The sequence below is a fragment of the Phaethon aethereus genome (assembly GCF_964289735.1).
Source record: "Phaethon aethereus genome assembly, chromosome: 2".
Classification (NCBI taxonomy): domain Eukaryota; kingdom Metazoa; phylum Chordata; class Aves; order Phaethontiformes; family Phaethontidae; genus Phaethon; species Phaethon aethereus.
Genome location: NC_138582.1, coordinates 13,691,416 through 13,763,504, shown reverse-complemented (window position 1 = coordinate 13,763,504; position 72,089 = coordinate 13,691,416). Strand labels below are relative to the sequence as shown.

Here is a 72,089-nt window from a genome sequence, read left to right as displayed (position 1 = left end):
TAGTGCAATCAGATTAAAAATATATAGTTGAGGATGAAATGTTGAGACACACTGTTTTAAAGTCCACATCCACCACCTGTAGCAAAGAAGAAACAGTGAAATTAGTCCAATTTAAAGAGTAACTTCTATTCTGCTACGTATTTTGGCTTAAGGTAATTCAGTCCTTTGGGGCTCAATCTGCCACTGTTCATCCCCTGAAACCAGCAGACCCACTGCAAAAAAGAGATAGTCAAAGCTAAGTTAGGAAAGGCAAAGTCCAGTCCACTTATTACGGGCTGAGATTTGTTTCAGTTCATGTCAATACAGTGAAAGGCATAAAACACAGGATGGTGTAAACCAGTAAGTTTTTGACTCCTTTTTTTCAGAAGACTTTTTCTTGGCACAATGCTGAGGTCAGTTGTCCTACCTGATTTTTGGAGTCTTGCCTTTGGACTACCTTGCCTAAGCTATGACAACTTCTCTCGACTGCCCTGTGAGCTCAAGTCCTTCCCATCACAAACTTGACCCCAGTATGACACCTCCACTACTGACTCTGTCACGTCTTCATGTCAGAGGTTGTGAAGGGTCCCAGAAAAGCCAGGTTTAGAGTGTTTTTCTGTTGCATCATATATGCGAGTATGAGCATGTGCAGGGCCTTTCTCCCAAGTCTGAAAACAGGCAAAACAACGTGTTTTTAAGGCACTTTGACAGTCAAAAGATAACTATCCTTTCTTCCTAGCGCCCCAAATGTCATTCTCCAATGGAAGACCAATCCTAAACCAATAAAAGTTGATTGCTAGCATATGGCAATTAACTAAAATCTGTTTTCATGCCTCTATGCATTAACAGGGACATGATTGATTGTGTGAACTGTACCAGAGAGAAAAAGCATTAAAGACTGATACAACAAGCAGAAGCCAAACAAAATTATGTGTTTTCTGTTTAGAATTCCTTGTCCTTTTCTAAGAAAAACTAAAATATCACCAAATAAATTTGAGGCCTACAGAAATTCAGAGAATAAATATAATTTTAAATAGCATAGACTGGAGTTAATTTTATCCCACAGGGACCGTAACTAGTCTGTTGGAAATGACGCACAAACTTCTGCAGAGGGTTATAAACTCTGTAACAGTCGTCATCTTTGAAATAAAATCGGATACTGATTTCTCATACCAGAAATCCCATAGGTACCTGAATTTTTAGACAGTAGAATATCATCTACTTCCCAAAGTGGGGGCATGCTCAAGTTCAAGGGGAATAATCAGCAGCTGTTTCAGAAGGTTTAGAAAGGGAACAGCATGTAACAGGTTAAAAACAGAAGGCCAGCTTTGCTCATGACAAAGTCTTGAAGGAAAAAGAACAGCACAAAAGCAAGAAAGGCAGTTACAAGAAATGGGAAGGGTAAAAGAAATACTATTTTTCACTGTATGATAAGGTGATTCTTTCCTTTTGATTACAGGAGGGCAGAGGCTGCGGATAGGAAGGAAGATAAATAATTTTTAGCTTCACATTTTTTCTTCAGGCAAAAGACAAAAGCATTCATCCAAAGCTGCCACACAGTGCTGCTCCTTAAGCTCTGTTTTTGAAACTGTGTGCCTCACCTCATGTTTCATAAAAACTCTCCACAAATGTTTTTAACAGTCACCTTCTGCACTACTTTTGTGCTTGTATCCAAAGTGCACTGCCTGACATGATAGGCTTTTTATGCCAAGGATACCGTTACACAGCATTAAGGACACTGACAATGCTCAATAAATCATGGGTAATCATCATTCCGGGGTGACAATTATTTAATAGTACTGAAGTTGAAAGATACCCTTCCTCCACAAGTTAATGTTGGCAGTCTATAAAACCGCACAGAAGTGTAAAAGATATTTATTTTAATGTATATACAAAGTATGTATTGCAGGCCATGTCATTTATCTTTGCAGTGAGAGAACCATGAAGTAAAGCTAAGTGGATCCATTTGTCTCGGCGTCCTGAGGGACAAGAGGTAGAGCATTATTCACCGTACTCCTTCTCTGTGGGGCTAGAGGGCTCTTGACAAAAGAAAGACAACTGCCAAGACTCAATGTTGAGCAATGCTCTTGGGGAAGAGCTGGGTGGTATTACCTAATCTTTCTGTGATCTTGAGTAAAATTTCAAAAATGCCAGAAATGCCCATTTTCAAAAGCTACTTAACAGCTAGTTTTGCTGACTGAAGTAGCCGTTTGAAAAGTGACTGTGGTGCTCTGTAGTGCCTCATCCCTAGTGCAGCACGTAGGATCTATACACAGGGCAGCCTGAGTGAGCGTAAGGGCTTGCTGAGGGTCCTGTTCTGTCCTGGCACAGAACACAAGTGACAGCAACATTTGACCTGACATGCAGTGTTGAAGCATGCTTGAGATAAGGCTGGAGATAATAAGTAAAATGGGAAACCTGTCCAACAAATCATTAAGTGCTCTTCTCCAGTCCTCTCATTTACTCAGTAGCATTCACAGTGCCTGCAAGTCTACAGGTCCATGTGCAATTGCATCACTTGCAGCCTTTCAGCTACATCTCTGTATCACATCTGTTTGCTGTGGTTCAGTTTCACTCACAGTGCACAGGCAGATTATCCTATCCTTCCACATTATCTATCCTTCCACAGAGCAACACATTTCTTTGATGCAAGCAGATCTCAGAAAAAGAAAGCTGCATCTATGCTTTTATGATTACACTACCTTAGACTTTTTTTTTTTTAGAGGATGTTGCAATTTCAAAGCCCTTTTAATTCAGAGCTATGAAGAGCTACAACAGCATTCACTAAAATCTCAACAAAGTCAGATGCTTGCAACCCTTCCCATCTTTCTTTCCTACACAGACTTTACAGAAACCTCCATTCCCTTCTCCTTGGTGCTAATGGGATTATTCCATCTGTAGGACCCTGCTTGACACGTTTTCTCAGTTTACCAGGGGATTATGAAAACTCACACTTGAGTAGTTTACCAAACCAATTATGCATCACTCTGGTACTTCAGTTCCTCTAAAACACCTCTCCTGTACTGCTTACAGGAATGCCATGTGGGACCTTGCCATGTATCTTGACTTCAGTAAGGTTTGCAACATCCCGTTCCAGGGGGCCAATTACTCCAGCAAAAGATGAAATCAGATTGGCTTGACAAATCCACCTTTTTAAGAACCGTGTTACAATTCAATGAAAGAATCTGGAGAAAAATTTTAAATTAGTCACACTCTTCATCTCTCAAGATATTCATCACTGCAACCCTCTTCTGTAACTTTACCTTAGATTTGCATACAATTGACATTCCTAGAAAAGCCAGCCCATGACACAGACATTTTTCCAGGAACATAAAAAAAGTTAAGTGCAGGCATACTTTTTTGAGGGTCTAGGATCTTGTATTTTATCTTTGAGCAGGCAATTGCTCAGGACACTGCTCTTCAGGAACAGACCATATATAGTTAATAATCCCAATTAATTAATAATTATATTAAGACAGATTTATTCCAGAGTGGAATTCAACATTTAAAGTTGTCTCTGTAGCAGATTTAGGTAAAGATTTATATTAAGTATTTTCCAAATGCAGGTAGAAACCTTCTGCCCCTTTGATTATCATTTCAGAAGGAAAAGACAAAGGGTTGACAGCAGACGACACACAAAAAAGAAGCTGTTTCTAGCACAATTTTTTTACCCACCTCTTCCTTCCCTCCCCCAAACAGGTGTAGCTGATGCAGCAAGAAAATAAATGAGATTATAGAAAGTGTTCACTGTGTGTTCAGGTTGTATGCTTTATGAAAAGGTATTTCTCCCTGCTTGCTGTATGACACTTCCATCCAGCATACCGGAAAAGTGTGCCAACAAAAAATCCAAACCCAAATGTGATTTTAAGAATATGCACAAACAGGGTGGCTCAGGAGAAGATGAAGCAATAGAAACTGCTTCTAATTCAAAATCACCTAGATTACAAATTGCCTACCACCTCTCTCAGCACAGAAAATGTTGTTTTGTCTTCTCCTTATAGCGTCTGACTAATCCATAACAATATGCAATTGTCGATCCTTTGTTTAGCCGCCTTCTAACTATTACCATTTATTCAGAGTACGTTTATCCATGTCAAAAACTATTCTGCACAGAGCTCAGTATAGGCTAATCTGCTCTGATCTGTGGTGCCTCTCAGTGAGAAGGGTGAAGGTCTTTGTTTTACAGTGCCAATTTCTTCAGTTGTTCATTACCTGCAAAGTTCAGAGGGCGTTACTGCTTACGACTCCAAAATAAAGCCAAATCTCTATCTAAACCCTGCAATATTCACATTTGATTCCCATTTTAGAATGAGGTCTGGTTCTAATTCAACATGGGAGTGAAACTTGTCAAACTGATTTCAGCAGGACTTCATGCATGCTACAAAGATAAGGGCATGCTTAGGGTCCTTGCTGCATTACAACTGGTAGTGAGGGAGGCACATACCAAAAGCTACTGTACTGCCTACCCACACACAGCTTCAGGGTGTGCCAAAGCCAGACCCGTGCTGGAGCACTGGGAAGCCAACACAAAGCCCAGTGGAGGCTGAAAGGAGCCTGCCCCTGGACATGCAACTAGACTTTCTCAGTTACCTCCTATCCCCACAGGTTTTAATGTGTAACAAGCAGGTTCCATCAAAGTAAACGTCAGAATTGCAGGCCAGAGGTGACCACTAAATGACAGAGATTATCTTTCTCTATTACAAAATATCCCCCAGGTACCTCTACAGTGAGCACAGTAACTTGTGCCAGTGCTTTTGACACACAAAGCTATAACCAGTTTTCATGTCTGATCACATAGAAGCTGCTGATCAAACGTGACAAGTACTTAACAACGACAACTGCACTGACGAAGAAGTACCTTTAACACACATGGTACGTGTCTCTGATCCTCAGTCACGTAAGTATGTATTTTCTACATGATCAGGTCACCTTGGCAGCTAAACCTCACATAGGCAGGTCGTTTTTTAAACTTCTGAAGTGTTCAATTCAAATTGTCAGCACTCAGTACTTTTAACATCAGCCATCTCTGCATGATTGTTCTTGAAAGTGAGTATCAGACATGTAATGCTTATCATATCCAATAAAATGGCAGCAGAGTTAGGGATACTTTTTTTTGCATAGTTACAGCTCTGTTTTGTTTTGCTTGCTGTGCTGTTACATAGAAAAAGGAAAGGAGGAAGAAATAAATTATTGAAGTCAAAAGATTTTTAGATGTGTTTTGGGCTGAATAAACATTTAATTCAACTCCCAAAATGTTTCATATTGACTTTTAAGAAAATAGAAAAAGTAAAAAATTATTAATTGTAAAAATTGTTTATCAAGAAAGTTTCTCCTTAAAGCATCAAAACAAAGATTTTATTCTCCTGGGATTTCCTTCTTTAAAATTAAACAATCTGGCACAGACATGATTTCACAAAATGTTCCTTTCGACTTGAATCTGTGAGGTTTTTTTCCCAGAATAAAAAAGTCTAGAGACCTTCATTTTCCCAGGCCCTAGTCTAGTGCTGGAAGTACAAGACCTTCCTTTCACTTCCCAGAGTTTACGTCCCTAGACACCTTTCAGCTTCTTCAGAGACTAAAGCAGCAGTCCTACAGATGGTCTCCTTTGCTAGATAGCCCAACTCATTCTCTAATCATCCCTTGCGCAATACAGGAACCCCCGCGCTTTTAAAGGTGACACAGCTCAGCACAGATTGTCTCCCTCTCCTCTCACCCTCCTCCACTGATTGCAGCTAACCATACGCGCCCTCATCACATAACCAGATTTCAAATCGGCTGTTATCTGCTTTCATTAATATTTGTCTGTCACTGCAGCAAAATGGTATCTTCTCAACAGCAATTAACAGTCTTGGGAGTTCTCTACCCTCAAATAAGTGGGACTAGGTCTCAGGGCTTACCAGCTCCCAAAGCTTTTATACCTCCTGCCAGGTCTAGGGTGTTTGCAGGAGCATAAGAAACAGCAGCAGCTTAGAGACTAGGTTGATGCATGCCAGTACAGCAACCTAGACAGATGGAGGAGGAGAATTCATTTAATACAGGTGGTTTAAAGCAGCCTGCAAGTGTGCATGACGGGCATAAAAGCATGATCAAGAGCAGGTAACAAAACATCCTGCAAATTCTACCTTGGATACAAAAAGGTGGTGATACATTATGACTCATAGTTCTGCCTTTTTTTTTTTTTTTTTTTTTTAAAAATAGTGGAACACATTTCTCAGACCTCAGGGCTAGATCCTTGCCAAATTTCAAGTTCCTATGTCAAACCCCTGAGGCACAGAGCTGTTCAGAAAAAGGTAATACGGCTCTTATACTGAGATTGCCTCTCTTCCCCTCCTTGCTTCCCTCCTCACTCTTAATTTTGCTCTTGAACCAGCTCAATGTTCCCCCAAAACTCAAGGAACAGAGGACAAAAGCAGCCTCCAAATAGAAACAATGTGCGAGAAATTCTCATTTCAATGATCCTAAGAAACTGAAAGCAAGGACTCACAATGGATTCACCAGGTGACACTAATACGCACTGCTACATGTTCCACATGTACACACACACTTGCATGCAGACCTAGAATTTAAGTAACTTGTGAAGGATCCCAAAATACTTGAAATATATGTATAAACCCAGTGTTTGTATGAGCCAGTGTTTTTTGAATGAGGAAAAAGCAAGGACTTTGAAAGTCACTGGAAAAGCAAAAAAAATTACAGTTCTATTGCTCGGACCTAGGTTAGCACATGTCAAGGTGAAGACTTTGAGGCACATTATCAAGGCTGCTACTCTTTAGAGCCTCCTCTACCACTTAGGCCACCTTGGCATTTTGCTCACATGTGTTTCTTGCGTGCCCCAGACCCACCTGCTTCCCACCCCATGCCCTCCTTAAAGCCTCCCCCACCCTCTTAGGTCAGCTACCACTTTGTGAGAAGGTCAAGGAGTGCAGAGTGCATAAAAAGTCCTTTATTTTCTTTGCCACATGATTTGCTTCTCCACTTAGGAAGTAAAAAATGTGTCTTTGGATCTGATATTTTAAAAGATTTTTATAATACGGCTCCAGAATGCTTCTATTTTCATATAGCAGCTTTACAATTCTAAGTTGAATCACAGAAATTAACAAAACCAAGAATTCACCTAGACCCTACTGTCAAGATTCCTCCATACTGAAGAGATGCGTAAAAATTTTATGTTCATGCTTGCAAGCACAGCTGATCTTACAGGAGTTCTTCAGGATGTTATCCTCTGACCTGATCCAGCCAATACCGGTCATGCAGCAGCAGTTTCATAACACAAATACAACACTTAAGTTTCCCTCTCCATATTCAGGGTACTTGGTCACTGCCATTAAGTGCCAGTATTCCCTGTGCAGCACTAAATTACTGCCAGGACCAGGATGAAACTGTCAAGCTAACTGAGGTTTGCCTGCCTCTCACTATACCACCATAATAATCTTGTGTCTGCTACAGATGAACATCACTTTTGGGGCATGGTGATGGTAGAGTACCAGCATCTCAGTGGTGTCGAGGGACTGCAACCAGTTCTGGAGAGGTTGTGGAGATCTGCTGGGAACTTTCAAGGAAAAGTTTTCAGAACTTGCTGAGACGCTGAACAACCCTATCTATCTTCACAGTTAACTCTGCTTTGAGCAGGAAGCTGGAGTAGATGATCTCCGGAAGTCCTTCTACTCTAATTTTTCTCCCCAGGATTTTGGGATGTTTCAGCTTATAACTACAAGGAAGAAGGTTAGCCCAAGCTGCCTGCATAAACACCCTATGCAGGTCTCAACTACCTAGTAAAATACCAGTGTACCAAGTTAACCTTTGCAAAAAGCAAAGCATTTTTATTTGCAGCAGTGACCTGACTCCACCCCCCTGCCGAGTACTGTACTGTGCTCCTTAGATGCTCCTGCTGATTTCTGTGGGACATAATGTCTTCTGTGTGCGACAAAGACTGATCCTTCCTCTCCCCCTGCCACCATAGAGTGGATAAACATTGTGGATAAACATTGTTTTCTGCCAATCAGTCCAGTGACAAAAAAGGTAAAAGATAGGGGACTACAGAGACTTCCAAGTACAGCATGCGGAATAAAAAGCTGAATCTCGAAGTACAGTCACACACAGAAGTCGGAGAGATGACTGTGTGCTCAGGAGTAATGAAGGGCCTTAGAGTCAGCAGACCAGAACAAGTACCTCAGCTCATGCCACAGGGAGCAGGAAGCTTGCAGTTACCGTGTTTAACATGTTCTACTTCACACACCCTGCTGGACTAGGAGTCCAGCAGCAGCCCGATGCTGTCCCACGCTGCTCCCGGCTCACCTGAACAAAGGCCTTCGATGCAGCGGCAAAGAAACCCAACAAAATTCATCAAGTCTTTCAGCAGACTGGTTCCCTGCTCCACTGTTATCCAGGCTGATGCCCCGAACTTTGACTGTGAACCTCACCTCTGTGACTTCCTTTCCACCAGACACACGACCTCCCTCCTAACTGCTCCGAGCCCTGCTCGAGCGGCCACCCCCCAGTTGGGAGCCACTGGCCGAGGCAAGCCTGACACTGCACCTTCTGCCCTGTTCTGCTGGAGCTGCCATGGTGTGAGCAACCCTGGCAGGAGAAACGCAAACCTCCGATGTTCAGTCCTGGCAGTGAAATACGAGAGAGGATTACCGAAAACAGACTACCCAGTTTCACTTTTTGTCTCTCACGTACTAGTATAATGGTGGAAAATCAGCACAACAAGATTTCAGTGGAAAGTATGTAGTTAACTAAAATGCTGTGCTTAAAATGAGTAGCTGTGGGGCTGCTTTCTTCTTTTTTGCATTAGATTTAAACACGATCAAAAAATCGGATTAGTTCTGTTTTAAAACAGTTTAAAGCTGCATAAATATCCTAGGGTCAAAATCATAGTCTTACTGATTTAAATGAGAATGGGCAGTAGAATTTTATTAAAAAATACTGTATGTGTTGATAAAAACACAATTTAAGAAGCAACAGAAAAGCCTAAAACAATTTACGCAGCACAAAACAGGATAACATCAGAGTTGGGAGGGAAGGAAGAGAAACCTCCTATTATTTAGAGTAGGAAAATCGAAATCAGTTTAGTCAGAGACACTTTGTTAATTTACATTAATGTTTCAAGAACACACTGAACACATTCCCTCGTATGAGTAACACCTATCTGGTTTACCGACATTAAACCAGTCATCCTCATTAAGAGCACTGATGACTGCCTGAAGTACTGTTCTAACCGTAAACAGGTAAGTTTTTATTAACGGAATAAAAGCACTGAGGAAAAAAAAACATCAGTATTAAAAAAAAGACAGTTTTAGGGTTTTTTTTAAAGCAAGTTGTCTTAGTTAACTAAGTTGGAAATTCTTAGTGAAAACACTGAATTAGTGGCAGTCAATGACTAACGTTATAGGCAGACATTCACTTTGTAGACAACTGCACCGAGTGAAGAAACAAATTATTTTCTGAATGGCAGAAATGTCCTGCCTCAAAATAGAAAAAAACAGGACAGGTTGTTTTCTATGTAAGATCTCCAATTCAGGTTTGAGCATGAGCTCTGCCAGGGCTAAAATCTTAACAGACACAGATACGTCACCACAGGACCAATAAATTTAATCTAGTAAGTATAAAAAAATTATCATATTTTGTCTCATAAATCTTTAGGTTTGAAAAAATACAGTCATGCTTGAAGAAATGTATTCTTAGATATTCTACATATTTACAGTAGTTTAATTAATAATACAGACATGTTATGCTGGTTAGGGGAATTTTTAATTAAATATTATTTTCCAAACAAATGCAGTTTGACATAAATTGGGAATAACAGGCACTAATCATTATGTAAAAAACAAGATATGCATAATTCATTATTTTCTAAGAAAATGACAAAAAGTAAAAAATAATACTCCCGAGTGAGTGTATGTTGAGATAAAGGACTGATAAAATAAACACACACTGATATAATTTATCCCTTTACAAAACAAAACTCTGCAAACTACCACGATATCAATGAGAATCACCATTTACGAAAGTTATCAAAAGCACCAATGCAAATCCAGATTAGAAGAAATCCTTTAAATCAAGGTTCCCTATATGCAGACTTAAACTGTGATTAAATCACCTATTTTAAACTATTTTGTTTTCTATCAATTATTCCAGTTCCTGTATATTAGGATTGTTTTTGAATTAATGCCTTAGTTAAATGGTATCTGGGGGGAGATAGGGGAATACAAAGATTGGTAAGGAGAGGCAAGACAAACATGTCTAGTGTTGCTATTAAATCAACCAAATTAGAAGAGGCCGGGATACGACTGGGGTGTGGTACTCAAAGAGAATGTTTATGAGAGTGTCCAAGTTTAGCATAAGAGAATAGGCAGGCCTGGAAAACCCATGGGAATAAGATGCATCTGTTGTTGCAAGCAGCCCCAGCAAAATGTTACTGGTTCACTAGCCTGGGGCAAGCTTTTTATTTTCCTCCCCTCTTTCCCTTTTTTGACAGCCAAGTACAATATTAGCTTGCCTTTTTTTTTTTTTTTTTTTTTTTTTTTGTCATCGTCAAGCTGAGGCCGGGTGAGAATATTTTGTGTCTAGACTAATAAATGTTTGTAAGGATTTTGCAAGACTGGTTTATGGGAACAGAACCCACTTTTTGTTTTTCTGCTGGAAAAAGCAGCATTAAAAGCAAATGAGCACCATCATGCATTTGTTTTAAATTGCATATTACAGCACTGCTATTTTGTGTGCAATCAATACATAATTTGGAAGAAAAATGCTTTTAAAATTCAAAGCTATCCCTGAGCAGCTAAGGTTCTCTTGGAAACTGAAGGAGGAGTCTGAAATTATTGTTCTTTTGTTTGCATCCCCCAGTGGGAAAGGCAGCACACAACTAGAAACCACTGTGCTTTGAGGCAGCATGAATCATTAAGAATAAAGATCACCCCCCCCCCTTCATTTAAGCATGAGATATTAAAACTGAATCTAGGATAAAGGTAAACTAAACAGACTCTTTCCTTCCCAAGCAGTTATTGGGTTAAATACAATATCAAAGGGACTACATAAATCTTGTAACTCCCTCTACTGAAATTAAAAAAAGACACTTATATTTTGCAAAACATGGCCTGTCTAGACCCCAATTACAAGTATCAGTTTAATCAGTGGAAATTACTGGGATATGCATGGGCCAAAACCTACATTTTCTTTTTAATATTTGTTTTGGAGGGCAGGGTATCTCAAGATGAAATGGCTGACTGAGCTTTTTATTTTATTGCTTTGGGTGGAAATGACTGAATCTTTCCACACAAAGTAGCGCAGAGAAGGTGCTCTGGTGCGAAGCAATTTTCAGTCCCAACCCTCCAGCAAGCTCTCACCCTCAGTCTGTCTCTCGAGTCAGCTCTCGGCAGCATCCAGACTTAAAACGTTGTCTGGTAAGGAAGAGGGCTCCTGTTCAGTAATTCACAGAGAGTAACTTCATGAGGGTTACATCCAGAAATAGGATATTCACTCATATAAAGGAGCATATATCCGCAAATTCTGCCCTTAGAACTAGCTTGTGCCCATACGCATCTGGCCCAAACTGCAGTAAAGCATTGCTTGCTCTTCATCACTAAGCATGTGTGACCACAGCGTACGGTGTTCACACTGTCATCATCCACGCAAATATTAATATACTGGAAAGCTTTCAAAGGAAAGGATTCTGAAGTAAAATTTCAGTGTATTCAGTAATGTAAAATGTCTCCCTCTCTGAACATTATATACAATGATTAATATATTGTATTTCTAAGGATGTGCACAGGTGACTATTTCTTTACTATGCCTGGAAAGAGCAAACTTACTTTACTTCAATATTACTCTTTTTTCTCTCCTGTCCTTTCCCAAAAAGAAACAAACAGCTGATACTAACAAGGCCTTATTTTTCTACTGGAAGAACCCAAGAACTACAGAATACAACAACAACAACAACAAAAACAAAAGGCTACTTGTCAAGAATCATATTTAAAATGAATGTTTGTGGACTATAAGATAAAACACCCGAAGCTGTAATCACCTCACTAAAAAAAAGTCTCCTTCTATCTTCAATTATTTCTTATAATGAAATAAAAAAAATCTCTACTCACCCACAAATTCCTCCAATAAATTTAAAGTAAGACATATTAAGAAGTCAAATTTGAAAAACACTTGTAAGATACAAAGAGTAAAGTTGTGGGGGTTTGCATCGTATTTAAACAGATACCTACAATACCAGCAGGGATCATGGGCACCAACTCCTCAAACCAATCCATGCACAAAAAACTTGAACTCACATGACACTCCAGGTATGAACCTTTTGTCAGTCCAGATCCCCACTGAGAAATTTGGAGGACAGAGAGCCTAAGTATTCAGCACTGCAAACAAGGCTGGACATTGTACACCATGGAATGCTCCAAAAATTCCACTGAAGCTACAAATGTGTTTCACCTTGCTGAGAATGCCACTGAGAAACAGAAACCCTGAGTCTTCTCGCTTTCTCTATCCAGCTCATTTGGCAACTGCTGCTCAGTGCCTAACTGCTCCCAATACAGCTCTGATTTGAAGAGTGCCCTCAGCTCCAACTGATGTTGCTGAAGGCAGCTGACCTATGTATAAAAAGGCAGTATTTTTCTACTTTGAAAGTATTCTAAAGATTAACTAGGAATCTGGACTTTTTGAAGAAGCACACAGCTCTAACTAAGGTTTAACTACCAGTCTTCTATAGCCCAGGTAGTAATAACTGTTCTTTCCTGACTCATTCTCCATTGTCCCCCCTTTATTCTTTTTAGAACATACAACATTCCTAGGTATCATTTTGACCTAATTACCAAAACGGAGCCTTACACCCATGCACAAAGCCTGTAGGAGAGTTTTAAAATCCACAGCATTATGACATACGAAGCACGTCTTTCCATTACAACACAGGGAGGAAGGCAGTCACATTAGTACCGTGGTTTTTTTAAGGCTAATATACCTCAATTTTTAGGAAAGCCAAGCTTAGGGACCTCTACCAAGACTGCCTCAGACTATAAACATGCATTTCCATCTATGATGTTCTTAGCACCTTCGTAAGGTAGAGACGTTAATCACACTCCTAACCCATAAGCAAGGATTCAAGCCTTAAAACCTATACAAAATACCTGCCTAATTCACAGTATTCATGCTAAGCGAAGAGATATTTCCCATCCAATACATGTAGTTCATAAGATGCTTTGAGGATTCAGAGTGCTGAACGCGTGTAACTACCATAACCATTAGAAAGTTCAAAAGCTCATTTCTGTCCTTCTGTCTGGTGGGGCGAATCTGGCGCTTGCAGAACGATGCTGGCTTTGCCAAACAGCGAGGGCTGGCGTTACGCATGCCTCATTACACAGTTCTGTCTGCTCACTGTTCAAACAAAATTGCCAGCCTTCAAGGCTTGCTTGAGCAACGACTTCAACTTGTGGGTCCCCTGGCAGCATGTTAAATTCCTTCAACTCTAGTGAGACCAATGGATAAGGAAGGTGAGCAGCAGACTGCAAAATGCCACCGGCAAAAGCCAAGTTGCAAGGAGTGAACCTAAAATACCAAACTCACTTTCTTAAATGGCTCCAAACACAATTTGAAGCCTGTTCTTTGGAAGTAGAATATACTGAGCTCCTTTAGACGCGTTAGGCACAAGCAGAGGTCACGCTGCTAAAGGATATTTGCAATATTAAGTACCTTGCTATCTCTGACATCATTTAAGGAGTGCAAAAAGTAGCACAAAGTTCTTCATTTTTTCTAAAGGTTCTCCCATCTAGCCACATCCATTCCTGTTAGTCGCCAGCAGTCTTCCTAGTTTCTGTGCTTTAGCATGATATTACCCCTTTTCTATTTTTAATGATACAATAAATGTACTCTACATTCCAGTTCTTGCCCCTTTAGATCATACTCTTTTTTGATGAATTCTATTGAACTTTAACATTTACTATGATCTCAAAGCTCTTAAGGATAAAAGAGTGGTACACATCTTCCCACAAGCAACAAGAGCAGACTTTTGCTCAATTTGGGCTGATTTCTGAAGCTGATTAGAAAGGATCCAGTGGTAGTAGAGACACTATTTTATGAAATATGTTACAGTTCACTGAACTCTGAAGGACATGAAAAAGACTTCAGTGGACTTTCTGAAGTTCCTTCCAGTTCCTTGACATAAAAAGAACAGAACTGCAAATGAACCATCAGTTAAAGTGATGCAAGGCACTGAATTATGAAATGCCATCTGGCTGGTACAGGACAAGGAAATACATCATTTTTGGTGGCTTCCACCTCCACAGAAAAAAACCCAACTGTTTATGTAGCAAAGTGGTTTGAATATTTTGGAACGTCCTGAACTAGTCACAAAAAAATAAAAAAAGAGAGAGAGAAAAAAAGAGAGAGGACGAATTGGAATAAAGACAATAAACTGGAATTAATAATAATAATTATGATGATGCTGAAAATGTAAGTAATCACATACCTTTAACAGCTTGAAGAAAGAAGGTGCTTTAATGCCTAATTTGACACTATTAGAAATTTAAATAAAAGAAAACCATATACTACGGGTATATGTTCAACAAAGGTAATGCTGCTGACACATAATGGGGAGATACATGACTAGAACACTAAGATCAGTATCACCGCCTATTTAGGAAATACCAAGTAAGCAAAAGAAAAAGGGGAAATGATATTATATTGAAAATTGCATCACTTGTTTACAAGTCACTGACAACTCGGAGGCAAACCGTCTTGGACACCTATGGATCAATGACCCTGCATCTAAAGCGCGAGGAGAGGGAATAGTGACCATTACTACACAAAGAGAACAGCACATCCATGCACTCAGTTAAAAATGGTCAGAACCTTCCCCCACCCCAAGACCCCAAAACTATTATCACACAGGACTTTAATTTAATAAACAAACACTGAAAAGATCACTCTGTTGACTTTGCAACAGGCTCAGCATTTCTAAGAATTAGAAAACATTAAAAAACTGAATCTGACACCATGGAATTCTTGACTAGACCTCAGCTTGACAGATGAAGAGAAACTTATCACCAAAATAAAGATTAGCCATAGCTTAGCTACAAGTGATTGTGCCTTGGTTGTATTTATTATGGGCAAACATCATAAACCCCAGTTTGCATGTACTTGGTGTTTTAAAAGTTCCAGTTTTATAAAGCTGGGAAAAATCCTGAATTCAAACTTGAAGAAAGAATCTGACCTCAAAGATACATGATTATTTTTTAAATAAGACTCTTCTAAAGTCACATCCAAACAAAAGGGTCACCAATGTTTATCATAACTAGATGAAAAAATTAACCAAAATTTAATCTTTTCCCTCAGACTACATATAAATAAATATGAGAAAAAAACAGGGGGAAAGCTCAGGAGTAGCAATAAGCTTAAGTGAAATGCTATAGACCGCTCAGTGAACCAAAAGACACAAGAAACATTCTTTTCGGTACATTTGGAACAAAAGGAATCCTAACAACAATACAAAGTCCATTATTTGAAAGAAATTCTTCAATACTGAGAAATCTACAAAAGGCAAAACTGCTCAATACACAGCTGTAACAGTCTCCAATGATATACTGGTACGCAGTGATAAATATTGTCTATTCCCATAATAACCAACAGTGATAAATGACAGCAATTAAGGCTAGACACCAGGACACTGGCTCCAGCTAGAGCACACACCGGTCATCAAGGGTGTTGCAAGAGAGGAAATAATGCAGAAGAGAGTCACAAGAAACATTAAAGAGTAGAAAAGCATGCCTCACGAAGAAAAGCTCTACCTCAAACTGCTATGTTTTACAAAGACAAGTTTGCGGACAATCATAGTATACACACACATTACCCAAATGTGATCGCCGAAGGCTTTTCAGCCTAGCAAAGATGCAAGAACCACTACCCTAAAGCTAAAAGCAAATCACTTCAGTGATAAAAAATGGCATCTACTTCTAATCAGCTTAGGGGAATTATTTAACACCACAAGTGAAATGGACTGCCTTGCTGGTAATGTTTAAAGACAGTAACAAAAGGGTTTTCTAAATGCTGCATGCTCACTGAGAGAGGTCCATTCAGAGCAGTCCTATAGTTAGCATCACACAGGTTGTTTTAAACGGGGTTTCTGTAAACACTCGCAAGCTTTTTTTTTTTTTTTTTCCCGTGAAATCCTTGTAAGCAAAAACAAACAAAAACCAGACTGCTGGTCAAAACCAACAGCACAGCTTTTAAAATTCCTCTCTCGTTCCTCGGTTTAATGGAATATTTGTTTTCATGTAACAAGTTTCATAGCAAAATCCACTTTTTATTTATAGAATGTTTATATGCACTGTGACATGCCTAATATACTTTCCGTACATCTGCATTTTAAAAATAAGTGGCACCTATTCCCGTTTGCAGACCCAGAGATGTCTCAGCCGTCACTGTTTCACATGACACAGTGCAAAGCAAACTTCTCCATCCTTCCGTGAACCATTTAGCCCTGCCAGAAAGTCCAAGCAGCTCAGAAATAAAGCGCAAGTACCTACCAGGTAGTGTTTGCTATCGCAGATACTCTGAGCCCTTTCAGAGATCCAGAACTGCCTCCATTACGTGGTTCACTGAAGTCGATGTTGACCTCCGGTGCTGCACATCCTGATCTAGGGGAGAGCGGAGCGTCAGAACGCACCCCAAAACCCCGACACCCCCAGAGGAGTAAGCCAGACATCTTCCCCAACTTTGCCTGCACATACACCGCACGGTTCCTCCACGCTCGCCCCCGCTCTGTAACGCCACGGGATGCGAGACGACTCTGGAACCAGAACTTCATGGCTCGTTGGCTGCCGTCAGTCGGTCTGTCAGCCTGTCAGTCGGTCCGCCAGCCCGACCGCCGCCGCGGGAGCGCGCAGCCCGCTAACACCGGGCAGGGGCTCGCCCGCCCCTCCGGGCGCACCGGGATCCAACTTCTTGACTCTGCTTTCGACTGACGAGTCGGACGGATCTTCCCCCGCCCTGCGGCGAGCCAAGCCGCGCACAGGCTGCCGGCGCCACCGCTGGCACAGGGCGCAGGAGGGAAGCGCGCGGGGAGGGGATCGACCCCCCACTCGAGGGGTTTAACCCCGCTGCGGGCCGGGCCGGGGGGGCACGCAGCGCTCCGCCTCGAAGTTACGCCCCGGTTCTGCCCCCGCCCTGGCTCCCTCAGGCAGCATGGAGCCCGCCGCCGCCCGCAGGCGATGTCCCCCCGGCCGCGGGGACGACGCCGGCCGCTCGCCAGACGCCGCCAGACAATAGGGAGGCGGGCGGGGCGCGGCCGGCCCACCGCGCCCACCCCGCGGGCCGGCAGCGGGGCGGCCATCCCAGCCGGGCCCGGCTGGGGCCGCCCGCCCCCGCCGGCCAGGAGCCGCCCTGGCCCTGGGGAGGCGCGGGGCGGCGGGCGCTGCCCCGTCGCCGGTGGGAGAGCCGCTGGCCCGCTCCTGGGGGGAAGCGGGGGCGTGCGGGGGCACGCCTCCCCAGAGGGGGGGGTCGCCCTCCCGCCCCCGGGCGCCGAGAGTCCCTTCTCCGCCCGCGCCAGTGGGAGACGCGAGCCCCTACCTGCCGGCGCCGCTCCGCCTCGCCCCCTCCGCCCGCGCCGCCCGCCTGCCTGCCCGCCTGCCGCCTTCGCTCACGGCCGCGCCGCCATCTTGCGTTTCACAAACTACTGCACTTCTTTTGGGGCGGGGGGGCGGCGGGTGAGCCGGGAACTCCCAACGCCGCCGGCCGCCCGGGCCCTCGCCTCGCCGCCGCCCGCTGCGCCCACTCGCATCCTCCCGGCGCCTCGCTGCCCCAGGGCGGGTGCGCGGGGAGGCCGGGCGGCGGCGGCCGGTGCCTCAGCCTCCCTGGCAGGGAGCGGGGGCGGAGCCGCTCCGCCGCCGCCCCGCCCGTCAGACGGCGGACACCAGCCGGAGGATGGCCCGGCCCCACCGAGGCAGCGGCCGGCCACGGGGGTCTGCCCTGGCGTTGCAGTGCCGCGGCCCGGGGACCGCCGCCGTCTCCTCGGCCTTCGGGCAGGCGAGGTGCCGGCGCGCAGCGGCCGCGGCGGGAGGAAGGGAGGCGGCAGGCCGGGAGTTCGCGGGGGCGACGGCGCCCTCACTGCCCGCTCCTCCGCCGACAAACTTGGGCTCCGCGCTACACCCTCCCGCCAGCACCCGGACGGGGTTTAAGCACAGCGCCGGCGCCAGCCCCGCCAAGGCTTCTCCAGCGCCAGCCCCGAGTTTCCCTCGGGCGCCCCGAGCTGTCGCCGCGGGAGGTCATTGCGCAAGATCCAGAGCCCCAAACCAGGGGCGAGCGCGCACAGAAATAACGGCTTGGAGGGGGGAAGACACCGCCCCTTTTTTTTTTTTTTTTGTTACCAAAACTTGGAGAAAGGGGACCTCTTCCTTTAATGTATACCTGGATAGTTTAGTCAATATTTAGTTTTAACTCTGGCTGCATACTTCTCAAAAATGTTGCATTTCTACATACTATTTCTTTAATCACTTTTTGCCATTTTGGTCCAGACACTGAAATAGAATTGTTTCCCTGAGAAAGAAAAATAAAAGTTGTGGCTTCGGGGAAGTGTTAACAGTTAACCATTGGTCATGGAAGACTAAGACTTAGACAATTATAAATGATTAAAAAAAAAAAAGTATAGGTACAGTATCGTGTCAAGACTAGTGATAGGAAGGAGTTTGATCAAAGCCTTGTAAGAATGAAAGTTTTAATCCCAGGAACGTTTCTGGTTCCTTCTTTCCCCACAGTCACTCTGGTTCAAATAGTCATCTCGGGGAACGTGGTCAGCAAATAGCCCCCGCAGCCCTACTGAAACGTGGTAACAGAAGCCAAGGTGGAGACTAAGTTAAGGAAAAATGACCTTAATTCCTTTATTACATTTGCAATGTAATACATTAAAATGGAAATGTTCAATTCCCTTTTTCTTCCCGCTCTGCTTGCTTTTGCCATATAACCAATACAGCAAGGGTGGGATAAGCTACTCGCATACAGTTCTAATTTTAAAGGCTTAAGACTCGCGCTGTTTTAAGTGCAAGGATGTTAAAGATCAAAATTATTCTGAATTAAAACAGACCAGAGAAACTCCCCAAAAAGGTGATTAATCTTTTATTAATACCCATCCAAACAATACCAATAGAAGAAGAAATTCTGCATAGTACACAAGTGTTTGGACAAACACACTAGAAAAAAACAAGAAAAGAAAACTAAAACACACATAAGAAACCAAACACACACAGCAGGATTGCACAGTTAGGCATTCAGGATCACCGGATGCTGTGTATGTGAGGTGACATAACACAACAGCAATGTATCGTGCCACGTATTTTATCACAACTGATACAAAATTTTATTCTCATAAAATTAAACTTTGCCTATCTTAGTCTCAATTTATTTTAAAAAAATAACTCTGTCAAATTAACTGTGAGAAATTTGCTGGTTTGAAGAGGCATACGTCTTCAAAATGGGGTATTGCTTTGCCTTTACTTAAATATATTTATCACCAACAATATATTCACTTTTATGTAATAAACAGATACAATTCTCTCCAGGTAACTAAAAAACTTATTTACAATTTAATTCAACTACAAGCCACCTGACCTGCAACTAACAATTTGTACTAAAATGCAATTATCCAGTATCAGGAAGATTGTCATTATACAAGCAAGACTAAACTTTACCTTACAAAGTTACAGTAGTAAATCTTGCTTTGTTTCAAGTTAGGTTTTTTTTGACAGGCAAAAAATATGCCATAGCAAAAGTTTTTATATTTGTGGAAAGAACATTTCTCCTACATAGAATTAACTACCTAAAGAAACTATGAAAGCCACCTGAGGTGCTAACAAGTAATTAAAAAAAATTACCTCTGAACTACATTAAGAGGATTTACTTTTCATATACCAAAATAAATTTGGTTTAAAACCTTTACGTAATATGCAATGGAGTATATGGCACCACAGGCTCTTTCAGAAAAATGTATTCCCACAAGCTGGAAAGCGATAATAAAAGTTTATCAAGTTTTGAATCGCTTTCTTTTAAAGAGAGGTACTGACATTATCTGGGAGATGTTCAGATCTGCAGCACTCCAAAAGCAATCACAGCAGTATGTCACATAAAAATATATCTATATATAGAGAGAGAACAAAAATATCAAATAAAATCAATTAAGGGATGTTATTTGAACTTCCTTAATATACTTAAAGATATACTTAATATATGTATAAATATATATGTAGAAGTGAACTTTACTGAATTATGCACAGATAACAGCATGCAATGAAAAGAAAACATTACAGAGTAGAAGTCAAGTATGCTGAAATCAAGTATCACTGAGCACAACTGAAGGCTGCAATTTCTTTCTTCATTTCCTAATAAGAAAAAAAGACAAACTAGCAGTGAGCATGAATAAAAGCTTAAGAACCCTGTTTATTTCCTCATAGAAAGTGTAACAAATCTGTACATACATATGATTGTTAGTAATATTTAGCAAATACATGTGCTACTACCATCACAATGTCTTTCTATACCCATTAGCTTATGCATCCTTATGCATAAGGATGCATATAAGCTTTGGATGCATCCAAAATAGAGAGTAGGCTAGGGAGACTTTACAGATCTGATCAAGAGACCTGTATCAACAGTGGTTTCAACAATTAGGAAGAGGAGACAGTTCCTGAAAAGCCACAATAAAAGCTGGAAATGTTATTTTCTGCACTCAGACTTTTAACAAGTAATTATTCAATCTCTCCATACAGTAGAGCTTGCTCCTGACCAACTTGCACAGTCACTCTGAATAGGACATACTTTTTTGGTTAAAGGTAAAGGTAGAAGTAGAAAACAAAGAAATCAAGTCCCTTTTAATTTAAGCATTAAAAGTTAAGTCACAAAAGCTTACAAGCCCTGAGAGAACGTAAATCCTTTCTTCTCATGCTAAAACACGTCATTATAGTAGATGACAGACGGGCACATTTTTCAGGAATGGCTTCCCTGAATCCAAATAATCCTCACTGTTGCACAATCAGAACAGAGTGTCCGTTCTAAGTCTTTATCAGATGTGGGAAGAAGAGATTGAGATGACCAGGGCCAAAGACAAGAGGCTTCCTCTTTTTTAAGGCAGGCTGAGAGGCATAAAGAATTTTACCTACTCTCAGGCACAAGCATCTCAGACACATGGATTCAAGGATCTTGAATCTAAAGACTCAATATCTAACCTATCTAAATCCACTCAATACTGGGAGTGCCTGACTGGGACCATGGGTGCCTCTGGCGATTTCTGCTGAGTTCCACCAACTCAGAAATCCTCTCTTACAGGAAGAGATAAGAGAATTTGACTCATTAGCATTAAACTGGCACAGGCAGAAATCTCCCCATATGTCAAATTAAAGATGCTTGAGCCATGCTAGTTAAAAAGAGACTAGAGAAAAGTCTCAATCTCTTGCTATGTTTCATACCTAATTTCTTTTCAAGAATGGAATGACTACAATATGAAGCATTACCATGTCTGACTGCCTGTAAGGGAAGAAAGAGGAAGCGATAGACTGAGAAGAGCACCCTCCTCCCATAGCCCCCCACCCCTAAAAAGGTTCTGGAGAAGGACTATTGACACAGGCTGAGGATAACTGCTTTGAGAGGGCTGTGTGGGTGGACCCATTGTCTTCAAGTTCAAGCCTTTTCCTGCTGAAACTGCCAACAATTATGCCAAATACAACAATGGTTTTGCAATATGGATAAATGTCTTCCAGACTGAAATGAAGTGTCTTATAACACAGGCAACTAAGCAGTAAAGAGTAATACTAAATAAGCATGATGTCCAGAGTGCAGACATACATATGCATAACACACACATGCGTAACAGCGATAGAAAGTGCTATAAGACAAAAAAAATACTTACCTTCACTAATTCGGTTTTGTCATAATCTTCCCGATGTTGGTAAATGCACTGACTAAGAACACCATATAGTTTTTCCAGGTGAAATACATTGAAGTTCTTAGTTATCACAGTGACAAAATGCAACAGTTCCTGAAGAAAAAAAAAGGAAACTACAAGTTTAGAATAGCGCAAGATCCTTTGAATAGGCTCTTTATGTCTTCAGAAGCTAAACAATAATAATACAACACAAGTGACATTCTACTTGCTTATTTTGTTAAAATATGAGTGACACTTCAGAGAACAGATTAAATACCTCACAAGATTTCACTGGAGAAAATGAGTTAATTTTTCATACTTCAGAGAAAAAGAAGGCTTAAATTTCAGACAATATTTTATTACTAATCAATCTATCACATCAACTATCATAATTGCAAATCAACTGCTTCCAGAACTGCAGGGAATGACACAATCCACTTTGCCATCGAGTAGCTACCACAGCAAAGCCACTGTTGCATTTCATTAGAGAAACTGTTGCTGCAATGCAGGGCACCGTAAAATGGATCTTTGGAAGCGAGGCTACAGACCTTATCGGCACAGCAGTGCCAGCTGGAAACAGAAGCATCCTTAGGTGCTCACCTTTACCCACTAGCTGAACATGTACCGTGCCCGCAACTCTGCTGGCAGAACACACTGCTCAAGTGTCTGAAGCAGATCGGGAAGCAGAGTTTGGTCAGTTAGCTCCTGCCTTTACACTGAAGAGTGGATATAGCAAAGAGACTCTGCTTGTAGCAGATTACCAGTCTCTCACACAGTTGCTTCTAGTACCAAAGATGTGAATGTGATAATCTCTGGGAAAGCAACGCAGCACCTTCTTCCACTGCTGCAGCTGTTCAGTATTTGTGTGTTGTGTGAGGCTGTGAAGATGTAGCTTAAGACAGCAGCCATACCAAATGGAAATATTACCACCTCAGGTAACAACAGGTAAAAACTGCCCGTCGTCAAACCCTGCCTCCCTCAGATCAGCTAGCACAAAATTTGAGTATTCCCCTCAACTTCACTCTACACAACATGCAGACAAGACACATAAAACACACGCAGCGTGCTTTCAGCTGCTGCAAACAGAAAAGGTAGGATGTGACAAAGGTGTATGGTCAACATCCCGTCTGGAACTATTTCTGATTGCTGCCACATAGATGACTGCATGCTGTTCTATATGTTCATAAAGTTATAGGCCCCTTACTAAGCAAATAAATGAACGAAACAAACCACCAACCCCAAAATGAAGCAGCTACATTTTGGAGGTTCACCTAGCTTATTCACTGCAGCAGTTCCAAAGAGGCTCCCTGGTACAAGCAGCTAGTTCCAATGGCAGCCATGTTAACAAAGTAAGTTTTCTAAAAGACGTGTTTCATGACTGTAGCTGTCCTTATAGATGAGACATATATAAGGGCTCTACTGTACCATTTCTCCAGTGGGCAGTAATTTCGGAGCACGTGCTATTAGCACCCTGACTCTAAGAAAAACCTATGTGGCTTCTCTACATACACAGGCAGACATGAACAACAAAATCCCCTGAAATCTGCTTCCTTAGGAAGCCAGATTTCAAGTTAGTTTCACTTCTACAAATTAGGTCACAGCTTAAAATGCGACAGAAACGGTGTTGACAAGCCCCTTCACCAAAGGTGTTTCTTATCTGGTCACATTCTCCCCACACAGGGAAACACCCATGTAATACTCCCTTTCTCATCATGGCAGGTAAGCAGCAGCCCTCTTCTGCATTGGCCAACCTCCAAGACTCCAGCCTAGCAATCTTCCCAGTCTTCCTCACTGCAGTATCCCCTAGAGATCAGGTCCAATTCATGCAAGGATCATTTTTTACCCCCTGCAGCTAGGCCCATTTTTAACCCTTTCCCCAGCCATAGCCTAGGATAGCAGCTTCTCTTCTACAAGGGACTGGAAAACCCTTGTAACTGTAACTATATGAATGCAAAATTCAAAATCCAGTGTTAGAAAGAATTTCAGAAAAGTAGGTATTAGTATTTTATCCATGATGAGCTTTATGTCAACTTGCTAACTTCAGGTTTAAAGTCATCACTGCTAGAAATAAAGGTTCTTTCCAGGTTCCTAAAAAATGAAAACATGCAAAAAACAACACCCCCCATATCCATCATAAAAACTGTCAAGACATTAATAAGCAACAGTACTAGCAGGTTGTCAGTGGGCTATTTTAAAATTCAGCAAGCCCTTTGTTGTGGTTTAACCTTAGGTTAACAGGTTAACACCCTTTTAAATTAAAAATTGGGAAGAGAACCCTGTCTCTTAAAGTTTAGTTCACCAAAAGCAAGAACAGCAGTCTACATCAGATGTGGAAACACAAGAGTCATAGTCCATTACAGGTTGCATTATTTCACAAGCTATATATCCTTCCCATAAATTGTTTTAATTGGCAACTTAAATCAGTTAACAACTGACTTAATTTACAACTGTACATGTAGCAAGAAAATGTCCTACTTTAGTATTAACAACATTGAAAATCTGACTTACATTGAGTTCATAGCAATCCACAATAACTGGCTGTGTGAGGATTTCCATTGCTTTCTCGACACATATCACCTGTTGCTCTTCTACCCGAGAACGTCTTGCACGAGTCGTACGGTGTACCCATGAATCTGGAATGACACAAATTTCTGAAGTCAGGATTTCTGTTTATCTAGAACACAGTATCAGTGAAGTATCCTGTACCTGGAATAGAGAGTCTCTCTCTGCAGTGACAGAGACAGACCTGTTACCATTTTCTCACCGAGAAATGCTTGACTTCTACTTTCTTTCTGGCAAAAGTCATTGCTCTCTAAAAATCAGAAACTCAGCCATAAAAAAAAACACTAGAGAAAAAGGCAAGGTAAAAACAGGGAAAAAAAAAGTCACGTTGCCATTACGGCACTGCACGGTAAAACTGCAAAGCAACTAAGTTAGGAAACACATCTTACACTGCAAACATTAGAACGTAAGTCTTGTATTCCGCATGTGATTGGGTCCACACTGCTCATAGTACAGCTTTTTAACTTACGTGGCTCATTACTGGGAAGATACTTACACAATAAAAGAAAGTCAACAGTTGTTTCTCAATTAGGTGCCATTTGAAAAACAAACTTTGTAAGCAAAAAAATAGCAGCTGCAGAAAACCATGAGTTTGGCTAGCACAACTAGAGGGGCAGCATCATTATGCAAGAAACACTGTGCTAATTTTAGAGATACAACAGTAGTAACAGAATGGAATTAAAGGCGGCTAAAACCTAATAAATAGTGTAATCGTCCTCAGGAAGAAAAAAAGGAGCTAAATGACCCGTTTGACTTCTCACTTACCATTTGAATCTCCATCTTCAGAACTTCCTGCTATTTGGCAATCTGGCATTTCACTCTCCTTTCTTTGGTCTGAATGTTCAGGAAGGATGACACACCTGCTTTCAGAAGCAGATAAAGCCAGAAGGAAAATACTCTCTCCCTCATTTTCTGTCCCAGATTTATTTTCATTCCCATTTTTCCGTCGTTCTTGAAGTATGTTTTCGTTTTCTTCCATAGAAGAATCCTGTGAGGATTCGACTTCAGCGCGATCTGTGTTAGAAACATGTTTGTCTGGAGACTCTTCATCACTCCCTACTTCATTTTGGTCTTCTGGAACTTTATTCTCTTTATTGAACTGAAAATTCCTCCTCTTTGTGGCAATACTTGAAGACCCCTTGTTCTTTCTGCGTTTTCTTTTTGACATATCTGCAAAGAGATGTCAGAAAAAGTAATCCAAAACATTACCAAAACAGTTCTTCCTTCAAAATCCAGCATCCTTATCATACTTGACTTACAAGGGAAGTGATGAAAGGAGCTCAAGTACTGTTGTGTGTTTCCCTACTTCTCTAGACATGTCTAGAGAAAGAGTTGCAAGTTAAGTGATGTCAGTTTGCTATTAGATTTCAAAAAGCTATAGAAATTTATTCACAAAAGCATCTGCTTCAAGGTTTTATGAGCAGAAAATTCTTACTTTAGATAGGAAGTATTACTGCAAAGCAGGGTTATTAAGTGAAGTTGCTTACTGTCTTATTACGTGAACTAATATAGGTAAACAACAAAAAAGCATTTGGAGAGGAGCTCTTCTTCAAATGTTTTATAAAGCTGTAAGCTTCAAAAGCTAAACACATGTTGGGCAGACTTAAAGAGACAATTTTACGAGAGTATTTACTGGAGAAAAAAATTGTCTGTAGAAGACTTACACCTCATATGCTTTCTGATTCAGTTAATCTTGTTTCAAACAAACCTCGCATTTTTGCCTTCCAGAAAAGCTCACCATTCTTTGTGTTATTTATGGAGTATGGCACAAACCATATGGGTGAAGTTAATGGTAAAATTCCCAGTCATGCCAGTGAGACCAGGAAGCTCACGCCATGTCATGCATTTTAACTGAAAGAGACGCAAGTCCCTTTGTTCTTTCATGTTCCTCTCACAGGAAAAGTGAAGAAATAGTGATCTTTCCTTTATATACCTATTATTAGTGCTCCCCTATTTTTTCCATCTTTCTCCCTTCAGTTGGAAATCACAGTAAGAGGTAACATAGATTTCAGCATTTGAGGGCAGGAAAGGGAAAAATACTGTTTCATATAACTAAAAAGTTAGTTGAGTATTCACAAACTGCCACATACAACATTTTTGACTTCCAAGAGGTAGCAATTTAGGAGCCGTTAAATGTCAGTTGGGTCATCAAGGCCAGTGCCTTATAGCGTAAACCAACCACTGTACTTGAACTTCATAACCATATTGAATGACTGACTTCTGGATTCATCTCACATTTGGAAGCAAATTAAAAAATGCGATGCCTCTGGCATGAAGAGCTGTTATGTCACAAGACATATGTTATGACCTGTTATGTCACAAGAACAGAGGGTATCAGTGACTTTAGCACCTTCTCCAAGAAAGTCTGAATAAAATGCAACTTGCCGTTAGAGCGGGGTGTACTGGAATCTACAGGCGCTGGTGGCATCTTCAGTTTTTCATTACACTTTGGATCGGCTTTCTTAGACCCAGGAACACAGTTCTGCTTTGGCATTACATGGTAGTAAGATGGAGCATACTTTGAAGAGCTACAGCCTTGCAATAAAGAACAAATAGCAAAGAATTGTGTCTTGCATTGTTGGTTACAAATACTGAGACAAAATCCTTAGCGTCAAAAAACATACCTCTTTTCTTACGAGATTCTTGGATTTCTTCACAGCGTTGTTCAAAGTCTTCATCCATTTCTTCCCTCACTATGGCATATGCAGTATCTCTCAAAGTACAAGCTCTGTGCCTAATGAGGCGATCTGAAATTTTACAGTCAGAACTGAGTATTTTCTACCAGCCAATGAAATGCTTTTTTTTTGATTACTTCAAAAGACTTTGCTGTCTTCATTGGTAGGTTCTGAAAGGTTATCTCAGCATATTTTCAGCATAACAACATAAAAGTTAATTATTAAAGCAAAAGCACTAGTTACTGCTGATCAACACTTCTATCACAATTTCATGCCCCAGTAGCTTAATGCTACATTTACAACCTGGCAAATGCTCTCTGTGGATGTTTAAAATGATCTAGTCTCAAGTCTACTGTCCACAGACAACATTTATCAATTTATACATTTGAAATTTTTCCAAATTAGGGATAAAAACACATCCTCACCTCCAGGATCTTTATCTGGGTTGTACTCTAAAGCATTGCTACAAATTAGATCGATGTCTTTTAGAAAATCTCCTGCAGTTAGGTACTGGTGCAAGTCAATCTTAGAAAGAACCGCCGAAAGGTCCATGGGCTGTTTAATCACTGCATCATAATCGGGTACCTACAAATGAAATATACGTGCACAGAGATTTAACACAGTATCTACCAAAATTAATTATTTTAATAAAGGACTTCTTAAAAACCCCAAATATTTACGACACATCCAGAGGTGCGGAAAATAACCATTTATTTTCTTGAAAATAGAAAGGCTATTTCAACTGGCTTTGAAGAGACAGACCAGAAGAGGGGAAAAAAAAAAGAAGCAGGGAGGTCAGAAGCATGTGTGGGGCAGAGAAGGGAACAGACACACAGAGTGGGATGCATTTCACTTCACTCCAGAAAATCACAGCAAAGAAACCTTCCTTGGTAAACTCACCCAAGATTCTCTTTGTTGTTAGTGGCAAGAAAAAGGCTACAGAATTTCACCTTTGAAGTATCTGTCCTAGGCATCTGCTTTAGAATGAGATAACTGGACCCAGAGGTGCCAATCTCTTTACTTGGACCACAAAAGGAGCCTAATAACTAGTTCAGATAAGGACATCTATGTATGTTTAGATTATTCACATCTCATAAACTAGAAGTAAAGGGAAAGACAAGTTGGTGGATGCTTAGGGGAACACAACTCTGCTGAAATGCAGAGCTATATTAAAACTACAGCTGACTTTGAAGTATATGCCCCTAGCTTAGACTTATTCAATAAATTAAGTGGAAAAAAAGAGACATAAGTGTATGGGAGGAGGAAGAAACCACACAGCCCTTATGATTAATCTTATACTCAGGAGCCCCAGATGAAACAGAGAATAGAATCTTAACATTTATTTTAAAAACTGCTGCTTCTACTCCTCACAGAAACTACTGACAGTCAATTAAAGAGCTTTAGGCTTTATTAAAACAGTCCTACAGATACTGTTTATAATTATAAAGAAATAGATCTCTGTGCTTTTCAGTTTTGTAACATGCCTACACGTCAAAGCCTTTTCATGAGCAAACTGTGTTGGCATTTGGTCTAACTGGCAGTTGGACTAGATGATCGCTGTAGGTCCCTTCCAACTGAAATACTCTGAAGTTCTAAAGATGTTCCAGAAGGAACCTGAGGCTTTCAGTGAATACTCAAATAACAGACATCTGAGAGCCCGAAGGAGTCAGCAAAAGTAAAAGCAAAATTCAATTCCTGCTTCTTGAAAAACCAGAGTAGTACAAAGGTAAACAAAGATAAACCTTCCTATAAAGAGCACACAAACACTGAGAAATACACAGAGAAATTATGAATGCACAGAGATAAAATGGTATTACAGATCAACAATAATTTACCTCCTCTGGGTCAACAGGCTTTGTAAATGCTCTGAAACGTCTGTCAACAGCAAGTCTATGAGTTACGTCCCTTAAGAAAATCCTAAGTTCGCGCAACGTATCCTCCTCCTGCTCCTCCAGCTGTCTTATTTCTTCCTCTGTCAGCTGTCGAGGCTTAGGCGGTGGTGCTACAGGCAGTACTTCCAATGTCTGCCAAGCTTAAATTAATCAGAAACTTTTAGTCAATCTATGGTACTCAAATACAAGCATATGAAAAATTATTGATAGAAAATTACCATCAAAGCAAATACTGTATAGCTATTAACTTACAGTTAGCAAAGTTTTATATAGATTATATGTAGACTATCCTCACCAGCATTGTTTTTTGATGCAGGAGGTTTAGCAGCTTGATTTACAATTAAGTCTTCAAAAAACATTCTTCTTTCTTCCTTCGTAGGCAACCGGATTTTGAAAACTTCTTCATAATCATTAATAAACAATTCTTTTATCTAAAGCACAAGGAAAAAAGATGTTTCAGATATAAGGCCACACAAATTCATATTTTATTCTAAAAAGATGAGTACCTTTCTAAATTAAACTGAGTAAGCATCTGGATAAGACAAACTGTGAAAAGTTATCTTCTTGGCCTTGAAAGGCTGGATTGTCATAGATTAGCATGGCAAATTAAAGTGTCGTCTTTAAGGAATACCTCTAGCGTTAAAGCTCAGTGAAGGGACCGCATGATAAACTGATAAAGTGGTGATATTCACCACCTCAAAGACTGCTTATTTTGTATTTACCTGCCTTGCTGTCCTTTAGTTTGAATCTTTATGGAAGCTACAGAGGACACAGGAAAGGTTCAGCAGACAAGTGTGGGCTTTTTGGCAAGGTGGGTTTTTTGTTGTTGGTGTTTTGTTTTTTTTTTTTTTTAATTAATTTAAAGGAGGTGTCTGAAGTTGCATACTTCCAAGTTTTACTCCATTTTTCAATCTCTACTACCACAAGTATGGAAGGAATATCAATACTTATTTTAGAATGAATTTATTACCAGTGTAAAAGCTTCTCTAGAAAGTCAAGCCCTTTCAAAGCATTTGATGATAAACACATCTGGGTAAGTCCCGCTCTCTCCCCCAGCAACTGAGACAAAATAATCAGAGCAGCATATTCACATTTTGATCACCTTCCTTATGCACACCCTCAGATGTCTAGAAAGCTAAGCATGTACTCTTACTGAATTTTGTTACAGAATACAACTAAAGATTGATTTCCAAGTTACTTAAACAGGAGTTGGAACTTAGCTTTCTAATTTGTAAAGCCTTCACATAGATGAAGAAAGAAACTGAAATTTTTATGAAAGAATTTAAATTTGAAATGAAATCCATCGTTAACAGTGTGACCACCATACTTTTTCAGTAAAAGTATCTTTCACTTTGCAGTAAAAATATCTTTTTCCCATTTACATTTCAAGCACTGTAATATTCATCACTAAGTACACACCTAACCATATTGAAGTCACTGGAATTACTGTCTGAAGTAAATTCATACATCTGCCGAATAAGCATGAGTGTGTGAAATGGGGGAAAACGTTGGGTCAATCACTTTACTCAGAAAACACTTTAGACAAATGCTTTCAGAATTGTTTTGTCTAAGAAAATGTTGAAAGACCTGGTTAGGGTGCCTGAGTAGTAACAGTATGAATTTGCTTAAGAGTGCACTCACAATACTTAAAGGATTTATAAATTAACAAGAAATTGAATAAAAGAGTAAGAAAAGTATCGACAGAAATACCTCTTGTGGGAGATCTGCATGACACACATCAGATGTTGCAAGCAGCAAAACTGGAGCAAATGTTGGAATGTTCTGCAGTAGTGTTGTAAAAGTAGCTTTCAATGTAGCTCCAACAGCCTCCCACCACAAATGGATATGTGGGATATAAATTATACTTGGTGCTGTTCTTTGAGCTTCTCGCATCAACTGGTAAAATGAAAGCTTGGATAAGAAAACTAAACCATGTAGAACAGGCTAATAAATAACTACTTATCAGTCAAACTATGTTACAAAATAGGAGTATATGAAGCCAAAACATCAAAACAAACCAACAAAGGAACAACTCCTTAACAATAAGGTAAAAATTTCACTTTGACTCAAATGTAGACATTGCTAAGCAGACAGAAACAGACCTGAATCTCTGCCTGATTTAAAAACTACTTAGGTGGAAGATAACTGCTAAAGAGCCTCTCAATTCAGCTGGTGTAGTGGTGTGCCTGAAAAAAGAATTCAGCAATATGTGTTAGTCTGGATAAATCGCTACATGACTGCGACTACGCCTTTTTCAATCCACAGCAGGCACATAGCCAAGTCGGTCTGGAGCACAGTCTGAACAAAGACCTATGTGAGAAGAAAGCCTGGTGACAATTCATGATTTCAAATACATTTTAAAAGAGGTGACCAGTCTTCAGTCTGCCTGAACAGCTGATTCACTCACAGCCTCTCCTTACCAAAGGATCCATCAGACCAGATTATGTGCTTTGGAAGACCTCAAGCCATTGCCTACAAATGGTACCTCAGTCACAGAAGAGGACATGCATCTACTGCATGAGGAAAGTGGCAACAGTCCTTTCACATGACAAATTTCTCCGTGCACCCTTTCAGATTATCAATATTCAGGGAGTTCCCGTCACAAGATGGGAAGCGCACGTGGTATATCCGGGCACGGACTAGACATGGTAATTATATGACCACAGACGCAATCATCACATAACAAATAAGGAATTGTTCATCTTATGTGACAAATGAGTATCCAGGTCAGGTAATGTGTCTGTCCTTACTTGTACAGCTCTCAAATGCTGCTGCTAAAGGTCAAAATATTTTAATAGAGTGATGCAAAACTATGAAATGGATTTCCTGCCTAAAAATAAAACAGAAAACAGCACTAAATCTGCTTATATTTCATTTTCCTGGTAAAGAAAACCACATCAGTGTAAAAACGTAAGTGTTCCACAAATTTTAATGCTTTTACTGCATATACTGCAGCAGCGGAAGCTGCATACGTATATATAAAAACCCAAACACTTCTTTTCCCCAAAACCTTGATTGCCTTCCAAATACAATAAAAAAGGCGGCTACAAAAAGTGCATGACACGCAGTCAGGCTGATGCAGAGCCATCTACTGGGAGCACAGAGTCTTAAACAGCAATGACAACAACCTTCCAGATCCCACCGAGACTGGCAGGATTTCTTGCCATAAAGAGGGGTTTATTAGTAGCACCTCCCAGCTTCCCAAGCTGCTAGCAACATCCTCATTCTTTAATTTGGAATGGAAAATATGGCCATGTACAACATCCTTATTTGGTATCATTCGATCTAGAAGAACAGTGGATTTTCAGACAGAAGTAAACATAACAGCACATTCAAACCAGACCAACTCCATTAGCAATGAATTTTGCTTACTTTACTAGTTCATATACAGTTCATGAATCCTGTGAGATTAAAGAGGAAAAAGATACCTGTGCACATGTTTCTTCTGGTGATGTGACGCTAACAAACAAAACTGATACATCTAGTGTATAAACTGGAAACTTTTCCAAGGCATGTATTACTGCAGGTGCCAAATGAGAAGCTTGCCCATATCCTGGCTCTCCAACTAGTAAGAACCGTGGTCTGCAAGATGTTGGCTGGTAATAATCATTTCTAGAACAGTAAGAAGAAAACAAGTTTAAAAATGAAGTGATGAATAGGCACACAGATGTTCAAGTTTTTTTCCTATACACTTTTTTTTAAAATACTCTCCATATTCCAGCAAATAATAAGCTGGTCTGTGATCACGAAGACTATCAAAGCCCATTTTCTTACAGACTTGTACCATACCTCCCCTAAGAAATCCTGCCAATCCCCAGCATGTCTGCTATTCCTTTGGCTGCGTTAAGTAAGAGCTTTTAGTCCCACGGGGGACTGTCCAGCCTAATACACATGACAACTGGTCAGTAACCTGTCATGGGGGAGAACAACAAATCTCTCTCAGCACACACCAATCTGGATCTCTTTACCACCCGTACACACCGATATTCAGTAAGTCTTGAGTTTAAAGTAACCGTGAGATCTCTACGTCTGTCAAGTTTAGCTGAAATTTGGCCATAGTTACTGGAGATGGTGGGAAGGAAGGAACAGAACAACACTTCTAGAAAAAAATTAATGTGGGCACTGAAATACATTAGCTCTATCTGAAGTAGTACATAATTGGGTTGTTAAGCTACAGCTGTACACTAAATACATGCAAGATCTATATTTATTTTATTCAGTCATTCTAATTGTTTCATCTTTGAATTGCTTGTTAATTTCCTAGTAATCTTGCTTTACTAGCACAAAACACATTTGTGAAGACCATTTATTTTTTCCACCACAATACTGTTGTACCTTTACCAGCTGAAGTCAAAGATCTTAGAGACCTAAGCAAGCTCAGCAGGTCAGAAGATTTTCTGGACAGCACAGCAATAGAAATTGAGAAAAATAACTGACCCAACAGTGACAACAATAATCTATTTTTTTTGACTTTATATATCAGCTTATATGACTTCCTCATTAAAATGTCAAAAGATAATCATAAACTTAGTAGGTTACAGGAACAAAATGCAGACATTGTTTAAGTTTTTCTTACAGTGTTTTAATGAACCATTTCTCAGTTTTGTTTCTGCTACATAATTTGCTACTGGCTTAATGGAAGGTAAAAGGGCAAAAGATGGCTACACAAATCCATACAGGTATTTTTATTAAAGGGACAGACAGCACATTTCTTTGGTCTTGAGTCTTTCAAGGAATACCATGGATTAAATCAACACATTCTAATAGTCTGTGGACCACTTTGACTTGGGAAAGAGGCCTGGGCCATTCTGTTTGATAGGTTACGGATATATATTCCATTAGAACATTAGTACCTAGCTGGATCTTCACACTTACTCCTTGCAAATATTGATCATCACACACACACTTTACTCCTCCATCCACCATCCCTTACGCCAAAACTGTTTACAGCCCCAGCCATCTTAAAAATGTAAACATAGAGGGGACAAACATTTACCTGCTAAAATTGAGAAATTTCTCCCTTTGTTTACACGGCATTTTATGTGTTGGCTTATCTTCAAAGATTGATGGTGACTCCTCATCACTGTCAACTGCATCATTTCTTATAATATGATTTAAACTATCTGAAAGATAAGAGAAGTTTGTTAACTTTCCCGCATAGTCCTTCTCTCACTCTCGCATTAATACAGCTTCGAAATCAACCACTTATCTTGTATTACTTCATTTGAGGGCACGCACTGAATGCTATTTTCTGAAGAGTTCATTCTACCACAGACCTAAGAAGATTGCACAAGTCTCTACAAAGCTGTCCTACATCCCAGGATTTGCATAAGGTATTTTCTCTCTGTTGGTGAAAACCTGGAAGTTTTTTCCTTAGAATAAAGATGATTAGGAACAACTTCCATAGTTCCTAGACACCTGAAAAACCCAACAAGGCCACTTCTTTATGGAGCAGGTTCCCCCACTGAATGTGGGGAAATTAAGTGAATGTGATGGCCACAGACTTCCATTTGTCTAGGACTAGTGAGTGAGAATATACAGACCAACACATCTTCTATTACCAATCTCCTGGCCTCTCTGCTTTTATTTTATTGGTGGGTTTCTGCCTCTGTTGTACCAATACAAATGATCTACCAGCTCTAATGGGAGTAATACTGGTAGGATATTCTCCAAGGATTAGCATAATAACTAACTATCCACAGATCTCCATTAATCAGGAGTGGAGTGAGTTTATCAATTTATTTGCTCTCACCAACTGACAGACTAAACCTGATCAGGGCTGATGCAGTCAGGGGAGTAAGCTCACACATGCTATGCAAGCCAAGCCCCAAAGTACACACTACTAAAACATTCTGATCTTACACAGTGTGATCCAAAAACAATTAAATTAAGAGGCTATGGTTAAAAATCATGATAGCTCAAACAGTATTTAGCTTAAACCCCTTATATGTGTACTGTGGTCCTGACATTCTTCAGACAGGAGTTAGAAGCATTCATGTAAAAATGCCCTACTCCCCCCATTTAAACATTTCTTTTGAAAGAGGTGGTGCCTCATACGTTAAATTTTAGATCCATCTCTACAAATGACAAATATGATGTTAGCTACTGAAAACAGAAACAGGGTGCCCTAGTAGAGGACACATAGTTCTCTACTGCGTATTGAAAGTCATTCACAGCTCCCATCCAGCACTGTGCACGTGCATATTATAAAATTCTACTTCATTCCGACTGAGAAGTTTGTGTATGTTGACTGCACAAATCAAGTTTTTCCTTTGGCAGAATTTTAAAGAAGTGGATGTTACCGTTATACCTTGCTGTTGGTCGTTATTTAGTGCAAGCTCTGTGTGGGGAAATACTCTCTGTAAGGCTCGTAAAATTCTTGCTAGTGTGTTTTCAAGCAGTGGTTTTGAAATAGATGATAGCGCTCGCCCAGGTGAAGCCACAGTCCTTTGTGAAGATGGAACAGTCTTCTGCATAGCCATGACAAAATCCTTTGCTGTTATTTTAATAGAAGCAATGTCTAACTGCAGTTTCTCGCTGCTTTTGTATATCTGAGGATAGCGGCGGCGCAAAGCACAAAGGGCAGCTTCAGCACATAAGGATTTAATATCAGCACCACAGTATCCTAATGAACAAAACAAGAATCAAATGTTACATCAGCCTCAGGCAACACAGAAGTCAAGGCCAAGGTTTCCAAAGTGCAACACTGAAAGACTTTGTATGCAGACAAAAATTAACAGGTTAAGAGAGAATTCAAAGACTTACTGCACTGTGGAGAAGTTGGCAGCCTGATATCCTGCACTTATGAAGCAGCCTCCTAATCAAAACTTTGCCCCTGAGGAAGATGCCCAAAACCCATTCAGTGTTCCGAGAAAGAGAAAGAAAATTAAAAGAAAAGAAGCATCTAACTTTCTTTGCTTCTAAGGCATGCCAGCTGCCTCACTGCCTCACTCTGCAGCAAGGCACAAGAGCTTGGGTACTGCCTGGTACAAGCTCAGATTCCTTAGGACTCAGTCACATGCAGAAACTCACTGTTTTCAAACTTACCAATGCATTTTTCAGCTAGCTCTTCAAGAAACGTGTCTAATGGCTTAGGGGTCCAGTCTTGTGTGTGAATCTTGAAAATCTCTTTTCTAGCCTGGAAACAAAATGGTTGTATTTTAGTTTGTCCTAAGTTTTCTCGCCAACCCCCCCCCCCAACCCCTCACATTAATACAAATACATTTCTTATCTGCTAAACTTTTAGATATTTTCAAATTCAGTTAATATGCTTTGTGCTTTTTCAAGCAGGAAATTTAATAATGCTCAATTTGTTACATTAAATGATTTCTGGGGGCCTGCAGTGAAATAAATGGCATTTATAGCTTCCATAAAAACTGAGTTTTCACAAGTATGAGACTAAATGATCCTGAGGAAAAAAAAACCCACAACTTATCTGCAAAAATTTTTTTTCATCAAAGAAAATCCTCACAAATTTACCAAAATTTCATGGTGACAGTCTCATTAGTTCATCAAATTTGTTTTTCTGCCAGTTCCTTCAAGGAAAACAGTCCTAGCACTATGTTTCAAATTGCTATTATTACTACAAAAACCAACAATAATAATGACTCAAACTACTGTCACTGATCCAGAAAACGTCAAACACTGCCTATCTTCATCTCTGATCTTAGCAAGACTTTCAATTAAGTATTTCCTGGTACACATATTAAATTATGGCAGATTTCTAGAATTCTTCCACAGTAGGGAATCATGTATTACAGGTGTTTCATGGCACTTCATCTCCTGTTCCTGAAAGCAGATAAAAACTGGAAAAAATGTTTGTGTTAAATACACTGTTCAGTGCACTTTTACTAGTCTTCAATCCAGTAAGCACTTTATCCTTTTTCCACAAAGTGCTAATAAAAAAAAAAGTTGTCAGTGAGCCAGAGAAAAAACACAAAACCAGGCTTCCAGTTTTGCACACTATCTTCTCTCCCCTCATATTTTTTGGTTGCTACACACCTATTTTTTCTTTGCTTAGTTATCACCATTGAACTAGAAGCTTCCCAAGCCCTGCACCTGCACAGTGTACTTCACACCTTTTTCCAACTTCTTCTTAATAAGCACCAGTAAGAATATCAGATCCCAAAATACTTATAGGTATCTCCCAGGATACCCAGCCTGGGAACAATCCAGCACAGGTACATCTGCTATCCATTTATAAACCAAGAACTGAGAGCAAGAGCACTTCAGGGTGAAAGTGCCTAAGTGCATTAAGTAAGTAGGCAAACATGAACCTCTTTGGGAATGAAAAATTTTAATTTGCTCCAGCACCAGCCTCGAGTTTTTGTTAGCAAAAAGGAATTCTTGTGTGCACACCATTTCTTTCATTTTCAAGATAAGATAGTAATTTATAGCTAATTCAGACATTCATTCTTACTTAAACATTTCAGTAACTAGCAGCATCCCATTTTTTTGGCTGGTGACAGTGAAACCAAAACTAATTACAGAACTACCTACTTGTTGAAATCATCTTAATCTTATCTATTCAGTACCAGATCTGCCCTCCACAGTACAACGCAGTCTCTCCAGATATCCCTCTTTTGTCCAGGTTGTACAATACTGATTTTGCCTTCAACTGCTCCGTAATACTGCATTGTTACATGGTTTTGTTATAAAGAGGGACTTTCCACATTAGCATTAAGACTGAGTTTTAAGTTCTGACCTCTTTATTTGGCAAGCTGAAGCGGAACTCTCGATCAAAGCGTCCGGGCCTTCGTAAAGCAGGATCTATAGAATCCAGTCTGTTGGTGGCTCCGATTACTACAATCTCTCCTCTGCTGTCTAAGCCATCCATAAGTGCCAGAAGTGTTGATACAATAGAGCTAACAGAAAAATATAATTTTCATTCACTGGTTTAGTAAATTTTGCTACATTCTACATGACCTTCTCCAATGATCACTCAAAAAGGACAAGCTTTTATTGATGAGATGGTGATTAGTAAAAGACTCATTTTAAGATATAAAAAAAATAGATAAGGTAACACAGGCCTTGTGCCGATATCAAGCTTAGTGAATTGTTTTCAATTATTTTTAAAAAGTCATCTGAAATTCAGCAGCACTGAATTACTAGTTTTCAGGATAACTTAATGTGTCACAAAGTTAAATAGGTGGTGGTCATCTCACAAAGATCAAGCAGCTGCTATATAGATACAAAAATGTACTACCTATGAATTTGGTCTTGTTTACTGGACCGCACAGGAGCAAGACCATCTATCTCATCAAAGAAAATAATTGAAGGTCGCATCTGGTAGGCCTAGAATGAAAGCACAGGAATATTGACGTAAGTAAAGCAGCACTATTTTAAAGAGAAAATGCATGAAAAAAGTTATGGTTGGAAAGTCACTGGGAACTAGATTTTTCAGACTACCATCAGGGATCTCTACTAATTGAGCTAATGGAGTAAATGGCATGAGTAACAGCAGCCTATGTCAATGCACTGAGACTGGGTGACAGGAAACAAATCATACCAGTAGTTTTTACAGCTATTTGGCAACCACCAAGAACAGAGCCGGGGCTTAATTCAATTACAGGTTCTGGAAGCAAGCTTCTGTTATGAATTTAAATGACCATCCTTTCAGCCTGCATCTGTTTCTCTCTGATCTAAAGCCACCATCTCTTGCCTCTTGAAACCTTTTTTGTGGGTTTTTTGTTGTTGTTTTTGGTGTGGGGTTTTTGGGGGGTTTTTTTGAGGTAGGTGGCAGGGGTTTGGTTTGCGAGGTTTTCATGTTTGTTTTATTGATCTTTCCCAATAGACCTCAAGATTCCAATCCCCTGAAAAAAACCCACTGAAAAAGGAAACACTGACAATCCTATTTCAGTGGAAGGAACTGACAAAACACAAAAAAAAGAGTGAGGAGTTCTTAAAAATATTCACTACAGAAAATTACAGTTACAACTTGGACAGAACACATGGCACATTTCAAACGTACCTGATCAAATAATAAACGAAGTTGTCGTTCAGATTCCCCTACCCATTTACTCAGGCAGTCAGCACCTTTTCTCATAAAAAAGGCTATTCTCCTGTCACCTTGGCTACATTCATTAGCAAGTGCACGAGCAACCAATGTCTTTCCAGTCCCTGGTGGACCATAGAATAGACAGCCTCTGCAATTAAAAAAAAAAAAAAAAGCAAAAAGATTCACATAAGACAAAAAACATGATGGAAAAGTACCTATTTCAACCCCCATTCCTAAAACAACTCTCCTCTCCCAGCCAAAACACTTCATCTGTAAGACAGCAGTAACAGCTGAAGTGTAAGAAAAGTCAAAACAGATGGAAGTTTTGTGTTCCTACACAATTCAACAAGGCAGTCAATGAAATAAATAAAGAAGATAATGCAGATATACAAAACCTTGAGAAAAGATCGTAGTGTCCCAGAAGGACATTTCCAAAACTACTGACAAACTAACAGGGGTGGTTACAGCACAGTGGAGCCAAACAAGACCAAACTTCGTGCAGAATCTGAGCCTGTGATAACTTAAAAATGAACTGGAGATTCGTCAATGATACACTGCATATTCATTCTTGTTTTCACAAAAGGCAAGATTTGTTACTAAAGCATTTCATTCTCCCTTAAAAAGCTTTAAGTTACTTGATTCGGTCCCCCAGACTATCCGTTGCTGATGATAAATGATGAAGTCTAAAGCTGGGAGAGTATTCTGCATTTCCAGATAAATACAGCCTTCAACTAGAAAATCCAATACATTCCTGATTCAAAAAGAATTTCAATGAATAAAGAAGCAAAACACTGAAAGATTTCTTTTAATTCTTTGCAATAGTTTTATTAAAGTTACTGAAAGCAAAGAATTTAAAGTCATATTTCAATATACCATAATTGAGTTTTGCTGAGCAAGAATATATAAAGCTAACAATTAAATCTCTAATAATTTAATTTCATAACACAGAACTAATTTAGCTGTGTAAGAAGCAGACAGATTCTTAGTTTAGCCCAAGTACAACAAACTGCAAGGTTCTTGTTGCAAGTCCCATCAATGGTAAAACTGATACCCGAGCACTTGGGGAAAAAAAAAACAAAACAGAAAACCAGACACTGGGTGGGAGAGACAAGTGGACTTTCAAGCAACAAGTTACAGCGGACTACTACAGTCTACTACCAATAGATAATTCCTTTCTGCTTATAAACTAATCAAGTTGACCTGTACATAGAACTCAAAATAAAAACACCCCACCCCCACTTTTAACGGGAAGACAGTTTTAAAGTATATTCTCACCACACAGTAAATCTTTGAACCTACATATATTCTGGATTCTATTAATTTTTAAGAAACTACTTTTTACTACTGCTAAAACCCCCCATATCAACATTGATGAAAATTTTGAAGTATGCAAACTTATCAATATGTCAGTTGAATATTCTCCTGAAAATAGAGGAATTAGAATGTATAGTTTTAAACATGTTGTTACCTTGGAGGTTGAATTTTGAATCTCTCAAAGACTTCTGGGTAAAGCAACGGAAAAACAACCATCTCTTTTAAAGCTGAAATGTGGTCAGAAAGACCACCCACACCATCAAATCGTACCTAGAGATAAATTCAACAGAACACATTTTATATGTTCAAGAAAGCTGCAACCTCAATAAGGTTCCATCCGAACTTTTATGTCAGCACAAAATAAATATTCTGGGCAATTTTCAAATTGCTTGAGAAAACTATAAACCAAGGTAGTTGCAGACAGCACATTACTGAAAGCTTTCATAAACACTGTAAACATCTCACTGACACAATGAACTAAAAATACTTACCGAACAATCTATTTGCATTGGATCAACATCAGCCAGACTTGCTCCAATTTTCATTCGATCCTTGTGAATTCCCTTTAAGTCATCTTTCCGAAAGTTTAGTGGAAGACACCTGATTTGAATTAAGGACAAAGAGAAAGGCACTTTCTAACTTAAGGTGCAGCTAGAAGATTTTTGCTTTTATAATGATGGCAAGTGAATCCAGAAGACTTTATAAATGAGCATAAACTTCCTGAGTAGTTAATATTCATTAAAATTATTTTATAGTTAATGTCCATGGGTAAAGAAAGGAAAATGGTCACTTCAGGCATTAAACCGAGTTAATTATTTTAACAACTCTCAGCACTTAAGAATATTCATGCCAGTCAACACAGCACGTATATGAATGCAAGCTTAGAACAAGTTACTCCATACGTGGTGACCACGAACTGACCTTGATTTGTGTCATGGGAAGAACCCCCAAAACACACTGACATCTTTCAAAGATTTTTTTGCTTCTACATTCAAAAAGTTATAGCCCAAGGGGATATTTATTTCAGTGTTGATTAACATTGTAAAGGCTGCCCACCACTGCTGGTCCTTCCCTTCGGGACATGTGTGCCAAAAGGCACACACCTGAAAGACATCAGGCTGAAAACTTATTTGTTAGATTGTTATTAAAACAATTTTTCTAGAGTACCTGTGAAGTAGAAGAACCCTCCATAGTTTTCTCTATTTATAACATTTTCTGTTATGGTGGTTTTCTTTCTAAATAAACTACTGTAAAGCACAGGAACAGTAGAATTTTACATTAAAAAAATTATATAAAAGTGTTCCTCTCCCCACTCCCTCCTAGAAATAAAATTGCTTACTATTATTATTAAAAATCAATTCTAAAAATCCAATTTTAGGGAGTCCAGTTAAGAGCTGTCAGTGCCAACAGATGTGATTAAACATTGCCACAACTGAGAAAGTGTGCAAGATGAAGAGGATAACACTTCACGGTTAGGCAGATGCAAACTCCTCCCAAGTAGATTCCTCCCTCCCCTATTCTCCAATTTCATTAACCTTCTTAAATCTCTGTTACGGCTGCGCTTCCTACGCCTCTCAAAACGCTCTTCATCATCAGATGAGGAAGAGGATGTGGAATCACTGTTGTGGGCTGCGTGTCTCCGTCTGCAAACATTTAAACAAACAAGTAAAAAAAACCCCTGAAGTACACGCTAAGTAATATCAAAATTTTAAGTGAATTCTATCTCAGAATTTACTTTGAGGTCTATTTAAGTTTCCAGATCACTGCACTCCTTATGAATCTGATTTCAAAGTGCATGACATGGTCTTCCTTATGACAGCAAAATTAAGTTCTTAGGAAGGTAACATGCTTAACTATTTTGCAAAGAAATTTAATTAAAAAATTACTCATTTTGTCCAATCTCTCACACAAATCAAGTTTCACTTAGCATTATGTATCCACTCTGTGAAACATAAACCTTTTTAACTTATTTAAAAATTTGACTTCAAAAAACCTGTCTGCTTTCGAGGATGCTAAACATAGTGCTCATGCCTAGCATGAGATGGCATTCTCCATGCTCTAACTGCTGACAGGATTCAAAACCCCTTTGTCATTACTATTGCAATTTATAATTTCATTTAGCATTTTTCTTGTTTAGGGATAGTTTCATACTGAAACATTAACAGATTCCAAAGAGAAACCAGAATCAGTATTTGAATGATTAAAAAAAAAAATTCCATTAAAACTTCCATACAGGCTCTCCCTCTAATCAAATTATCTTTAGTTTTAAGAAAATAATTTGTATCCTTTAAGATAAAATAGTCTAAAATTTTCAGAAGGAGATTCTGGCTTCAATTCCAGAACAAAAGAATTTCAGTTACACAATCTCAGCCACAACCTCCATAATCACCTTGTCCGTGACCACAAATACTGCACTTTAAAAAAATATAATGGCTAATAAAAAGTATAGCCCCCCCCATATTTGTTTCCTTTATAACCATCAGACTACCACAGCAATAACAATACTATTAACCTGTAATTACCACCAAGCCAAAAACCGTTGAAAGCATTATTCAGTAATGTGACTGACAGCACTATTGATAAATAAGAACTATCACTAACCATACACCAACCTGTTAGTTCTTTTGCAGCAAGAACCTTGTGACTGAGCATTTCTAAATGAGTATCTCTGTCTGACAGGTGAAGACCGGCCCGAAAAAAATATCTTACGTTGTCTTGGTTCTGTTGAAAGCAATGCATTTAGAATAATGTTACGAACAAGTTTAAGAGAAAGAAGAATAATGAAAGAGGCAGAAAATGTGATGTGTTTCACACATCTCTAATTCCAGGGGAAGTTTCAAGTGATGGGGGGGCGGAGGGAATTTTTTTTTTTTTTAAAATCAGTGCACAGAAGAAGTGAAAACACACGCCTGCTTTTTAAGGAGAACTGAAAACCACAAGAGTAAGATTATCAAGTATGTTTAATTACTATTCTTTCAAGGATACATAGGTCTTTTTTTTACTGAAAAATCACAATAACGATGCCAAATAGCAAGAAAATTAGCGTGCACAGGACAGATATTTTTCGTAAAATTTACTTGCAGAATGAAGGTAAGAAATTTAAATAGAAGTTGAGTGTGTGTATATATTTTCATAAAAAAAAAATCTCACTTGTATTCAAGAAATTAGCTCTTAAAAGAAACTGTGCATATAACATACTTTCCAATGGAGCTTGATAGCGCTCAACAGTTTTCCTCTGTCGAAAGTAGTAACGTTTTCGAGTGCCTTCAACATCATCATCTTCTTTCTCTTCACTTTCTTCTGATGAAACTACTGTACATCGACATAATATTAATATGTTTAAGTACTGCTGCAAATTATATTAAATTCAAAATGCACTACACAGATATCTATAGGTTTTACTATTACCTTCATGTTATTGACACCATAGATCTGAAAACCTGCAAAACCTTAAGTCCATGCAAGACACATTCCAGAAACTATAAAACACAGAAGAGCAAACATATGATACTGTTCTGTCCTCACTGAAATTGCTGGGTGACTTCTGATCAGTCTTAGTAACAACAATTCTGTCCTTCTGCTTAGTTAACTAGATCTCCAAATGAGGAGTCAGCTGTCCTTCTCTTTTACCAGTTAAATGCCCTTGGCACACTTCATCATGTTTCTTTTTGTTAATGCCTTGCCCTGCCTTGGTTTTTTTAGGTCAGCCTCTCGCTGGACTCCTCCTGTGGCTCCAAGTGTTCTCTCCCTGCCCTCCGAGGAGGTCTGATCACCGAGGTGTGCACCCGGGAGCCACAGGCTAGGTCTGAACTAATAACAGGCCTAACAACAGGCTACAGACTGTTCTCTGGCCTGTTCATGATTAGGAAGAAGATCACCCCAGTGCTCATTAACACCTGGGCATCTAGCTTGAACATTTTTTGTGAACTCCATTGCCAGTGGTCAAGTCTTGGCACAGCCTGGGTAACAAGATACTGCCCTCACTGGGTATTGCATAAACAATCTCTTATTCAAGTTCTGATGGGCAGACAGGTGATCAGGTAGAGGGCACAGTCAGTCAAGTGTACTAACCAGAAAACTATTTACGTACGACCAGCCCTTTTTATCCCCTTACCCCTCTATTTTTCCACTCTCGTTCCTCCCAGAATCACCTAAACCCCTCCCTTGTGCTGCCTTTGGTTCCTGCCCTGAAGATCCCACAGTAAGTCCTGTGCGAACTGCTTTTCCCCTGCATCCCACAATATGTCCCACCCCGAGGCAGTAACCCCTTAGCCCAAAAGGTGATCTGGAGAGCTGCCTCCGATACGCATCCAGATGGGTCTCAGGCCTGGACACTGGGGCTGATGGCTCTGGCTGGACAGCCCTGGGGGGGGGCCCAGACAAGGTGGCTGTTCCTCCTTGATTTGAGTCCTTGACTTGAGTTCCTGCCTGCTGTTGTGCACCCCTGTGCTCCTCTGGGCTTGTGCAGATAGGACTTGGATGGGCTGATGGCCCTGGGGTGGGCCTGGGAGTAGCATGGCAGGGTATTATTTGGGTTCCCCATCCTGCCACTGTCTCTCTGAGCTCCGTTGTGGGTGTGCAGAGGAGGTCTATCACAAAACCCAACACTGATCGGCTCAACTACTGCCACATCCTTTCTGTTCATAAGTACAGTCTCGCTGCATTCTGCTCCATCCAGAGAGCTCCTACAAGGATCATTGGACTGACTGCCTTAATCACAACTATCATTCTCCTTAAAACCTTAAAATTTTCCCCCCTCACTTCAAACATATATGGCCTTTTATGATTTAACCTTATTCCTCATGTTCTTTCCCACCGAGTACTGGGATGACAGTTCTTAATTACAGGCCCAGACAGCAGGTTCCACTGACTACCTGCTAAACACAAAAATCAACAATGTTATCTTCTCCCCTGCTGATCTCTACACTCAGGAGGAGCTTTCCATACACATCTGGCAGCTTGCCTTACTTCCTGAAAATGCTTGCTGTGCTGCTCAAAACCATGAAAACTGTCATGCTCCTGCTGTAGCGAGATCACTCTTCTCATTCTGACTAATACCATCCATTTCTCTGTATTCCCACCAGTCTGCAGCCATCTGTTGCCTTTCATCTTGTAAGCATTTTGGAAAAACACTGATTTTTTTTTTTTTTATTATTTTTTCCTCTGAATACCTGTTCTGAGCTCACTGCAGTACAGCCCTAGAGTCCATGACTATGGCTTGTAATGTCAACAGCAGTACAGATTCTTTAATAGATGAAAAATTACCAGTAGTTCAGCTCATCTCAATTATTTAAGACAAGGCTTTTGGCTAGAGCATCGTAAAGAACGTTTAAAGCAGAACTAACCTACAATGGCACCTTGATTATCAGCTATTTTTTCATCAGCCCTTTGGATTTCTTTCTTTCCTCGGGAGTACATATCAAGATTTTCCTAATTAAAAGAAACAAGAAAGATCAGGCACAAATATGCAGAAAACCTGACATGGGCATACGTGGTGCCTATATAGTAACATTATCAAGGTACTCCACATATATAGAAGATTAAATTAAGGTATAGGAAACAATAGGAACATCATTCTGACACGCAGGATTAGTAACAAGAATTTTTGCTCTAAAATAAGGTTTAGCACATGTGATAGTTAAATACTTATGCAGATACAAAACCAAGTGTATCAATTAATCACAGGTTAAAAAACAAAGAGTGTGGTAGAACCCAGGAAAAAGCAATGCCTAGCAGTTAACAAAAAAATTCATATGGGCATTTGAGAAATGATATACAAAGTACTATGGGCAATTCCAGTTTCATTAAAAAAAAAAAGGAATTCAGATCTAAACAAAAAACTATGAAAGCAGGCTATGAAGATGTAAAAAATAAAGTGTCTGTCATTCAAAAGGACAGTAGAAGAACTTAGTTTAATAGAACAAAACTAAGACAGAGGAAATATGATTGCTGTATATAATTTTAACATAAGTTCCTCTAGGGATAGAAGAATACTTAAGCTCACAGGCAAGGCTGGCACAAGAGCAAACACAGATAAAGCAGACATCAATTAATTCTTTTTTTAGTAAGATTTGAAGTGAAAACCCAAGCCCTGAAACAGCTGTTTGTAAACAGTGTTCATTCAAAAATCGTAAAGCCATTCAGAAATTGTAGTGTAGGCCATGTATTTCAGCATATCACGGCTATTTCATGTCTTCTGAAGAAGATATTTCGTCCACCCTTAGAGCGTATCTGTAGCATGCCCATAAAAGTATGATGTTAAATTATAATTAGAAAGGGGGGAAAAAAAAAAGTTATTTTAGACTATGCTATTCTTTGGAAGAAGTAATTTCAACTAAATTAAAATTACAGCTAATTCCCCTATGTGAAATACACTACTTATAAAAAAATAGTAAAAGAAATTAGTATCTACTTCTTCTGCATCGTGGAACACCCCAAGGTCTTCCATCATTCGCCGTCTACGCATCTTCTCCATGTCGTCCATTTTTTGCAAGACTGCTTCTGCAGTACTAAGATAAAAAGTTGACATGTAAGAGCAAAGATAGGCAAGTACAAAAAACCCCCATTTAAAACAGTACACATAACCAGTATGACATTTTAATACAGTATGCACAAAGAAAGAGTCATTGACACAGTCAAGTTTTTAAACACTACTTCAAAATTAGGTCGTTTACTTTTTTTATATAGAGAGATTTAAAAACAAACATTTTGAGGATTTGCAAACACATGCTGTTTGCAGGTTTATCTTCCCCTCTCGCTGAACACAGGAAAAAAATCTCTTTTAGTAGGAAAAAAATAATTCTGAAGAGCATAGTAGGATAACAGAAAGAAATTATGGCAGTTTTTAATAGCGCTTAAGTTGCTCTGCATGATAGCATTAAATCATCTTTAGTTCACAGACTTCCTCAGACAACACGCTGCTTATTCTTCTCTTAACTGTAATTTAAGTTTCCTGTTGGTTTTCCATGACTATATATGTGGAAAAAACATCCCACTGCTGTTACACATCACGAAGCTTTCAAAACACAGTGTCAATTTGGGCTTCACAAAGAGAATTAAGGCATGGACAGACAGGCAGAAACACTAGGACTACTTTGGCTGTATCCAACTTTCCTCAGTATCTTACCTCAATCGAGCATTATAAAAACATTTGTAAGCACGGAAAAAAGTTAATTAAAAATGAAGGCACTTCTGCTGCTAAGAAAATTGATTCAGGGAGCAAGTTAAATCTAATGAAAGTCACAACGTAAAGTGATCGTTTTGGTTCACAATACAACACATAAACCCACGGAGCCCATAGATAAAAGATGCTCTACTATGAAGATCTCTCTGTAACTGGCAATCCCAAAACGAAGACACCAGTGGCCAATTTAAACATTGGCTGTGCCCAAATTCTTTACACATGAAGCACCTTCCAAATACATCCTCCCGCAAACACTCACAAACCTGCAAGTCTTAAACAGCCCAAGCACCCATTTCCAAAAAACTCAGGTTAAACAGCTTGGCTGCTAAGTACAAAGGCCCACACCTTACAAAAATCAATACAGTAACAATAATTGCAGGACATACCAGTGCAGGCAGAGGAGGAGGAGGAGACCCTACCTGATCAACGGAAAAGGAATGTTAGCAGCAGTTGCTAAGGACACTCTGGGAGTTCCAAGCCATATGACCCTGGTGGGACTCTACTATGGAGGGCACCTGCAGCCCAGCAGTTATCACAAGGATGTCTTGTATACGTAGGTGCAAGTAGGGAAGTCTTAGCCTAACCACTGAAGACATTTAGCTCTTGCTGCCAGGAATAACAATACCTTTTTCTGTTGTCAAAAGAAGAAGAAAGTCTCTAGCCAATATTATGCCATAGCACAAAGACTTGCTAATAAGGCTCATTTTAGTAGCTTTGCAAGGTGATGAAAAAACCCACTTACTTTGTTATAAGTTTGTCAAACAAAACAGATTGATTTGTAGTAGTGTAACAACTTTGTTGAAGTCTGCAGCTTCGGCGGACCTCCAAATCCCCATTTTCTTCACGGACTTGTTCTGCAGCTTTTGCATCAGCTCTGGTCTTCAGTGTTCTGGTGACTAAAATGCATTAAGACATAAAATATTTTGAGACAGAAAATATGTTATTCCCTTTATTTCACTCTAGTAAAATGTAAAAAAATCTGCAGTGGATTGTTTTTTTTCTTTAAATACTGAACTAGGAGTTATTGTCATGACCACAGCATTCAACTTCTATTACTTATGTTTAAACTGCCTGCTTAAAAGCATGACTTGTATAGCAACTTTTTAATAGACTGGAAAGCTAATCTGATGAAAACAAACAGAACAAAAGTTTATTCCAGTTACTTCTTTCTGGAAAAGTGAAGACAACAAATACCTCTCTCTGAGGTGTTTTTACTCCATTCATGTAAAATGGTATCTAACAGTTTTTTAAAAAAATTATGTGGGAAGTCTCTTCTTAAGACGCATGTTTTTAGTCTGCTGTTTAAACGTTTATTTTATAAATGAAAGTTTAAACTTTCATTTTCTGCATCATGACACAAAAGCTCTGGAAGATAAGAAATGCCTCAAGATTAACTCCCAAATACCAAAGAACTCAAAACGCTTGCTTTAAAAAAAAGATCTGCCCAGTATTTACCACACAGCATCCTTTGCCACAGGTTTGCTACTTGCACCGTCATTAAAACAGCTACGGGAGGTCAGTGAGAAAGTAGCACACAATTAGAACTTGGGTTACTACACACAAAGAGCATTTCAGGCCCCTTCCCATGTTTAGCCCATGGCTGGCAGGACACTGCCTGGAACTAATGGACTTTCCCAGCTGCCAGCAAGCAGCCTCACGGCACCAAGCCCACCTGTGTACTCAGCACAGCAATTCGGTCCCAAGGCAAACCACTGAACTTCAGTGACACCTTCCCCACATCAGTGGGTTTGTGTGACCAAATTCACGACCAAATTACTTTTTAACTCATGTATAATAATGCAATGTTCCCTCCTACTTGCAAAAACAATTTTCAATTAATTTGTGTCCTGCAGACTCCATAAAATCTATGCCACGAAGAAACCAGAGCTGAGGAACGGATTCTCTAGTGCCTAAGAGCAGACAGGAACGCACGCTGAGTTCTCCACAAGCCTGAAAAGAATTAATAACATATTCTCCTATTTCCACCTACCTCTTTTCATAAAATTCATAGCAAATTCACTGTCTTTGAGATATCTATTCTTACAACTTCAGCTGATTTTGGCTAATGAGTTCAGAAGTTTTGGGGGCCAAGTTAGAATGACCAAATGCAGTCCTTCTCAGAAACCAGGCTAAAAAGGAATCCTGAGTAATTACCACTACTTACCTTCTTTATATTCTTCTTTCTTTTGGTCTGCTTTTGGCTTTGCCAACTGCCTACATTACGAGAGAAGAGAGAGGAAAGGTGAAAAGAATTATTGTATTAGAATTATTTTATAGAAGTATTATATCATACTGTATTGCACTGTATAGTTCCTCCTCAAGACTGGGGAACTTCACCGAGATTATAATCCGGTGCTCCACGTCATGCAAAGAAAAGCCGGTGGACCACAAGGAGGATTCAGATCCCAAGTCTGCTGCATACCATATGCACACACTTTTATAAGGACATTTCCTAACCTGCTAATCTTGAAGTCTCAATAGGGTAAAAAATATCTCAGTAACCGAAGTGGAGGAGAGATCTCAAAGGACTTGGGGAAAAAATGCACTTTTTTTTTATACAAGCAGAAGACTCTTACAAAGAAGAGTGACTCTAGTTCTAAAATACTAGCACTGACATTAACATAATCATATTTCCCCACAGATTTTTGGCTGTAGACTTATCACAATGTGACTCATTGTGCATGCTTTCACTTTTTTTTTCCATTCAATAAATTGAACTGAGATTGGACATCTAGAAATACAATACCTTGTACAGTGTCTTCGATTGACATTTTCACTTAATATTTCCATGCTTTTGTCAAAGCTGGAGTCTGAACAGGGCGGCATGTTTTTTCTCATTGATCTTAAACAGTGTCCATTGAAACATTCAATTTTGCCAGAGGAAAATTCCTAGGAAAAGAAGGAAATAAGAACATATTTATCTGAGCCATGTATGTTGAGCTAAAAAGAAAATTCTGCCTCATTTAGGCAAGTTTATTCTGTAACTCTTCTGAACCAACAGTGATGCAATTAGCAGCAAGTTAGCCTTGAAACCACTTCTGCAGCAAGAAGTAGCTCTCAAACAAAAAACAACACCTTTCAAAGCTAAAGCTCCCCTCTGCCATGCTTTTCTTGTGGACAACTCAGCTTAATATTCTTTGAAAAAGTTATTGCAGCAAAGACTTTCATATAAACTTAGCGTTTCATAAAAAAAATCAAAACCTTTTATTTCAGAATTGCTTCGGAGTAGCAGTGAAGCTTGACCTCGCATATCCAGGGATGAAAATCTAGTTGGGAGAGTTTTTCTCCTATCTCTGTTCCATTTGTAACTGTATGCAGAGGCACATAAAAAGACTCCCTTCAGGAGGATGGCATTTATCCACAGGAAATCAAAAGGAACTCAAGATACACTTTTTTAAGGCTATTGATCTTGTTCACATTGGCATTTCTGCAAGGAGGATGAGTACTATCGATTTCCAACACACCTGAGGGACAGGATGCCATCCAGAGGGACCTGGACAAGCTCAAGGAATGGGCCCATGTGAACCTCATGAGATTCAACAAGGCCAAGTGCAGGGTTTTGCACCTGGGTCAGGGCAACCCCCAGTATCAGCACAGGCTGGGGGATGAAGGGATTGAGAGCAGCCCTGCAGAGAAGGACTTGGGGGTACTGGGGGATGAAAAGCTGGACATGAGCCAGCAATGGGTGCTCACAGTCCAGAAGACCAGCCATATCCTGGGCTGCATCCAAAGCAGCATGGCCAGCAGGGCGAGGGAGGGGATCCTGCCCCTCGACTCCACTCTGGTGAGACCCCACCTGGAGTCCTGCATCCAGCTCTGGAGCCCTCAGCACAGGAAAGACATGGACCTGTTGGAGTGGGTGCAGAGGAGGCCACAAAAATAATCAGAGGGATGGAACACCTCTCCTATGAGGACAGGCTGGGAGAGTTGGGGTTGTTCAGCCTGGAGAAGGCTCCGGGGAGACGTTATTGCAGCCTTCCAGTACTTAGAGGGGGTCTAAGAAAAATGGGGACAGACTTTTTAGCAGGGCCTGTAGCAACAGGACAAGGGGTAGTGGTTTTAAACTAAGAGGGCAGAGTTAGACTAGATATAAGGAGAAATTTTTCACTTTGAGGGTGGTGAAACAGTGGCAGACATTACCCAGAGAGGTGGTAGATGTCCCATCCCTGGAAACATTCCAGGTCAGGTTGGACTGGGCTCTGGGCAACCTGATTGAGTTGGAGATGTCCCTGCTCATTGCAGGGGGGTTGGACTAGATGATCTTTAAAGATCTTGTCCAACCCAAACTATTGTATGATTCTACAATACTATGTGAGGAAAGCTGGGATGACCACGAGAGGGGGCTTCTTCAGTTTACAACCCAAAGTTTCATTAAGAGTACGCCAAACTAAATCTCACACTTGAAAAGGGCAGAAAACAGACCAGATTCTTCTACTTCTTGACGTTAACTTTACCAATAGGTACTTCCATTAGTAGCTTATGGAGGCGATGACAGAAGCATGAAGCAGGTTGCTGTAAGAGGGCAACAATGGGTGCGCAAGGCCCTTGCGGGGCCATGCAGTGAGAGCTGTGGCCATCCAATACTGAAGGGTCATCCCTGAGCCACGGAGCTGGGCAATCCTGTAATTGTCTCGTCGGTCTTCTCTTCAGTCAACCTCAAACAAGTCATCCACACTGCTCACTTGACAACTGCTCATGATAAGACAGATCTTTTGCACGGGGAGGATTTCAGTCACCTTTCCTTCGTCAGTCGTTTTAATGAGTGCCTCCCTTCCTGCAGCCTTCTGGGCTGGTGGAGCCAGGCCTCATGAGATGACTCCCATAGCTGGCTTTTGAATTTGGGCATCTGAGATGAAACCCTTAAAGACATTTTCTGCTTCTTGCATCCAGCACAAATGGATGTAACAAGACCTAAAGCTTAATGAGAGGCAGTCTGATCTGTCAGAGTCACCTTTAACATTTTCCCTCTCAAAGGTTTGAGAAAGAAATCGTAACAGAAAGCCTTTCAACTCATTTTTAATTTCACAGAAAGGTTTATTTGAAGAAGGCAGGTTTTTGTGCATGCTCACACATAGGAGTATATAAAGACTTCAACTAATGCTTTCAGCATTCATCGCTGAGACAACTAGGAAAAAAAAAAACCCAGACCAAGAAATAATGATGTTCTCTCACCTGCAAGTGTACTCAATACCATTCCTATAGCTGGTATGACTACGGCTTATGTATCATCCTATAAAATCTATAGGCATGCCTGGGAACTACCTATAACGTTAGGTTACATGGTTAAAGGCTAATCTGCATAAACAAAAAGCAGCAGAGAGGCACTGGCGGGCAGAGGCAGCCCAGCACCGCTCCTCGCAAGGCCATGGGTCAGCCCGAGGCCCGGCTCCAGGCTGAGGGACCCCCTGGGGCTGTGGGCAGAAGAGGCCTCAGGGGTCACCTCACAGACCCAGTAAGGGTCCCTGCCTAGAAAACAACCCATTGCGGGACGCCAACTACCACAGTCTGTCCTGGCTTCCGATTTATTTAACAGCACAGAGGTCCGAGTACCAGCGATGGGAGAAGGGGCCACACCTCACAGCCTGTGCCATCACCAGCAGACACCAAGCCAGCGTAGCTAGGGTTCGAGTTTTGGGAACCAGGTGCTGGAAAGGCCACGAGTCTGTGCCAAATACTGGAGAGACTGGGGGGAAGCTACTGGAGAGGCCATAGGTCTGGGTTGGGGACCTGTCTGTATCTGCACATGAGGTGACTGGGAGACCAGGCTGCCCAGGCCCAGTTACTGGTTTGACTGAGTGTCTAAGGACAGTTACATATATACGCACACATATATATACATAGTACAGGCATGCGTGTGTGTGTGAGCACACACATGGGATCTAAATACCAGGAACTGGAGCAGGGCTGTGGACCTCTGGGGCTTAGACACCTGGCTGCCTGCCCCTGGGGGCACCTGTGGGGAGCTACAGACAGACTGGGTGCCCAAGTCCAAATAATACAGGGATCCAAATTACATATCTGCATCTCAGCGTGTATTTTCCCACTAATGGGTTTTCATACTGATCAGCCAGAGAGGGAAGAAGGATCAGGCTATTTGTACTGTTCATAGGGCTACCAGATTCAGCTACTCAGAACATAACAGCACTTTCAAATAAGGACAACTTTTTAAGCAAGAGACTTTATTTCTAAATACATAATCACTTGTGAATTAGACTCCAAGGTTGGGAGCAACTCCGCAAGACTTAACTTGCTCCAAGATACACAAGTTATAATTGCTGCTTTGGGTATTTCTACTTCATTGATCTAGAAGTAAATATTCCTTGGGAGAAATCTTAAAGATTTGCCATACCAGTTAAAAGATGACCACAATAATACACTTCACAAACCTCTGGGCCAAATCCCAGACTAAAAGAAGAAAAAACACTTAGAGAATGTCAGCACAGATGGTAGAAAAAAACCCCCCACAACAGTATAGTGACCTGGGAAATCTTTCTATGTATATTTATGCACTTGTTTGCTTTTTTCCAATGTATTTTTAATGCGATGTTTTCAATACAATACTTGTGATATTCGTTATCCTCCATACTGTCTTTTTAATCTTGGCTTTTAGTCTTAATCTTGGCTCAAATTAGGACACTGGCAAAGCACTAACAATACATATCGCTAACTCTGACCATCCTCCATTCGTAGGAAGGCATCCCAGTTTGGTGAGATGGCAGACACCAAGAACCACTAGGTTAACTCCAGCAAGCTGCCAACAGAGCAGAGTAACTAACTCTTATCAACCCTATCAGGCTGAAAAAACACACTCAAGAGGTGAAATTCAGTAGAAGCAAATAGCTAAACTGGAAAGATAAGGCAACTGGATGAAAGAATTTTGTAAAGTATTTCAAATTCTGTAAATTATTTCAGATTTTGAAAGCATTTCATATTTTGTTACTTTTGTCATGCTATAGGAATTAGAAATTGTTTCTAAAAAGTCTTTTTACAAAAACTGTGTTTAGCTATCTGGTATCTCTGAGGAAGTAACTCTGTGTTGAAGTACTATCAGAACAGGTAAGTGTGCTTAGGGAACAAGGCCATAAGCTCTGATGCTGAGGTCCCTGTATAGACAAGTCTGAAGGCTTAGTGTCCTGGTTTAAGCCCAGCTGGCAACTAAGCACCACACAGCTGCTCGCTCTCTCATGGAACAGTAAGAGAAAACTTGTGGGTCGAGATAAAGACAGCTTAATAGGAAAAGCAAAAGCCACACACACAAGCAAAGCAAAACAGGGAATCTATTCACCACTTCCCATGGGCAGGCAGGTGTTCAGCCATCTCCAGGAAAGCAGGGCTCCATCACGCGTCACGGTTACTTGGGAAGACAAATGTTATCACTCCAAATGCTCCCCCTTCCCCCTTCTTCCCCCAGCTTTATATGCTGAGCATTATGTAGTATGGTATGGAATATGCCTTTGGTCAGTTGGGGTCAGCTGTCCCAGCTGTGTCCCCTCCTATATTCTTGTGGACCTCTGGCCTGCTTGCTGGTGGGGTGAGAAGCAGAAAAAGCCTTGACTCTCTGTAAGCACCGCTCGACAATAACAAAAACCTCCCTGTGTTATCAACACCATTTTCAGCACAAATCCAAAACACAGCCCCATACGAGCTACTATGAAGAAAATTAACTCTATCCCAGCCAAAACCAGCACACTTAGCCTGCAAAAGTGCCAGTTTCCCCTTTGGCCAGACAAAAAGGGAATCTGGACCACACTGCCCTCAAATACAGGTCACAAGACAACAATGTTGTTCAGCCTGGGGAATTCCACTAGACTTACAATACACAGCTTCCAAAGGGACAGTAACCACTTCAAATCTGCCATGGGACTCGAAACTTGGAAAAAGATAAACTCATGAGATGCCAGTTTACCTTAGACCTTCTGCTATATGCTCCTTACTCTCTATGGATGAAATAAGCTAAATAACTAGAGATAAATTGTGTGCCGATATCAGAACAACTGCAAAAGCTGCCACCACCAAGTCCCTGCACATCAACAAGACAGGAAAGAGGCATTAGGACTTGAACATGCAGCTAGCACCAGCATCATCATCTCTGTCATCTCAGGCACTGCCTCTGCAGTTAGAAGGCTCCAGCAAAGCCTAACCATTCTACAAATGAAGTAAGAATGACTCCATGCCTCAAAGCAAGGGAAAGGAAAAAGGAAAAAAAAAAAAAGTAAAGAAAGCAAAAGAACCTTACAGCCAGTTTCATAATGATGATTCTGCTTTGCTTTCAGTGAAAGGTTTACATTTAGCTTCCTCATTCCTGTTCTCCACACTGAAAACACGTGCCAGTTGCTTTATCTGCCTAACTTTGCACAGCCTTCCCCCTTGCACTGCCTGCAACAGGCAGCTCAATTCCTTGTAGCCTCTGACAACCATTTCCAGCGCAGACTACAAAAGCAAAGCAGTGATCTTTAAGCAGATTCCATGACTGTTTGCAAAGAAAAAAAAAAAACACCAAAACAAAATCAAAAAACAAAGCACATAACAAAACACCCGAAGGATTTCTGCCTTCTTAGTCTGAAAGTAATGAAAAAATAAATATTAATCCATATAACTGAAAATCCTGAAAGAGACTGCTGAAAGAGAATGCTGAAAGCATTGCTCCAAGGCAGGGCTCCTCTGAAGAGCTGACCACCTCTGAGGTGGATGTGGTCTGCCTTTACTGGTCATGGAAATGCAGGACACCCTGCAGAGAAGAGCCTGACTTGGAAAGAGCAGAGAAGTTTTAGCTTTCGAAGGCTACATTAAAAACAATGAACTTGTTAAAGTCAAATGGTTCAGTTACTAAAGCAGCAACACCGAGATGCAGACAGCTCAGACTACCGAACATCCTTTATAATCACCTGTCTCTTTTCTACCAGCGTAGATTAAAATTCTAAAAATCTTAAGTAAAATTTTCACTATTTTAGGTTACGCACCTAAGTGCTTTAATTTAGTACGAATTATTCATGATTTCTAAACGGAGCTTTAGTTTTAAAGCCACTAAAGTAGTACCTATGTATATAGTTGACTAAAGTATATCACAGGCACTTTAGGCCGGCTAAAACGCGGTTATCGGTCACGTGTATTTTGCGTCGAGCGCCGTTTTTGATGCGTTTTTGTCATCAAAAGAGCGAGCGCGCTCTCTGTGAGCGTCACCGCAGTTAAAAGTACAGCAGCCTCGCAGATCTCTTCACGGTAACGCTTCAGGTAACAGATTTAATCCGGGTAAGCGGGAAGGGGAGCTACAGACAACACACCAAACCGGCCCCGGCCCCTTCTTCACACGCGGGAGCGCAGCCGGCCGCAGCTGCAGGCGCTGACCCTAAACGCTCTTCCCCCCCCCCGCCCTGTTTTTTTCTCCACGTGACACCGGGCTCCGGTGCTTGAGCGCGGGGACACGGCTCCTCCCCACCCCGCCACCAATAGCCCCCACGAGGTCCCCGGCCGGCACCGGCTCCCCCCGCCGCGCAGCCACAAGGCGCCTCCCTGGACCCGCAGTCCCGCGCCCGCCCCGCCAGGCCGAGGCCCGTCTTCCCCGCGGCGCCAGGGCTTCCCCCCCGCGCCCCCGTCCCCACCCGGTACGCACGGCCTCGCCGCCTCTCCTGGTCCCGCTGGATCCCGCGGCCCTGGCGGCGGCCGAGGCGGCCCCGGAGCGCGTCCAGATGCGGCGGCGGCTGCTGAGCGAGGGCGGCTCCAGGGAGATGAACTCGGAGCTGGAGTCCATGAGGTCGAAGGGGGGGCCGCGGCGGCGGCTGTCGCAGGCCGCCGGGCCGGGCGGGCGGGCGGCGCTGCTCCGCAGGACCACCATGGCGGGGCGGTGGGGGCGGGCACCGGCCCCGCGCCCGATCCTGCCGCCACAACCCGCGTGCCGCTGGATCACCGCCCTTCCCCGGATCCCTCCGCCTCGCCGCCTGCCTGCCCTCCGACCGCCTGCCTTCCGACTGCTCGCCGCCCGCCCCGAGGGCCGCACCCACTCCGCCGCCGCGCTGCCCGCCCTCGCGGAGGCCGGCGGCGCACGCTCTCCCCGCGGCCGGTTTTCCTTCCGGCAGCTAGTCCCGGCCGAGGCGGCGGATGAACACTGTTCGCCCTGCGGCCTATTCGATATTTTTGGCGGGTAAAAGTTGGAGCAAGTTGTTTTGCCGGCGCGGGATTGGCTCGGCGACACGCGCTGCGCCCGCCCCTCCGCCGCTTCCCGCCGACAGGGGGCGGGGCCGCCGGGGTCGCCGCTTAAAGGGGCCGCTCTCCCACTCAGCGGTGGAGGCTTCGCGTCTTGTCGCACGCCGCCTGCGGGATCCCTGGGCGTACTGCCCGCAGCCCTGGCCGCGGCCCCGGCGGTGTCCAGGGAGTGCCTGAGGCCAGCCGGGATGGCTGTCCCACTGCACGGCCGTGTTTCCTTGGGGAAGGCGTAGCCGGTGGCTCCCGCCGCGCTCTACGCTTCCTGCGCCGCCCTCGTCCCCCGCCGAGGCCGGCCATGGCGCGGCCGGCGGCTGCTTACGAGGCGGCGGTGCCGCCCCGCCCCGCTTGCGCCTACACCAGCTGCTACTGGTAAGGGCCGCCGGGGCGGCGGGAGTCGCGAGCGATAATCGCCAGTCGCGTCAGGCTTATCTTAAACGGGCGTGAGGCCTGGGGAGCCCCTGGCCGCAGCTGGAGTTCGCGCTGGGCGACGTTCCAGCAGGCATCGCCTTTTGGCTCGCTTCTGTTGGCTAGAAACGAAGTTGGGGGGGCGGGGATAATGAGTTCTTGTCTTTTACAGCGAAGAAAACGTTTGGAAACTCTGTGACTACATCAGGAGTCAAGATCGATACCCTTTAGAAGAATTTTATGCTGTTTTCATATCTAATGATAGGAGGATGGTGAGTCGATGAGGTGTGATCTGAACGCAGCTGTGGAGAGATTCGGGCCTTTGGACCATAGCCCGATGTAGGTGAGACGTGATCCAGGGCCTTTGGACTGCAGCCCGGTGTAGGTGAGACGTGGTCCCGGGCTTTTAGGCCCCAGCCCAACCCATAAGTGAGACATGATCCAAAACCCTTTTGCAGCTCACTTTGGTTCAGAGGCGTGCTGAACGTGTGGTCCTTTAGGATTCTAGCATTCAGGCCCATGGGAAGAGGCACCGTGTCCCTGTGAGCTGTGGAGCAATTCTTCCCTGTAATCTGTCAGTTTAGGAGAATGTGGTCCAGAATAGTATCTCCAACTCCATGCTCCTGAAAGATAGAAACTAGAGAAAATTTTCTGACTGCAGTACAGATGTAAGCTGATGAAGTGGATAGGTTAGCAAAGAAATAACCAATTAATCTGAAAAGTTTTATTCACTTAAAACTTTCAGATTCCACTCTGGAAGCAGAAATCAGGACGTGGAGATGAGCCTGTTGTCTGGGTAAGGGATTCTGTTCTTTCTCTGTGTCAGTAATTTCGACTGTGTGCTTCTGTAGTTGATAGCTCAGGATTAGACATGGACAGCATCAGCCATCTTCACTGTAACAAACCGTTACGTTTATGTTCCATCTGAACATAAAGGAATGCTTTTTTACTGTGAGGGTGATGGAGCACTGGAGCAGGTTGCTGAGAGAGGTTGTGGAGTCTCCATCCTTGGAGATAACCCAAAAGCTGTCTGGAGACGGCCCGGGTCAGCTGGCTCTAGATGTCCCTGCCTGAGCACGTGGGTGGACCAAATGACCTCCAGAGGTCCAACCTCCTCAATCATTCTATAGTTTTGTGTTAATATTTATTATTCTTTTACAACAGATTTATAAAGAGCCTAAGTCCGATGCTCCTTTTTACCGTTCATATTAAATTAACAGCAAGACACTCAGTAAAATCTACAGGTGACAAACCTTAACATTGGTAAGAGTATGCAACAGATTTGTGAAAATTATTGTCTGAGTATTGTTGAGGCTACCAGCTTTGTAGAATTCTAAGTAGATGTCTGTACCTGTAAGAAGCAGACAGATGAAAAGAGCCATGTAGGCCTGGCAGAGGGTAGGAAAATATAAGCACTAAGTCCAGGTGTCAGCAATTAAACTGACACATAAATAGTGGCTTAGGAATGTCATTTGATTAATTAACGTAATTCAGTAACTGCCACTACATAATTCCTTTCAAATACGTATCATTACAGACTTCAGTTATCTGGCATGGAAAAAACTCTTATTTCTTGTGTCAATTTCTGTTTCTGAAATTCTACAAAATAATTGCAAACTTCTAAAGTTCTGGGTTTTCTGAATCATTTATTTTCTCCCAAAATACTGGTATATTTGTATAATTTGTATCTTAAAAAGATATGTAAGTGTTATGATCTAAAAAGGAATAGGAGAAAGGCCACTTCAGAATGTGGATTTCTCATAAAAATTCATGGATTGAAAGGTGTTTTAACTTCAGTGTGTCAGTGGATCATTTGATATGTAAAGCTTGTAGTTTATTTTTTTTTATACTCTGCAACAGATTCTTGTAAATATTGTTGCTTACAGTTGCATATGTATATTGCTCTGGCAAAATAGCTTGCCCAAGATCTTTTTCATTCCAATCCCTTTGTGGCTTTGTTTAATATTGGAAGTGTCAAAAGGCAGTGCTTCAAACTTCTTTTATGAGTGGGTTTAATGAAAACATTAGTAAGCTGTTAACAGCTACCTTCAATTCAACTTTGGAAAACAGCAGTGTACATACCTGACACCTAACATAAGTAACCAATTTCCTCACACTTCCATTTCTTACAAGTTAAGAAATAAAACCACCTCAGAACCCAAGTGTCAAAGAGAAAATAGTTGTCTATTTTGACCTGAAACCAGGACACCTTGTTTTGTCAAAATTGTTGTTTGTGTTTGTCTAAGTTGACAAAACCTTGAAAAAGTGTGATATAGTACCCACAGGTGTGTTTTCCCACCTTCAAGAGCTACTATAGGAATTTGTCTTACTCCTATGGTCCTCTTGATCTGAGCTGTTTGCTGCTTTTTCAGTTGCAAGCCAATTTTTTTTAGCTGCTTCTGACAGCTAAACACTTGGCACCCAAATCCACAGACCATGTTACTGCAACGGGTACATTTCTTATTAGAAGAGATCACTAGATAATTTTAGTGTTAAGCTACCATCGTATATTGTTGTGACCTTAGACCTGGATTGGGTCTAAGCCAAAAATGCTTATCCTACTCAACTTTTCTGTTTTGGTGTGGGACATGAAAGAAATTTGCTATTTTATTAGGAGTAGTGTATACTTTAGTTCAGCTGTCCAGACGAAGGTTTCTTGAAAGGCACGATGGGCGAGACGGTTGTTAGGAAAACTCTCTCCTGGTGCCAGAAGTGTTACAGGCTTAATACTTCAAGAACAGAAAGCAGGGTTTAAAGAAAGGATCTGTAGCTTCTGCTTTTAGGAAGCTTTTGTTTTGCTCCCTTTGCCAGTTTCTCATTAACAGCTGTTTAACTAGTGGCAATTACCCTTCTTTCCCAGGACTACCATGTTATTCTACTTCATGTTTCCAGCGGGGAGCAGAACTTCATTTATGATCTTGACACCGTGTTGCCATTTCCGTGTCCATTTGACCTGTACAGTGTGGAGGCTTTTAGGCTGGATGACAGCCTTCATCCAGAATTTCGCAGGTGATTATGTAAAAGTAAAGACCATGAATGTTCTTTTGTGAAGTCAAAGTTGAAGTTCTCTTTGTGGATGTATAGTGATGGAAGTTTTTTGCTATATTCTGGTAAAATAAATGCACTGCGTTATTTTTCTAAAGCTCTTTACCTTAGTCATAAAAAGCCCTTTTCTTTCCTACTTTAGTTTCTTGTTAACTGCTTGGCACAAAATTGCTGATTTATGTATTTAATGAAATGAATGCTCCTTGATGAGAGGAAGGGGCTCTTGTTCTAAGTAACCAATGCGGTATTGTATACACACACCTTTTGATACAATTTTGCATTATTATTTAGGAAAATCAGAATGATTCGAGCAGATTTGTACTTGAAGACATTTGCTTCAGACAGGTCTCATATGAAAGATGCAAACGGGAAATGGCAGAAACCTCCTCCTTCATACCCTTGCATTGAAACTGCAGGTAAGCTGACAGAGGTCCTTTTTCCTGCTTACGGTGTTGAATGGCATAGTCCAAGATGCAGACAAGGAAAATATTCTTCTGTAACATGTGTCCGGAAGCGCATCCAGCTAGCTTATTTCATATGGAAAAAATAATAGGCCTATGAAGCATTTGGCACTTCCTTTTCTAAACAAGTGAAGTCTAGCATGCCTCCTGGCATTTAGCTTTATCAAACATTAATTACCAATCTTCATAAACTGAGCAGAGAATGAGAGGTAAGTAATACTGTTCTCTTGTTACAGCAGAGAACTGAAGCAAAGAAGCCAAATAATTTGCTTAGGGTCACAAAGTGATTTTTAACACACTGGTTATACCACACTTCAGCTGGCAAGTCTCATCCTGCCAGAGCAGGTTATTTTGGCAGGAGGATGTTTGCAGGCTCTGCTTAGCATGCTGGGCTTGCCTGCATGAGGTGTTTGAGGTTTCTCTACCAGGTGAATGGACCTGAGGACACTTTGAGGCAAACTGGCAAGTCAGCAAATTTTTCCCCACGCCTTAAGCCTCTCTAAATGATCATCTAGATAATAGCCTCTGGGCCAAGCAGAGAAGTAAAGACTTGCCATCTCTTCAATTCTGTAGAGCTGCTTAAACCATTCTTATCACGCAGTATTTCAGCTTATTGTGCTTGGCAAGCTGGCTAACATGTGCCATGTGTTTGTTCTCTCATTTTCTTCCCAGATGGAGAAAAGTGTGGTGAAGTTTTGCTTTGAAAGAGTTTTCATGTTACTGCTCTGCATGTTTGGTTTTGTTGCTTTTTTAATAATGTAGTACTGCTATGTATTATGTTAGATAAGGCAGGATCAAAGAAACCTGTTTTTTATTTATGTCCAAGTTTATTGTGGTTTTAAGTTTCTGGGAAGTAAATTCTCAGTGTTTGCTTTGGCTTCGGAGGAAGCTTGGTGTTTCACGCTGGAGTATAAATGAATTATGAACATGGACAGGAGTGCAGATGTAGTCTTCATTGTGAAGCTGTAGGTGTCTTCTAGACAATCCATGTTATGAAGCACCTTAAATTCTATGTCTTGGTCCTTATCGCCAGTAAAGTTTTACACAAAGGTAGTGTAGTGAGTGGAGAAGGCCTGAACTGCAATTCATGGTTCACTGTTAACTGGAGCCTCCTGGGTGATCAGGACTTTTCGCCTGTGGGAACGTTAGTGTTGTGATAGTTGAGAGAGAATGAAAGTGTGAGGAACATAGGTCAGGCCAGACCATGTAGGTGAAAGTTCTATTCAAAAGAGTGGAAAACATTATTTGTGGATAGTAAGTTATAGAATGACTCAAACAGTTGCAGATGTGTACATGTACCTCCAGTTGTAGTGAATGACTCCATAGCTGCAAACCCTGTAACTCTCCCCTTATCTGTCTTGCTTGGCTGAGCTTTACCTCACTGATGAGCAGCAGCTATATGATCTCAACCGACCTCCAGATTGTCTCTGATGTTGGTGGATAATGAAAGATACGTAGATCCTCATTCCTCGTACACTTTATTTCTTTGCCATGCTGAAAGAAACATCCTTATGTCATCCAGTCCAACACCGGCTCAAAACGGGTTCCTTAGGGCCCTGTTCAGTTTAGTCTTGAACCCCTCCAGGGATGGAGATTCTTTTCTGGGCAATCTGTTCCAACATTTGACCACTGTCATGGTGTGGTTTTAAAAAAAAAAAAAAAAAAAAAAAAAAAAAAAAATCCTAGTATGTAATCAAAATTTCCCATGTTCCAACTTGATTTTTTTGCTTCTTGTCCTGTCGCCAGGCTCCTCCAAGAAGGCTCTGGCTCCATTTTCTTTGCATCCTCTGAGCAGGTGGATGTAGACAGCAGTAAGGTCTCCCCTTCATCTTCTCTGTTTAAGACTGAACAGGCCCATTTCTCTCAACCACTCCTTGAATATGATGTTCTCCAGTCCCAAACAACTTGATGTTCCCCTCTGGACACAGTATTCTGTCTCTGTGTTCCTGTGCTCTGGTCTCCTGGTCAGCTGGACGAATGTTGCAGGTGAAGGAAACTGGTTGCCTTGCACCCAGTGAAGGTGTAAGGTCATTCATTTAGGTAGCTTCAAGATCTGGGTCAGAACAGGAGGAAACTGGATCAGATCTAGGATGTCTACTTCAAGTTGTCTTTCGTTCCATACCAGTTTCTCCTGCATTATTTTTTGTCTTCCCTGTATTCACTTGAGATACCTTATAATGATGTGTGCTTTAATGTGCACAGTGCTGTAAGTCAGCAAGGAGTCTGGGTTTCACTGTTACGGAACAAGCATGTGCTTTAACTTTTAGCTGAATCCAAGTCCTGTGTTTCAGTGATGCGGTTCCGTAGATGAGCACGTGTTCCGCAGGCCAACATACAGGTTTAGAAAGCATTGCTGTCAACAAAGTGGAACTGGTAATTCTCTTCTTTTAGGTACTGGTAAAGTAATGTCTCAGCACAGTTTTATCAGACATAAAAGCACCTTATTTTAAACTTGATGGAAAATTGGGAGGCAGACCTTTTGTTATCATAAAAGAGCCTGGGGTAATAATGCTCATGTCCATGCCAAATTCCGCTGCAGATAACTGTTTTCTCCCTTACGTTTCACTTAGATAGAGTACTCTGCTCTCCGTGTTAATTTGTGTTTGCATAAGATTAAAATGCTTACATGTCGTGTTAGCGGTGACTACGATTTAATGGCTGACAGATAGGACCACATATTGTTTTAGTATTAATTTATGTGAGGTGCATTTAGATTAGAGTGTCATTGTAATTATTTTGCTGTCATTTGGAGTAGCCAGGTTCCTTGAGAAGATGATTACAAAGGCATACAAGGTTTTTATATTATGTCTGCTATATGTCATCCTTGATGTTAAACAAATGTTTGAAGACTGAAAAAAAACCAACAAAAATGTATCAGTCTCTCTTTTAATGTATGAGCATTGTGCTGCTAAAAAGAAATGTGCCCATGAACTCTTGGTACTTAAAGATAATTGTCACTCTGGTACTATTGTTTGATACAATTTGCTATGTGTTAAAGCATATTAGTTACACTCATATACACCACTCTTCTTATCCCACTAGGTTTTAAAGCTTTTAGTAAGGACCCAATGTGGAGCTAGGACAGGATAGCAGGGCCAGTGATCCTTTTTTATGAAGTATACCAGGAGATGTTTAAATGACCATGAAATTCCTTTTGGAATTGACTCAAGGAATCTCTATCAGTAACCAATTAAGTATTTTATTTTTTTCCTACTACTGACTCAAAAGGAATAATTCTTAAACTGTATTTGTGCTGCTCATAGAGTTGCAAAAGGAAGTGTCTAAAATAAGCTATCTTGAGTCATAAATTCCAGTCCATGCTTTAAAAAAAAAAATTGAAGCTGGAACTTGGTGATTTTTTTAAAAGAACCTTAGCTTTTTTTAAAAAAAAACAAAAAAACCAAAAAAACACCAGCAAAACAAACAACCCCAAACCAACCTCAAACTCCTCAATGTCTCATCAGAACTCACATGCTAAGAGTTAGCCTCTTGCAACTGGCTCTGCTCTAGCCGCTTCCCAGAGCTAAGCCTCTGTTTCTTATTGGTATTGCCCTGGCCTCTGTCCTGCTCTGCTGCTGTGCGTGTCAGGAGAAGCTGGCTAATCAAACTGGGTGCCTGGTGCCTTCTCACCCAGCCCTATCCTCAAAGCAGCTCTGCTGGAATAAGCATACCTGAGCTGCAGCAGATTCCCCTGGCCCGCCTGGTTGCCACTGGCCTCCTGTTGAAACAAAACAGGGGCGAGTCTAGTAATTTGTTCAAATAATAAAAATTAAGAAGATACAATTTGGGGCACAGATTCATCGTTCTAGGACTGGTGAGCCCAGCCTGCCGTTTTCTAAGTCTGCTCTCCACAAAATAATGAGGTCTGATTCTGCTTAGTTTGAGTCCTGATGAGATCAGCCTTCCTTACTGCAAGCCTATGTAAAATACAGCTTGCACACTGCATTTCAAAATTACTCAGAACAGATGGTCTTACGGCTTACATACAACTGTTATCATCAGCTCTAACACTGAGAAGCATTGTTTTGAATTTCAGTTCTCCCTAGCTGTTTAGTAGCGCACTGACAGGATTGATTTGTAAAGGCTTTTTGTTCTTTTTATTATTATTAAAATCACTGCTAGTCATAAGTGATTACTTGTTTGGGTTGTTTATGTTGTTTTGAAGAGCATGAGCAGGACAGCTGAGAAATTCTGGAGGCACTGTGTATGACACATCTATGTAATAAGCAAACTACTAGACAGAGGCCAGGCAGATACCTGCAGTTTCTTTCTGTCCCCTTTCTGTCGCCTCTCTGAAGTGGTGATAGGATCCTAGTGAAAGCAAAAAAGAACCACTGATACAGATATAAGTAGCTCATATGTACTTCATGGGAACCTTCTGCTCCTTTCATTTGGGAGTAAAACTCCAGTCTGTCAAGTTAGGTCCTTACTTCATGAGCTTTTGTGGAAGTAAAGAATCAAGTCAGGATAAATCCAGTAAAAGTACATCTAAGCATAGAAGTATTTAAATTCTGTGAGTGGCTTATTGAAATAAGCTTTCACACCACTTTCTGTGAAAGACTATTTAAGGTGACCAGCTGTGTTTTACACTGAGATAGACCAAGATAGTTTGCACAGTCAGTTATGTCTCAGCTGTGGGGACAGCACCCTCCAGCTCAGAGTAGTAACAGCCTTTCTGACTCTGCCTGCAAAAAATACTTCTCTCCCTGCTCAGGGAGGGAGGGGGATCTGAAGAGAACTGTAAACACCTATGCAAGTCTCTGAAGAGACCAACTTTCTAAGTATTTTATGTGTCCCCAAGGTTAGGTAGCAGCAGAGCTGATCTTGGAGGCTTTGTCTCAGACTTGCTCACCTCCAGCAGCCCTTCGGCAGCTGCTGTTACGCAGAGCTAGTCTAAGGTCTGTGAGCTAAGCTGAGGCTTGGCTGAAACCTTGCTTTCTATCTACTGTTGGCAGAAGCCACAAGTATCGTGGCTAACAATGCCATCGGATAGTGCATGGCCTTTTCCTTTGTTGCTGCTCAGGGCAAAAGTGTCAGATGTGATTAAAAAAAATAAAATTATGAAAGAATCCCAGAATGCTAAGTCTCATTGACAGTGTGTGTATGTATGTAACAAAGTGGGTTTAGTCAAAGAGGGAAATTAGCTCTGAGCATGCACAAATGCAAGCTAGTATAATAGCCACAGCACCTGAGGAGGACTGCAAGTGTAATGTAAATCTTTAAAAAAAACAAACCCCCAAAAAAACCTGCTGCTCTTGACCTTGTGTGTTATATAAAGCATGTTCCTCTGCTTTTGTAGGGAAATCCTCTTGGTTTGTCAACTGAGGCATCCAGATGTGTCTCTTGTAAATTCTGCTGTTTGTCACTCTTCATCTGCTTCAGGAAGAGGACTTTGTGGTGTTCTCATGCATTTTTTGCCAAGCTGTTTCCTAAAGCTGTAAGGTCTAACATAACATGCATGGCCTTCAGATACAGCACGGGAGTAAGAGGCACTGAGAGGCTGTTACTACCTGAATAAAACGGGAGAGGTCTCACTATGTTTTTTCCTGTGGGTAGCTCTCATACTGCTTCAGTGCCATCTACTGACCGGTTCTTAGACCATCTGCTCTTCACAGAATCACAGAATAGTTTGTGTTGGAAGGGACCTTTAAAGACCATCTAGTCCCGTCACCCTGCAGTGAGTAGGGACATCTTCAACTCGACCAGGTTGTTCAGAGCCCTGTCCAACCTGACCTAGAATGTTTCCAGGGATGGGGCATCTACGAGCTCTCTGGGCAACCTGTGCCACTGTTTCACCACCCTCAGTGTGAAAAATTTGTTCCTTCACAGGGAAATTTCTTTCCTCACAGGAGCATTCTTGTTTGTTTTGTTAAAAAAAATTTTCATTTCATTAAACTTCTCTGATGGACTGTGTTATGCTTTGCCACAATCCTTTTGAATTTAAGAGAAATCTTTTCCTACAGATACTGTGACAGCAACTTCCAGGTTGCCAACAACCGCAACTGTGTTTGTAACTCTGCTGGAACAATGCCCTTTGGGCTTCTTTACCATTCACATAACAGTTTTAAGAAATTATTATTCTACTATGCTTAGTGCACATAAAGCAGGGGGTTATTAATCTTGCAAATCTTAAACTATGTGAGGAATCACACTAAGTTTAAAACAAAAGCATCTGGAAGAAAAAGACAAGTTGGGAATTGGAAAACAGGCTTACCAGGATACCAGCAAGGCAAGAGGTGTTACCTGATGCTAAGTGTTATTGAGCTACAACAGCAAATTGCTGGGCATGTGCTATTTTAAATTCCCACATAGTCAGGCAGAAATTGGCCCAGTTCTGCTAGGTTCACTTCAGCAGTGACCATGCTTGGCTGGACAGAAGGGTTTTCCATGTGGAGAGCCCAAATGGGTTAGGAAGAAAAGAGTTAGTGTCCAGACATCAGAAGTGGTGAGAGGAGGGGATTAGGCAAATCACAAAGCTGTGCCCTAGTGTAGATGTGGTGCAGAGGGCTTCGGGGGCTGCATTATGGCTGGGACTCCTGGGTCTGGGATTCCCGAACATCGTCTTCCCTTCCTCGCTCATGCTGTCCATAATGGTAAGCCTAATTACACAAGCTTTTTTGCAGCTGAAGCAAATTCCATCCTATGGATTTTATAATCCATTCATTAGAGCCTACTCTTGTTTGATTCTTAATCCTTAAATGCACACATGAATCATCCATGTTAAAATAAGTGCAGGAAAGCTATAACAGGAAAATCCAATGGCTCTCCCACTCTATTCTTTAAACTCATTCCCTTCCAGTTTTCTTTTAATGGGCTTTTTAAAAGATATTTGCGCAGATCATCAGTGAGGACATAAAACAAGAAGCCCACGGATGTTTGTAGTCAGAGATGAATAGGCTGAGGAATTGGGAACCTCTGATCAGCATGGTTCTGAGTCAGCAAAGCTTGTCCTAGGCCAGCTCCAGAAAAAAGGATGTATAAGGCACCTAAACCCAAAACTGCACAGCAGCACTTTGCACCAAGCTCTCTGGGATCCATGAACAGGACAGAAGGGTTTCTACCTCCTCTGTGGGGATCAGAGCAGACCAAACTCCTGGCACAGAGCAGTCATGCTTACTGTTCTCTTGAAACTATGGCAGTTAACTTTTTGCCTCTGAATTCATTCAGTGATTCAGGATTTAAAAAAAAAGAAAAAGCATTTGCCCCCAGCCTAGGTTTGTGCCCGTTTTTGCTTTAGTATCCCTCGAGGCTGGGTTACATCAGATGTTTCCTTGCAGTTGGGCTGGTGTACAGCAAGGACAAAGTTCAGGGTTGGAGAGAGAGCAAATACAGTAGCCTGGGAAGTAGAAAATTGTAGGTTTGCCAGGGGGCTAGTCGCTTCTGAGAGACACTAAGCTACTTCCAGTTCTGACTGCTGCTCTCATCCAGTTCCTCTGTAGTCAGTGCAAAAGCTGACTCAGTTGACTTTGGTTTAGAACTTAGTGGGGGAATAGTATCTCCCCCACCCTTGAGTAATCAGATTTGCGTGGATGTAGGGAGACTACAAGCACCTGTTGCATTGCAGTTCCCTGTGTTGTTACTTGCACTCCAGTTCTCTGACACTACTCAACCCTTCTAGGCTGCTGTTGCAGGGAGAAATCTTACTCTTTCTTACGCATACTGGTTTCTAAAGACTAAGGATTCTTACTGATCCGGTAATGTGGTTATTGCTGTGGGCAGAGAGAGGGATCACGGGCAAAAGCAACATTTCAGAGACTGGAAACAGATGTTTTCGTAGCACCATACACTTTGCAGAATCTTGCTGGACTGCTGCTCGGCAAGTGTGCTATGAACTCTTCGCTATTTTGAACTGAACTGTCAAAGAGGGTTTCTCGGGAATTTTCTTGACAGAGGTATACCTGTTCTACAGAAGCTGCATCAGGAACTTAAATATTTCCCTTTTCCGGTCCTCTTTTAGACTGCAAGATGAACTTGGATGATTTCATCAGTATGAATCCCAAAGTGGGATGGGGCTCAGTGTTCCCCCTTCTGGACTTTGTGCATCAATTTGGCAGACAGGCTGATTACAGCTATTCCTTGGAAGGACACTGAAGTGAAGAGAACAAAGAAGTTCTCCCTGCTTCTGTTTTGAGTGGGTGTGTTTTGTTTTGCTGCTCTTACATTGTATTTATGGTTTACGTTTCTGTACATGGAATAAGTATTTGGGAAAATAGAATACCCAATCAGAAATATCATGAATGGAATAAAAACTTTTATTTTGATTATGTAAGAATTAACTTGTTTTTTAATGTGAAATCAAAGGCAGACACCCCATCATAAGCATATTACTTCTCTATCTACTGTGCCCAAATTGAAAAGAGCATTTGCATGCTGTAAGAAAAGCTTTTAGAAAAATACATGCATAAAATACTGAAAAATGTATCTGAAATTGCTACATGTCACCACATTTTAGAAGTGAGATACATTATATTTTCTTTATGTTATGATTTCTATCACTTACATAAACAGATGGCATATTTCAGTTTAGTCACTATCTTTATCAATTAGGCCTTATTTAGCAGAAGCCTAAAAGTCAGAGCCACAAAGGGAACATTGTGCTACTGCATCTATCTTGAACTCTCAAGCACTATGTAAAACCAGGTAAGTATCTAGGTTTCTGTGCTGTACAAGGGGAGAATTAAATGCCTGCCATTTCAGTTAAACTGTTCTAGTGCTGACGCTTGCTGGAAGATGCAGTTGCTTTTGCTTCTTGCGTTGGCTGCGTCCATGTGCTTGCACTGGGCATTTGTCTGGCCCCGTGGTAATCCAGGGGCAGCTAAACCAACAGAAAGAAGTGGTTTTTTTTCTGCCTCTTAGCTCCTTGAACTGGCTTGCCATGAGGTCAGACAGCTGCTCTTCCTGGTATAAGGAAATCAGCAGGGACATATGGTTGGGGGGAAGGGAATGAGAAAGCCTCCCCCATACTGGGTCGCTTGCTGCTGAATTTTCCTCGGAGGTGATACTAAGCTGCAGGGGAACCCAGGAAAGCCATCATATTGATTGTGGGTTTGGAGAAACATCTCCCGCATCTTAGAGGAGTGCCCTAAATGTGGGATTACAGAAATACATTAAGATGGGGTATTTAATTCTCTGGTTTTGGACCTGTTCTACTTTACATACTAGCATATTGTAGAATCACAGACTGGTAGAATAATTCAGGTTAGAAGGGTCAGGCAGTCTCTAGTCCAATCTCCTCTTCAAATCGGGTCAGACCAGGCTGCTCAGGGCTTTATCCTGTCAGGCCTTGGAAACCTGCTGGGATTGAGATGACAATAAACATTTGTGATGGACTTCAGTCTTGATGAGGAAAAGCACAGTAATGGTTTTAATTATTAAGGGATCATTTTATTTGTAAGTAAGTACAGAAAAATATAAAAACTTCAAAGATACTTATATGTATATTACTGTTATATAGGTGTATTGTTATATACATACTCTATTACTGTATCTTCCATCAGTTCCAGATAATTTACTCAGCATGTTAACAGACGGTTGAACGACTGTGGGATTGATTCACTTCACCCAGACATCTCTTTTTCTGTGTCATACGGGCTGGCTGAGTATAGAAACTTACACTTTCTGTTGCCAGGTGCAGCACATGGTGGGCTATGCAGATAGGCTGCTACCACACAGACTTCTTGGGTGCCAACATGGACTACGGATAGGAGGCCAGTTGTCGGCACACTCAACCTGCAGAGTGGGAGAGTTGATGTGTAGTTTCTGTTTCTGTCTCTGAACTGGCTTCACCAGAGAGATCGTAGAACCGTTCAGGTTGGAAAAGACCTTTAAGATCATCAAATCCAGCCATTACCCTAACACTGCCAAGTCCACCACTAAACCATGTCCCTAAGCAAGCATGACATCTACACGTCTTTTAAATACATCCAAAGATGGTGACTCAACCACTTCCCTGGGGGCAGCCTGTTCCAACACTTGACAACCCTTTCGGTGAAGAAATTTTTCCTAATATCCAATCTAAACCTCATCTGGTGCAACTTGAGGCTGTTTCCTCTCATTTTATCACTTGTTACTTGGGAGAAGAGACTAACACCCTCCTTGCTACAACCTTTTTTCAGGTAGTTGTAGAGAGCAATAAGGTCTCCCTTCAGCCTCCTTTTCTCCAGGCTAAACAACCCCAGTTCCCTCAGCTGCTTCTCGTAAGACTTGTACTCTAGACCCTAAATCGAGATGATGGAATTGAGATGACTGACCTGCGTAGTGGATGAGGGAAAGACTGTGGATGTTGTCTAACTGGACTTTAGTAAAGCCTTTGACAGCATTCTCCTGGAGAAACTGGCAGCTCGTGGCTTAGACAGGTTTACTCCTCTCTGGGTAAAGAACTGGCTGGATGGCTGAGCCCAGAGAGTCGTGGTGAATGGCATTAAATCTGGCTGGCAGCCAGTCACAAGCGGTGTTCCCCAGGGCTCAGTTCTGGG

At 41.2% G+C, this 72,089-nt stretch overlaps 2 protein-coding genes across 2 annotated transcripts; one reads left to right on the top strand and one right to left on the bottom strand.

Annotated features, from left to right (window-relative positions):
* Positions 1-20,300: 20,300 nt before the first annotated feature.
* On the bottom strand, positions 20,301-57,335 carry ATAD2 (ATPase family AAA domain containing 2; the record flags this gene model as incomplete). The annotated part of the gene is made up of 28 exons (XM_082015064.1): positions 20,301-20,342; positions 21,866-21,994; positions 24,389-24,513; positions 25,208-25,612; positions 26,828-26,977; positions 27,067-27,189; positions 27,543-27,702; positions 28,953-29,149; positions 29,305-29,440; positions 30,720-30,905; positions 32,438-32,621; positions 34,006-34,132; positions 35,320-35,634; positions 36,057-36,147; positions 37,714-37,873; positions 38,215-38,303; positions 38,980-39,154; positions 40,475-40,590; positions 40,812-40,920; positions 41,856-41,963; positions 42,933-43,041; positions 43,519-43,632; positions 45,666-45,750; positions 46,742-46,829; positions 48,246-48,399; positions 49,668-49,717; positions 50,250-50,392; positions 57,114-57,335. 28 exons carry the CDS (start codon positions 57,333-57,335, stop codon positions 20,301-20,303), a joined length of 4,092 nt encoding a protein of 1,363 aa, XP_081871190.1.
* Positions 57,336-57,998: 663 nt separating this feature from the next.
* NTAQ1 (N-terminal glutamine amidase 1) lies at positions 57,999-69,705 on the top strand (the record flags this gene model as incomplete). The annotated part of the gene is made up of 6 exons (XM_082015063.1): positions 57,999-58,072; positions 58,281-58,380; positions 58,854-58,904; positions 60,969-61,117; positions 61,445-61,569; positions 69,572-69,705. The coding sequence occupies 6 exons, from the start codon at positions 57,999-58,001 to the stop codon at positions 69,703-69,705; spliced, it is 633 nt and encodes a 210-aa protein (XP_081871189.1).
* Between the last annotated feature and the right edge of the window lie 2,384 nt (positions 69,706-72,089).